Raw genomic sequence first — 72089 nt, forward strand, 5'->3', positions numbered from 1 at the left:
CCGGGCTGCTGAGCCTGAACCCCGTGCCTCCGGCTTCTGGAGCTTGTGGAACGCAGCTGGAGAATCCCTTTCCCAGGGCGCCACCTACAGGCTGATCGGAAAGACCCTGACCTCCCTCCACCCACTCGCTCCCACTTACCCTTGCTTACGCCTCTTCTGGCGGCCTTGGCCAGGGGCAGCCCGGGCACTGAGTGGCGCAGCAGAACCCTGTCCAAGATGCGTATTAACGGGAATCTGACTAACTCCTGCACAGCGCTCCCGCGGGGGAGGCTCTGTCGGATTTACCCTGAAAAATGGGAGGAGGGGAAAGGAGACTCCCACCTTGTACTGAAGGAGTAAGAGCTCATGTCTTATGCGATGTTGAAATATTTTGATGACTTGAATTTGCATTGTAAAAAAAAAAGATTGTTCCCAGTAATAAAATAATAAAACTGGAAGAGATCTTGGAAGCCTCATAGATGAGGCGTTACTGCCATTTGGCACGTTGGACCTACAAAAACTGTGCTTGCAGAACACAGCACTGGGGCGTCGGTGTCTTTCTATGCTGCCTGGGAACGCGTGCTGGGGATGGGGGTCATCTTTCGGGCTCCCCTTTTCTTGGTGAGGCCTGGGAAAATGGCCAGAGCAATTGGCCGCCTCGTTGAGTCTCAGGAAACCTGCGAGGTTGGGGCGAAAATGAGAAAGAAAACAAACGAAAGGCTTTTTTTCTTTTGATTCGGCTTTCTCCTGGTGGATGAGGCATCTACAAGGTACTTCTCAACTCTTTTTAAAAAGTTTTCCTTCTGTACTGGGAGGCTGATGCGTTCGCCAACGCCAAGGGCCAAGTGAGGAACCGGCGTCTTGCGCCCCCTGGCGGCTTGCTGGCGGAGGAGAACTGCAACGCTAGCGTTTCCTGGATTCCAAGAAATGCACATTTGCTCCCCAACATCTCGGAAACCCATAGGTATCTTATAATCACAAGGGCGGGGAACATTGTGCTCTATGTCTTTGCTGCCGTCTTCTTTCCTTCTTGGTGGGGTGTGAAATGATTGCATACCTTGTCTGAATAAAATAAGTTTTTAAGTGACTGAAACTGAGGTGTCTCTCTTTTTAAAAGTTATTAAGCATTTCTTAAAATATATTAGTTCAAGAACCCCAGAAAGTGTTAAAAATAAGACTTATAGCCGGGCATTGTGGCACACACCTGTAATTAATCCCAGTGGCTTGGGAGGCTGAGGCAGGAGGATAGCGAGTTCAAAACCAGCCTCGGAAATTTAGCGAGGCACTCAGCAACTCAGAGAGACCCTGTCTCTAAATAAAATATTTTTAAAAGGCTGTGGATGTAGCGCTGCTGGGTTCAATTCCCAGTAACACTCCCCCGCCCAAAAAAAAAAAAAAAGAAAATAAGGCATATATCTTAGCATCCCCTTCCCGCCCTTCAATTTATAACACTAGACATCTGTCCCCACGCCAGGCCGGAGGAAATGGGCCAAGCTTAAAAGCCTCCCGTATCCCATGCGGTACCCCCAGGAAGGTCAGGGCTCACCGTAGGTCAGGTTTGGGTGGGAGGAACATTTCCAGTCTCCACCAAGAGGCATGATTGACAACCCCTGCGGCTATCTACCCTGCTCACATTTCCTAGGTATTCCGCTGCAGGACAGAGGATATGGCCTCACATGTTCCTGTGGCTCATCCCCAATGGTCCTAAAGAGCCCATCTCAATTAGGAAAGAAAAGTTTTACTTGGAGGCAAGTTGGTCTTCCGCTAGATCCACCACCACCTGCAGTTCAAACCGATGCTGGGGCCGCTGGTCTGGAGGGGCCTGGGTGTCCCATTGCTGATGACACTAGAGGAAGCGAGTGGGGATGCAGGCTACAAGACCGGGACATCCTACCAAAGACACTGGGCCAGTGTCCTACTGCCCGGCTGTGCGGCCACAACTCTCCCAAACTGCATTTGCTTTGGGCTCCAGTCACAGGCAGGATTATGTCACCCCAAACTTCCTGTGACCAGGCCCCTAAGCCTTCCCTTGAATCTTAATAATTCAGAGCCAGCGACTTTCTAAGAAGGATGCTCGGTTTTAAAAAATCCAGCTTGGTGCATGTTTGTCATCCCAGCTACTTGGGGGACTGAGGCAGGAGGATCCTTGAACCCAAGGGTTCGAGGACAGCCTGAGCAATACTGCAAGAACCTGTCTCAGAAAGAAAGAGAAGAAGAAGAAGAAAGGAAGGACCCGTTGTAGAGGCTTCCCGTGGCCTGTTTGGTTAACACGTTCTCTGAAGTATGCTTCTCCAACTTCCATGGCTTGACTAGGTGGTGGTGGGGGATGGGGAGACAGGCTCCGTTTGGGTGAGGAAGTAGGTTCTAAGCAACAGGCTTTATGAGATGTTCCCTTTTGCAATTTCTCAAATGATTGACCTTTGGAGCGTGCACAAATACTGTCATTAAATAGCAGGTGAATGCCCTCGGGACACCCAAGCAACGCACCAGGATTTGTACGGCCCAACCAGAGGCTTTAGGATGCAGGAGCCCCAAGCCAATTGCAGGCAGGGTTTCTTTGGTCTGTGGAGTGTCATAAGGAAAGTCAAATTCATTGCCACCTTTTCAAAATCAGCAGTGTTCACAGAAAAAAAAATTATGAATGTTTATCTGCTCTTGGCAAATGAGATGCTTTGCCCACCATGTGCCTAATTCGCCCTCTCCCAAAAGTAACCACCAGCAGGGGCTGGTGGGTGACTTGGGACTCCTCGACTAGGCACCAGTTCACCAAAAAATCTCCACCAGAGCCTAATTGAGGATACCCACTTGCTCTACTGACTGACATTGCCTGCCTGTCTTCTCTAAGCATTTGTGTTTTCAATCTTTGAAAAGAAACTGATGTTTGAGAGACAAAATAAAGGGGCCAGATTCTTAAAGAAGGAGTCCACGAGGTTTGGCATCATTTGGGTCCCAGATTCTGCAGGACCATGTCTCCAAGGGTAGCACAGGGCTCTTGGGGCTGTCTGGATTGGCTCCTTTCAAGATGGTTCTGAGTTCCTCTTACCTTGCTTAGACACCATCCCCAGCCTTGTCCAGTCCCTTCTTGAGACATTACAAATTCCCCTGGGTTCTTGTGTTTCCAGAAGAGTGTTGGGATTTGTTTTATTTATTTATTTTTTCAAAATACTCATAAATGATGAAGGTAGGCAGCAATGAGTTAGCAATAAGACTACAATGCCTGAAAAAAGAAACTCAATCTCTATGCAGGACACACAACTGCCACTCAAAACCCAGCAGCAGCCTCTCAAATGCATCCTGAGATCTAAAGGGCACATCTGCCCTCCCCCGCACCACACCCTCCATGCTATGTCTCCCTCCCTCCCTCCCTCCCCAACCCCCAGGAGGACCTGTGGATCTGTAGGTGGGGGACGTTTCAAATGACAGCTGAGACCGGAAACAGGAAACTGAGAAAGGGAAACCCTTGCAGAGCAAAGCCGGACATCCGTGGCAAGAGCTTTCTGGAAGAAGAGTTATTCTTGGGTGTGCATTTACATAGCATGAGGTTAACATTAGCTCAGAAATAAGGGGGGGTGCTGCAAATTCCTCGTCCATTTGGTCCCCTCCTGCATCTGCATCGACAGTAAGAAATGACTCTCAGCACCTGTCACAGCCCTATGCAGGGACCTGCAAAAGCACTCACTGTAACTAAAAAAAACCCTGAGATGACACACACCTGCTGTCTTCCTGGCTTGACCGTGAGCCCAAGTCTTCCAAGCCTGTGTCCCCACCTATGAAATGCAGATGCCACCTTTTGCACTGCATGCACTTCATAGGGGTTTTCTAAAAGTTAGTCCTGGTCACCCCATGCAGCTCACAGAGGTTTGGTTTGGAGGGCAGTGTCCTAAAGAACTCACAGATTTGATCTGACTTGCCAGTTTGTATAGAGGAAAGTGGATGGTATGCATTTTTTTTGTGTCATAGTAAGCACATCCCAAATGTCACATCAGGCCTGCGGGCACAGGGGGCTCTGCCTGACTCCTATTGGCATTTGAGTTTGGGATAAATTTTCTTTTCGAACAGCATAAAGTATACTGAGATAGAATGGCTGCTACTCTGAAAATGTGAACATATAGCATGTAATAGAGCAACCTGACCACAAGTTGTGAACGGAAAGCCTTTTGTTTTGAAAGATAAATTTTAAGAAGTGTGTCCGTACCACTCCAAAGGCAAGAGGTTGAACTTAGCAAAGAAGTTCTCAAAGCTAGCTTCAGCCGCTCACTCACTTTGACCTTGAGCAAAAACTGGATGTTTTTGTTGTTTTCGGTTTTGATTTTGTGTTTTTGCTGGGGATGAAACCAGGGCCTAGCACCTGCTGGGCAAGATCTCTACCACTGAGCCTCACTCTCAGGGTCATGCATGATTTGGTGAAAGGAATCCCTGTTTGTCAACCCACTGAATTCTGTTTTGTTAAACTCTCCTGGAGAGTGGCACTAGCAGCCAGGCGCAGTGGCACATGCCTGTAATCCCAGTGCCTCGGGAGGCTGAAACAGGAGGATCTCTAGCCCAAAGCCAGCCTAGCAACAGCGAGGCGCTAAGCAACTCAGTGAGGCCCTGTCTAAGTAAAATACAAAAAAGGCTGGGGATGTGGCTCAGTGGTTGAGTGCTCCTGAGCTCAATCCCTGGTATCCACCACCCCCTCCCCCGCAAAAAAAAAAAAAAAAGAATGGCACTAGAAACTATTCATGACAAGGAAATATTTCCTGCATTTCATCTCAGTGAAAAATTAAAGCCCATCACAGGAATGAGTTTTAAATCATGGTGCAGCCATAACAGAAATGTTATGCCACCAGGAAAAAAAAAATGTTGTAATGGTTTTTCCATGGCATGACACACGTGATGGTACAACATATAGAAAGCAAGCTACAAAATTGTGCAATTCTAATTTTGCAAAATATTTTAAGTGCATATGAATATCATTATATAAAATATCCAAACAGAAAGAGTGGTTGGATCTCTCGGTGGTGAGATGAAGACGATTACTTATTTTCTTCACTTCTGCCTGTCTGTAATTAGACAGTCTGCAATTCAATTTTCTGTAATACAAATTAAAACTTCTCATGGGTAATAACCTCAGCCCCAGACATCGTCAACAGGATTCCTAGTTAGAACATTGTGCCTCGTGATTTGGGACCATATGGCAACAGATCAAGAAGCCAGACGTGTCTGGGGCTGTGCTTCTGGGGAGGGAGCTGGTGGAGCGTGCCCTTTGATTCCTGTACTGTCTCATCCCTTGACACTGGTCTGTTCCTGTGGCTGAATGAAAAATCGTTGGAACTGCGCTGGGAGTTAACTCCGGCTTGGCTAGGAAAGATTCTCATGCAATGTGCTGGACACACTAGAGCAGGGCCAGAAGTCAAGGGTCAGGGCCCTGGAATGCACCTTTCTAAGACCTGTGGAAAATATGCCCTAGACATTGTAGCAGGAAGCAATGGATTCGAATTATCTTTCATTCCTTTCTTGGTGAAAATGTCAACTCTCCAGAAATGAATCACAATACATTGTGGAAATGGTTTCCATCGTCTACAAAATAGTTCAGGAAATTCTAAAACTTGTACGTGTTTGAATGTATTCGACCCATTTTAGAGACTTGTAGGTGTGGCTTGATTCTTTAGTGTTGGGATTTCCTTCATTTGAGATGAAGGGGACAAGTTTTGATGATATAATTATTGTTATTATTAACGACACTATTTACCAGACTGTTTTGAAACAGGGTCTTACTAAATTGATGCGGGCCTCCCTAAGTTGCTGAGGCTGGCCTTGAATTTATATCCTCCTGACTCAGCCTCACAAGTAACCGGGATTATAGGCATGGACCACCTGCCTAGCTATTCTAAGTAGCTTTCAAGCATAATTTAAACCTCATAACCATCCTGTTAGGTAAGGGCTAGTACCAACATCTTACAGATGAGGAAATGGGCGCAGAGAAGTTAAGCAACTTACCCAAGGTCACATATCCAAGAAGTGACAAAGCTGGGTGTGCTGAACCCCCCTTGTCCGGCTGGCTCCAGAATCAAGAGATAAACTTCTCTGTAAAACTTTTTCTAGAGCTTTTAAAAACAAACCATTTGGTCCACTGAGGACACGATCACCATCCGCAGGGATATTTCAGAAACATCTTTGGTTCTCCGTGGGAGGCAAAAGGGTGATTCAATTAAGGAAGTGGTATATCCACTCTACCTGTAGAGCCTGTCCCAGGGCGACATCTTGTGGTCAAAGAGAATATCACTGCCAGCTCTAAAAGCATGCTTTTAGGTCCGCCTGGGTGGGAACCTTCAAAGCCTCTGAGTGGGGCCTTTGGCTGTGTTTCCAGGGAGCATGTGGGCTCTTGTCACACGCTGACACAGTATTCGGCAGCAGCAGACCCTGGTGACAATGGGATCCAGCCCTCTCTGTCATTGATAAGCAGCCCCTGAAGAAAACTTGTGCAGGGTTTGGGGACAGGGTGGTGTGGAGGATTAGAGAGGGTCAAGAACCCACCGGAGGGAACATTTACAGGTCGTCTATAAAACCCAGGCCCACCTTACAGGTGAGGAGACTGAGATTCTGGGAGATGAACTACGTGCTCGTGGCCACCCAGCTAATGACGGAGCTGGGGTTCCAGCTGTCGCCCCCCAGATCCTTACCTCACATTCCTCCTGCCACGCCCCCTGCAGGACACTCGATCACAGCCGAACAGCCCCATGAAACCCCTGCTGAACTCTCCCAGGTGAGGGGGTTCAAGGAAAGCAGTGTGTGGCATTCGGTCAGGCTGAGGTGCAGGAGGTACAAGGTCGGGGTGGGGAACTTACCTTGCCCCCCCCACCGACAGGACCACCATAAGAGGAGATGAATGTGGAGAAGGGGGTCCCCAGGGACTTGGGGGGGTGGGTGGCTGAGGAAAGAAATGACAAACTTGGGCGTGGGAAGCTACTGTTTTGGAATTTAACAGGTTTAGGATGCCCTGAGCGGCAGATGTGGAAAATCATGACGGGACATTGGACCTTAAAGCCCTTTGAGGCCATGACCATTTGTCAGGTCACCTCTGAATTCAGGAGAAGGGGAGGTGGCTCAGTCCGCCTCTGGGCCATAGTGATGTGCAGAGGTTTGGGGATTTGTTTTGTTTGGCTTTGGTTTGCTTTTGAGGTGCGTGCGTGTGTGTGTGTGTGTGTGTGTGTGTGTGTTTTGTGCTGGGGTTAAACTCAGGGCCTTGCTCATGCTACATATGTGTCCTACCCCGAGCCCCACTCCCAGCCCATGATAGCATTCTGACATTGCACAGATTCTTCCCCGGGTGATAATGTCCCCAGTCTCCTTTGTGGGTAGGGATGGTCTCAGAACTCACTTCCAGCCAGTGGAATATGCATTTCCACAGGACCTGCTCAAACGGACGTCAAATGCTGGCCAGTTACTTCCCTCCACATTCCTGCTTTGGTGCCACTGACCCCACCACCCAGCCACTTTAGAAAGAACCTGGATCTCTGCCTGCCTGCATGGAGCCGAACTTCCACGTGGCTGGCCTATAAACGTACTGGAGAGTGAGCCACTGTATTTTGGAAGACTTTTTTTTTTTTTATTTTAATTTTGACAAAATTTCATCATGAAAAGATCACAAGAACAGTATGGTGAAGTATTCCTAAGACCCTTTGCCCAGATTCCCCCATTTTATTGTGTTCATTTTATTTTTCTCTCTGTCTCATGTGTATGTTTTCTGAATCATTTGAGGAATACAGACATGATGCTTTTTTTAACCACTGGATGCTTCAATGCGTATTTCCTAAAAACAAAGACATTTTTTCCTAAATCTACAAAACTAGAGTAAAATAAACAAGTTCAGGAAATTTCCATTGATGTGCTTTTATTTAATTTCAACATATTGAGATGTTGTCAAGTGTCCCAAGGATCCCTCTGTAGCACAAGAAAGTCCAGGGCTGTGGGATGCACTGAGTAGCAACATCTCTTTACTCTTCCTGAATCAAAAATAATTCCTGAGTGTTTATTTTGTGACGTTGACATTTTTGGACATTGATATCTTTGTAAATGTTCAGACCCATTATATTGTAGACTTTCTGGTAGGGTTAGGATCTTAAATGTCCCTCTAGGACCAAACGTTAAAATCTTGTGACACTTCTGGGAGGTAATAGAATCTTTAGAAGGAGAGGACTAGTGGGAAAAAATTAGGTGATTGGGGCATGCCCTCGGAGGGGAAATTGGACCTGGACTCAGCTCTCTCTCTCTTTGCTTCCTGGCCACCGTGAGGTGTGCACTTTTGTTCCACCATGCACTCCCTGCCCGTGCATGGGCCCAAGCAACCAAGGACTGAAACTAGGAGCCAGAATAAATCCTTCCTCTTTTAAGTTGATTTTCTCAGCTATTGTACCACAGCAAGCTGACTACTGCATATTGTCCCTCCATTGGGTCTCTCTGGAGTTTCCCTGATTAGATACAGGTGCTACACCTTGTTGGGACCACCATGGTGGCACGGCCTTGTCCTTCTGGGTGCACTGTACCAGGAGCATATATGCTTTGATTAATCTTCTTCCTATCGATCAGCATGCTGGTGACCACTGGACAAAGGAGATGTCCACCAGCATTCTCTAATATAAAGGGACCATTCTACTCTTTGTAATTGATGAGTATTTTGCAAGGAAAGGTCAGATGTTGCTGAAGCAATATTACTGAACCACAACTTATACAAAGGCTGAGCTTCTGCTAGAGAAAACTCAGAAACAAACAAGCTCTTTAACTTCATGAGAGCTGTTAGGTATTTATATTCCCCTCTCCCCTTGTATTTTGGATAGATAGGAAATTTGTTACTAGTACCTCTGAACCCTGTCTCAAAAAAAAAAAAAAATTTAATAGCCCAGGAGGGAGCCTGGATGGTATATTTCTATTGTGACTAGCCCCAGGGAAGCTTCTTTTCAAATTCTATAGTTATAGGTCACAACTTGAAATGTAAACTGGATTTTTATCAGCACTTCATACCAGGCTATTTCCCAACAGTAGCCTGTGACCTCATGGTGACCTGGAACCCCATCATTCCACCAGCAAAGATGGCAGACAGGTAGAGTGGATATACCACTTCCTTAATTGAATCACCCTTTTGCCAGTGACTCCCATGCCCTCTGGGGCACGATACGGGTCCCCCAACCTCATCCCTACGGTTGCTGATGCTGTGTGGTTGTGGTTGTGAGTGTGTTATTACTGCAATACAAAGAGCACCAGTCCACAGGGGATCAGGACCTCTCTACCTCTCTGTGCCTGACATCAGGGAGCTGATCACTGTGCCACTTTATGTCCCACTGACCAGACAGCAGGGACAGCTGTGGCCGTCCAGGGTGTGCCTCTTCTGGGACCCCCATAACCTGGAAGCCCAGGAGGCCTTTGGAGATGGGTAATCCAGGAGCCTCCTGAGAACCAGCCTAAGAAAGCTCGAATGTCCACTAAGGAATGGACCCTGCATTCCTGTCACCTCCCAAATTCAGAGGCCCACCCCTACCTTCAGGAGGTGAGAGCCCAAGGTTCCTGGAAGACCTAATTTCTGACCCCTGACAGTATTTACCACAGACGGAACCTTACGCATATCTACAGGTTCTTTCAACAGAACATCCATGTGCCTTGCAGAGTCCTCGATGACCTTCTTCAAGGGCCAGCTCTATTGATTCCAGTTCAGCCCTGGACAATCATGTTAACCACAGGATGCAAGGCCATGAGCTGTGGCTGAAGACCTGGTAGGAGCCCAGGTGCCAGCCTCAGGGAGCTCACGGTCCACTGGGGGCATCCACTAACCACCAGACGCCCTCGCTCTACCTCTTCTTGTGCACCCCTGATAGGAGCACCCTGAAATCCAGAAAGCCATGGAAGGGTCTGGAAGATGCACAAAGCAATAGATGAGGAACAGGGACACAGCTCGTATGAACCCACACACACAAGTCTGAGATGTAGCTGCATCTGATTTGGAGGGAAAATAAAAGGGTGACCGACTGCAATAACCATGTCACGGGGAAACAGAGTTCTGGAGAAGCTTCCGGAACTAAGACCCGATGGAACCACTCAAGAGTGGAAGGAATGAAGGCAACAACTACAAGGGCTTCATTTCCAAATAGGTTTGGGAACTCCCTGATTCATTCGGGCAGGATTTACCAAAGCTTTTAATATTTCAAGTTATAATTCCGCTTGAGTCTTCCGGAGAGTCAAGCCACCGATAGCGAATTTTTTGGCCTGCAAAACCCCATAGCACCCCACAGAACACACGTTGGGGCCGGAGCCCCCAACGGTCTCCCAGCCCTAATGATGCAGGAGCTTGGTATTTCAGACCAGAAGGGCAAATTCTTGGCCCCACCCAGAGCTGCTGAATCAGGAGCCCCAGGGCTGGGCCCAGGGAGCCATCAGAGCAGATCTTCAGGGGGATCCTGACTTGAGCCCTGCAGCAGAAAGGGGGTGTGACGACAGCTGGCGCCATCTGCCCTCCTCCCCCTTCACTGCTGCTGAAATTCTCCTTGCTCACGGCCCAGCTGAGATCCCTCGTGGCCATCACACTCCTTTACCCTCTCAGGAAAAAACCCTCCCCCTGGTTCCCAGGGCTCTCTGCACACGCCGGAGATTGCCCTGTGGCAGTATGTGTTAGGGTCCCTCTCTCGGCCATCTCTCATTGGAGGGGGATGGGGTCAGTTCCCGGAGGCAGAATTCTGCAGAACAGCATTGAGCCCTCCAGGCCCCTAAACTAAGCTGTGCAGAGGGGTTGCTCCCACCGCACCCCTTCGTCCTTTCACACCCACCCTGTCTGCGGGCCCAGGAAGGGGGGTGGACACAGGACATGGCCCCAGAGAGCAGAGAGCAGAGCTCCACCAAGAGGGAGTACGGGAAGCAGCCCGGGAGATGCTCATTCCGGGATCCAGGAGGAGGGTTTGGGGAGAAGGTGCATGCACGGGGCTTGAAGGCTGAAGAAGAGTGTAAACAGAAAGTGCCACCTTGCAAACACAGACAGGGCCAGCAGGGGACCCACGGGTGCCACGAAAGCAAGGAAACAAGGATCCTCCTGTGTGGCTGCCAGAGAAAGGGACCTCAGCACTTAGACAGGGAAGGAGAAAGAGCTCTCCAAAAATAACAGGAGCTGACAAAATGTCAGAGGGGGTTCCCAGACGGTAGCAAGGCTGGAGGGCGTGCCCAGGGGCACAAAGCCATGTCCAGGGCAGATAACCCGGGAGCACCCTGTGTTGGGTCCCCAGAGCTGCTTCCTTCCCTGGAGCCCATCCATCCCCCCCAGGAGGGCCCCATACATGGCATGAGGCACGCAGGGACAGGGGCGAGGGTCAAGATCACAAAATCAGTGGGAGCAGATGGGCCCAGCCAGCCCGGCGTGCAGCCAGAACCCAGGGGCCGGGGAGAGTCTGAGGCACAGGCCAGAGGGGAAAACAGAGCCCGCCGGGGACACAGATGTCACTGCCACCCGCCAGGACGCAGGCTCTGATGGAACTTTTATTGCTGAAAATTGGGTCGAACTAAGCAGAAGTAATGTGGTGACCCCTGGCGGCCTGCTCTTGTGGCAGCTGCTAGGGTCACGCTGAGGCGACAATCTGAGGCTGAGGCCAGCTGGCAGCCTCTCGGCTGCCCCTGGGCTCCACCCCTGAGTGGGGGGGGGGGCTGGCTCCTGATGATCAACTAATTGGCCGTGGGGAGGGGGTGGTACGCTCTGCAGGCTTGGTGGATGTTGAAGGCAAAGTTCCGTCTAGCACCTTCTCGGTGGTTTCTTAAATTCTGGAAAGTTTTAGCTGAAGGAAAGAGGCCTCTCTCTACCCTGGAATTGTATGACTCATTTTGGAAATCTCCCCCTGAACTCAAGGGGTACAGTTATTTGGGAGAGTTCCTCATAATTTTCCACTTGAATATGCGCAGACAGAGTTTCAAACAGTAACTCACATTTTCAGAAGTACTTCAGGAAGCACCAATTTACCCCCCCAAGCCCACAGAGGTGGGTAGAATGGCCACGCCCACCTGTCCACCAAGGCAGGGAAGAGCCCAGCCTGCTCAGAGACCTTCAGCGCAGCCACCAGCTTCCCTGGGCTGAGGGTCCGGTCCAAGGGCAAGTTCAAGTTAGCAGACTGGGAGCCCTTCCGGTGATGGTAGAACCAGCCACCCAGAGGGATTTAGGATGTCTGGATGAAACACCGTATTTTTGTTGGAACTGCAGAAAAGACTAAAGACCAACTTAAAATGCCACTTTCTAGGTCCATTTTTGTAAAAACTGGGCAATGCTCCGGAAACCACAGGACAGCTTCCGCTTTGGTGAACTACACAGGCCTGACTCGAGTCCGGCCTCATCCCGGACTTAACCCCGCACCCTTCCCACCGCTTTGGGGCCAGGGGAACAGCCACCAGCCAGGGCGCTGCTTCCTGATCCGTTTGTGGTTTGTGGCCAGATCAGGTGGCTTTAGGCCACTCCTTCCAGACCTCTCATTTTGTTAACTGGCCCACAACAGCACCCAGCTTGTGCCCTCAAACAAGAACTGAAAGTCACACCACAGGATGTGCAGGCCTGGAGCCCTTACTGGAAAGTGACAGCGCTACCTGTTCATGTCATGTCCTTCTTCCGTGAGCCGCTAAGGTTTGACGTTGCTCACCTAAATTCAGACCAGGGCTAAGATTCTCCCAAGTCGAGACGGTCCCTTTGTGTCACTATTCTCTTTTTAAGGGCCATTCACAGCCCTGAAATATTTAATAGTAAAAATAATAACATTGAACATTTTTTTTTTTTTTTGGTACCAGGGGTTGAACCCAGGGTGGCTAAACCACAGAGCCACATCTCCAGCCCTTTTTATGTTTTCTTGAGAGACAGGGTCTCATTGAGTTGCTCAGGGCCTCACTAAGTTGCTGAGGCTGGCTTTGAACTCACGATCCTCCTGCTACAGCCTCCCCAGCCTGTATTCAGGCATGTACATCACCAGGCCCGGCTTAATGGAGCATTTCTGTGTTAGACATCATGGGCAGATTTTTCTTGCATGCCAACTTGGAATTTTCACAATAGCCCTGTGGAGGGTGCTCCTCTGGGTATGAGGAGCCCCATCAACTAATGGAGAAACCGAGGATGGAGCGGAGAAATTTGCCCAAGGTCCCAGCAAGTGGTCCAGACAGGTGACTCCCTAGGGCTCACCGTATGCATCTTTAACTTCCTTGAAGTGATATCCAAGGGAGGGAAAATATCTTTCAAAGACATCAGGGCACACATTCTATTAGAGCCTGGAAAGACACCTCCATTTCTCCCCCCACCCCCTGCCTGCTGTATTCACCTCCATCTCACTCACACTTGCATGATGAGTCCCAAGCGGCATTATTATTATTTTTGTTCACGCAACTTTATATTTTAAAGAAATTTAAGTGATAAGTGAAAGGTCTGATGGTTACCGACTGTCCTCAAAGACTTCCCTCCACATTTTTGTGCAGTCTGGTCCACTGGGGAGGAGCCCTTCCAGCCTTTGCATGTCCAATAAAGTGTTTATCTCACCTTTGTTTCCTCCGAGCATGGAATTCTAGGTTGACGGCTTGGTTTTCTGCCCTGTACTTTAGAGACGGGGCTCCTTTGGGTCCTCATTGACATTCATATCCACTCACGCACAGGCACATGCAGTCACACACATCAGTGCCCATTCACACACATGACCCTGCATACACAGGTTCATATATGTGTCCACACACCTGCCCATGAGTGTCTGTCTATTCACACATATGCACACATGCCACCGCCGTTGCCACCCCGGGAAGAGTGACCTTGAAGAGTGAGACGTTTAACTGCCATGTTGTGAAGGTGGTACTGAAGCCAGAATTAGACAGGCAGTCAGTGTAGATAGGTGAATCGAGTCGGGTGGAATCGGGTCAGATCAAGGAGGCCAATTTTGAGTGAGCCTGGGAAGTTGGAGACTGTCCCCTGAGGGACTGAAATGCCTTCAGAGCCCTTCCCTCACCTATCAAGATAACCTGCCCCTGCTCCTACCTGTTGCCAAGGTCACCTGTCCCAGGGATCGCAACCTCCCTTCAGGGAGTTATAAGGTTGTTAATTAATGTGACCCGAGCTGCTCCATCCTGCCTTCCCCCTTCAGCCCACCTGGTTGCCCCCTTTGGCCATCCCACCAGCATTCCTGGGCCTAGTCACCTGCAGGAAGGAGAGCGATAAGGGGAAGAGGTCAGGAGAACAAAGGAGGCCCAAGATGTGAAAAGGCCAACCCCTCGCTTCTTGGGATACCAGGATACCAGCTATGGCCCCCTTCTCCCTCCCTGGGGAAGTCTATGTGACCCCCCTTTTAAATAAACCTTGCTTTGTATGCTTCCCTCGGCGTGCTTCTCTAATGTTCAAACTTCAACAGCAGGACGCGTCACTGATAACCGGCGGTGTCAATACTCTCAGTACATCCCGACTCCGGAAATGCTCTCTCTCCAATCCTGGTTTGGTATCCTTGTGCCTGGCGCACAGGAGCCCAGAGCAGTCAGGGTGCAGTTACCAGGGAGGGTCGGAGCCGGGTTTCCATGCGTGGCAGGCCCAAGGCCTCCTGAGCACAAATTGTGGCAGATCTTGCTGTGCAATTTGCAGCCCTGGCCACCCCCAGTGACCAGCTCCCCCAAGGCCAGACCTGCAGCAGAGTGGCCACGGCAGGCATCCTGTGGAGCAGCTAGGCCCTCTAGGCCAGGCTCTACCAGCCTCACAATAAATGCAAATGCAGTCCCCTCCCCAGGGATGCAGAAGTCTGAGACGGACCCAGCCTGAGGGAAGAGCAGCAGCCATCAGAGACCACGCTGGGCTGTGACCCGGGCTGCTCCTCACCTGCAACTCTTTTTTCAGACACAAAGCCCATCTTTCCTTTTTTAAGCAGAAGGCCAGGATGGGGGCGGCACAGAGATTAAGTGGTTAAGATTAATGCACTTATTAATTTGCCCTGCTCCCAAAAGACTCCATGGTGGTTCTGTGCCGCTCAATGAAGAGAGCTTGGTAGGCGGTGGGTGGTGGCAGCCGATGCCAAAGACAGGGAGAGCCACACTGGAGGGAGCTAGGGAAAGACCCGGGCACTTTCCATGTGCTCTTAAATGATCTCTCCAGGGAGACAGAGTGAGACAGACAGACAGACAGACAGGAGCTCCAAGAAAACAAACACTAGACATTGGCCAAGGCCTTACTCTAAGACCTCGAAAATCCATGCCTGATAAATCCATGCTGAGCCAGGGCAGCGCTGGAAAGAGGCCAGACTGAAAGGTGGATCTGAGACCAAAGGAAAACCTGAACAAACCACCCGCTCTTAGTTCTGGGATAATCCTCTAGACGTCACCTGCTCTCAGGTGCTTGCTATAGATAACACCTGATTGGGGATGGTGACAATCACAGTTGATGAAGTTCAATCCAATCACCTTTCACCAAGCTGCTGCCCACAACTCTCCCCAAACCCTAAGGATCGGGGTGGATCTGAGACCTGCACTCCTGTCTCCACACCTGGCCACATCATGAATAAACTGGGTTTTTTGCACAACTCCTTGTTTCATGATAGGCAAACGGCTTAGAGCAGTTTTTACCAACAGGCCTGGCTAGGTAAAAATTTCCAGAGGTTGGGGTAGATTCCGGCAACATAAGTCCCAGCTGACCTATGCTCTTGTTAAGTGAGATTAATTTCTCCAAAATCTAAATAAAAAATAATCCTGTTGGGATATGGGTATAGCTCAGTGGTAGAGCACTTGCCTAGCATATCTGAGGCCCTGGATTTGATCCCTAGCCCTGAAAAGAATAATAATTAACAATACTGATGATGATCCTGTCTTTTGGTCAAGATTTCAATTGTTGTAAAGAGCTTCATTTTTTAAAAAAATTAATGTACTCCATTGAAAAAGCGTCTTTCATTCATTCTCATTATTTTCTCCATTTTGAAGACTGTATTAGTTTCCTAAAGCTGCTGTAACAAGTTACCAGAAACTTATTGTCTTAAAACCACACGTACTTATCACTCTCTCAGAGTCCTGCAGGAAGACGTCCTACAGAGGTCCCACAGGCTCAAATCAGGTCTCAGCAAGGAATGGTTCCTCCTGAGTTTCCAGGGGAGAATCCATTTCTTTTCTTCTCCAGGTTGTAAGGCCACCTGAACGCCTTGGCTCCGGGCTCCTTCCTCCTTCTTCAAAGCCAGCAGCAGTAAGCCGAATCACATTCATCCCTCTTGATCTCCTCTTCTGCCAACTTCTTTCATTTGTAAGGACCCTTGAAGTCATAGTGGATTCTGCCCAGGTAAGCCAGGATAATCTCATAAAGTCAGTTAATTAACAACCTTCATTTCATCTACAGTCTTAATTCCCCTTTGCCATGGGCAGGCAATGTGTTCACAGGTTCTGGGGACTCGAGTGTGGACATCACTGGGGAAGGTCCATTATTCTGTGAACCACAGGGATCCTTGTGAGAAAAATGAATAAAAGGTGTACAGACTGAGAAGGAAGAAATAAAGCTTACTTTATTCACGATGTCTACATGGGAAAATCCAAGGGATGTTCAGAAAGCTACTAGAATGAACAAGTGAGTTCAGGAAGGTTGTAGGATACAATCCCAATTTACAAAAATCCATTGCTTGCTGGGGGTGCCTCAGTGGTAGAGTGTTTCCCTAGCGTGCTTGATCCCTGTTCAGATTCCAGCACTGCAAAAGAAAAAGATTGAAAACTTCCTTTGTGTCGCTATATATTAGAAGTACAGTAAAAGTCGGGTATTTTCCTATTATTAAAAATACAGTGAGGGCTGAGTTCTAGAGTGCTTGCCTAGCATTAGTGAGGCACTGTATTCTATCCTCAGTGTCACATAAAAATAAAGGTATTTGTCTATCTACAACTAAAAAATATATATAAAAATTCAGTGAAAGATTGCAAAGTTAGTTCTTAAAGTTCCATTTATGATGATATAAAAATATTGAGAAATTAATTAAACAAAAGATACACAAACTGTAAAACAATCCTGGAGAAAATTAAAGAAGACCAAAATAAATGGACATACCATGTTCATGAACAATATTTTAATGCTCTACAGTTTCCTAGAATTTATAATTAATTTAGAGATTTGGTACAATCTCAATTTCTCAGGAGGGTTTTTGTGTGTGTGTTCTAGAAATTAAAAGCTAATTATGAAATTTGCATGAAATGCAAATGACCTAGAACACTTTCGTCTGTGGTTGACATACTTTTGGTGAAGGAAAATGAGGTTTGAGGACTTTCAGTATTGATTTCAAGATCAGCTATAAATTGACATCATCAAGACATTGTGGTATCAAAGTCTGGGGAAACAGACCTAGAGGTCAATGGAACACATGAGAGGGTTCATAAATAGACTCACTCACATAGCATCAATTTTTTTTTTTTTACAAAAATCCCAAAGAAATTTTGCTGAAGTCATTGGACATTTCATGTAAAGATATAACAAAACAAACTCAATTCTTACTTGACACCATAGAAGGAGCCCAATTTGAAAGGGGTCATAACTCTAAATGTAAAAGTTAAAATGATGAAACGTCTAGAAGAAAACACAGGTGAAAATCTTGGTCAAATGTTTAAGCAAAGTTTTTTTTTTGTACTGGGGCTTGAGCCCAGAGACACTTAACCACTGATCCATATCCCCAGCCCTTTTTTATTTTGTATTTTGAGACTGCATCTTGCTTAGGGCCTCACTAAGCTGCCCAGGGTGGCTTTGAACTTGCGATCCTCCTGCCTCAGCTTCTGGAGTAGCTGGAGTTTCAGTTCTGACCCACCACTCCCAGATAACAGGAAAACTCAGACATGCATATTTATAGCAGTCTTATTCATAGTGATTAAAAGCTAAAAGCAACCCCTATACCCATTAATGGCCAGCGAGTGAACAAACCACTGCATACCCACACTGTGGAATGCTATTCAACAATGAAAAAGAACAAATTACTGAATCATCTAACAACATAGATAGAACCCAAAAGCATTCTGCTCCTTGGGGGTGAAAGCCAGGCAACATATCACACACAGTGTGATGCCATTGTCATGTGATTCTAGAAGAGAAAAAGTTAGTGACAAGAGCCATCCGTGGTTTGGGAGTGGGGAGTGGGTTGTAGTCAGGAAAGGGGACCGAAACAAAATATTAGGAGTGAACGATAGGGACAATGGATGTGGCTGTATAACAGGTGTGGTGACTGTTACAAGACTATGAGAACTTGTTAGCACTCTCGGAATTATATGCTCAAACGTTATTGAATATTATTTTGTATAAATTATACCTGAATAAATCTCAAAATCACCTGGAGAAAAGAAATATTATTAAGGCAAATTCCCAATTTAGAGCAACTAACTAGGCAGTTGAAAGTAGGATAAAGTTTGGAGGATCACATTAAATTATAAAGGTTTGTACTACAAACAATAAACGCCATAAAGCAGAAATTTAAAGGTTTAAGAGGCAAAATGAAAAACTGGGGACACAGCACCACCTAGTGGTCGAGTCGCGCATTTACAGCATCATTCCGGCTCATGGCTGCCAAACAGGCGCTGTTGGGAGAAGGCTGTAATCTATTTAGACACAACGTGGTCCACTTAATGCCCCAAATTAACTTTGTAACATTTACTACCTACTAATAATAAAAAAATTGAGCTAATAAATAGAGAGCATTACTTATCTTTGAGTAACAAAGTCTACTTTAAAGTCATATTCATCTTAATTAGAAACAAACACACACACCCCCGCTGTTATCAATATTGCTATTGAACATTTTCTAGAAGTTTCATCCAAAGAAAAAGACTAAAAGTAAATAAATTAGAGATGAGATGAATAATTACGTAAAAGGAGTAAATTAAATTATCTCCAATGGAGGACAGTGGAATAAAAAAAAAACACAAGAGAATCTTCTTAAAATACTTGTAATGCATAAAGTAATCAGATATAAGATTAAAGGATAAAAACGCCAAATTAACATTCACGTAAAACTCTTGTAATGAAATCAGTGCATTTCATTGTATATAAATTACACCTCAATAAAGTTTACTTTAAAAGGTGAAATAAATCACAGAAGTTTCAAATGGAGAAAATTCCTTCAATACTAACAACAAAAATGTATTCAATGCCTATCTGTGATCCTAAAGGCAAAGAAAACATCAAGTATACTGAGTGGGAAACCAAAAAAGTTTATGCAGTGAGACATACATTATTTCTTAATGGAAAAACGGGGGGAAGTTCAGGGGTCTCCTCTTCAATGTATCTTACATGTTTTATGGAACTCAAGGCAAAATCATTACAGCATTGTTCTTAGGGCTTGCTAATGTAATTGAAGTTGATCTGAATACTGTGTGTATGTGTGGGCACCCATAATAGCACTCATGATGTGGAAGTGTTTTTTATTTTCTTTTGCACTCTGTATTTTGGGGCATTCTGTTGAATGCATATTTTTGCAAATTGCCTGCTTGCGGACAGAATCCCCCTTTGGAAATGTGTTCCTGTGATAGTAGGCAGTACTCCGTTGCAGGCACATACCTGGTTTACTTGTACTCCTGTGCATTGAGATGTTTTCTGTTTTATGATTCCTTAAAACACTCCTCTCTTCTGTCCTAGTGCATAGGTGCATACAACTGGGAGCAGGTTTGCTAGGTCAGGGGCATGTGCACATTCTGCCTCATACACACAGGGAGCAGCTAGGCAGTGACACCCCACCCATTCAACCAATAGCCATGAAATTACCTCCTGTTGAAAGCTGATTAATGCTACGGACTGAATTGTGACCTACTGCCACCAAATCAATATGTTGAAGCTCTAATCTCCAATGGGATGGTCTTTACAGGTAAGGCTTTTGAGATGTTATAGGGTTAGATGAGGTCACAATGGTGGGGCCCCAATAATGATATTAGTGGCCTTATAAGGAGATGAAGATGTAAAAATACCAGAACAGTTCCCCTCCCCCCACACACACACTCATGGTGAGACAATGGCCATCTGAAATCCAAGAAGAGAGCCCTGGCCAGAAACCAACCCTGCTGGCATCTTGATCTCAGACTTCTAGCCTCCAGAACTGAGAATATTAATTTCAGTTATTTGAGTCACCCAAACTATAATCTTTTGGTTTTCATTGAGGGGGCTAGCAGGGATTGAACTCAGAGGCACTCGACCACTGAGGCACATCTGCAGCCCAATTTTGTATTTGATTTAGAGACAGGGTCTCACTAAGTCTCTTAGCGCCTCTGTTTTACTGAGGCTGGCTTTGAACTCATGATCCTCCTGCCTCAGCCTCCCAAGCTGCTGGGATTACAGACGTGCACCGCCACATCTGGATGATATTTTGTTATGGCAGCGTGAGCAGACTAATACAATACACCTCAACTAGGAAACTATATATTTTGTTGGTAATGGCAAAAAATTTGTTGCCTTAGTTCATAAATTTTTCCCCAAATAGTTTTTTTTATTTCAATTGTCATTTATTTCACAGAAAGTTGAGTTCATCAATCTGAATTGGAGTGACATTCCTGCATTAATATTATTTTTAAAATTATGTTAATATTCCAGGCCTTGATACATTCAACTTTTTATAGTTTTACAGTAAGAAATGTTGCAGTACTTTCTACTTTTGTCCGTTGGTATTACCAATATCCTCTACTTGTGCATTAAAAAAAATAATAATTACAAAACATTGTAAAATTCTAATTTAAATCTCTTATATTACTTGGATAATCTTTATTATGACTTTACTGTGGGTGCTATCATTGGCTATATAAGATTACAAGTTTTATATTTAAAAGTAATTAATATAGTATCATCTAGTTTTAACAAAAGTCACCACAACTTCATAGAGAATGTTTTCCCTTCTTTGGGGGAAAAAAAAAACAAAAACAAAAACTAATTCCTTCTTCTAGTTAAGCTATCTTCCAGAGTGTCAATAACTTTCTGAGATTTACTATAGTTGTTTTCTTATAGATTGTAGAAATAAATAAAGACATACACTTTCATCTTCAAAAAAAAATACTTTTTTAATAAGTTTTTCCCCAAGAGTAAATGACAAATTTTTTATCATATGTAACTGATTCATAATTCTGTCTTATGTTTTCCCATTGATGATTATAATTTTTTTATATTTGAATTATGAATTTACCAGGATATAGTTGCCCATTCTGATAAAAAATGTTCAGTACTTTCACCTTTTAATGACTTTGAAGTAAGATTTGCATTCAACATTTACATAATTAACAACAAAAATACACTAATTTTTTTCTGAAGACAAAGTTATTTCATTCTAGAAATAGACATTATCTGCTTCATTGTAAGTTATTGCAGTTTTCAGATTTTTTTTTTTTTTGGTACATTTTACAAATTCATTCCAAAACCCTTCACCAGAAATATAAACCTTTCGTTAATACTTTTAAAAAGCACCAAATATTCTTTCAGTTTCATTTTTCCCCCTTGAAATATAGCCTTCTGGAGCCCTTTGCCAGTTATTCCCTTTTCTGTTCCCAAGGCTACTGTCCCCTGTAGTCTCAAGATACCATGTGTTTAGGGACATCCTTTTGACCTTGATCTAGTATCCTCTTGATATATTCCTTTGTTTTGCTGGAGTACATTCCACAGTAGCTTTCTGAGAAAAGGTATTTGTAAAGTGAGCTCCTCAGGAACTTGCATGACTGAAAACACAATCTGTTCACCCTTCCCTTGAGTGCTCAGCCTCCTGGGACTAGCCAGGGTCTAAGTGAGACACGGATTCCCAGTCTTGGGACTCAAAACACCTCTTATTTCATGTGGAGTGTCTAAGGTTCTTGGCTCTTAGCTTGAGATCCTTTTTCCTCACTGTAAGATTTTGGGATCTTCCTCCATCTGTGCATTTTGACATTTTAGGATCTGTGCTTTGGGGAGGGTCTTTTTTCACTCTGCAGGGAACTCAGCAAGTTCCCTCTGACTGGAAACTCAGGTTTGGCAATGTGCTTCTTGGTTTCCCTGATCCCCAAGGGATGGATTCCTCTGTTCAGGTGCCTGACCCCTGGGGTAATCCTCTCATGCTCTCTGCTTTTCTGTCCCACTTCCCTTCATTTTCTATTTGTTACCTGTGAGATGGTTCTATTCTTCTTCCATCATCTCCACTAAGATTTTTATTTCTATGTTCATATTTTTTTAGGATTTAAGACCTGTTTTCATTCCAAGAATATCTCTTTTTGTTTTTCCTTTTTTTTTTTTAATTTCTTAGGGATAATATTTCCCTTTATTTTTTGAGGATAAAAGCAGGTTTGGGGAATTTTAATTTTCATCTTTACATATTTTTCCTCTTTTCTCCCTTTTTTTTTTCCCCCCCTCTGTTTTGCACTTGAACTTGATCTCTTCTCCTCTTGTCAGGAGCTCTCTTTCTTCAAGTCTCTGATTGTTGGCTGCATGTTCTTAAAAGAATGTACTGAAGAGCTGATAGGAACACCGGGGGTGGGCGGGGGACAGGCAGGTGCCTGGGGGTTCCAGAAGGTAGCTACGAGTCACCTGGGCCATTTCACCCAGGATTTTCTTTTGTCTTGGGCTGGAATTTCTCTGGAGGCCATTGGGTCCCTGGCCTGGAGGTGTGTGCATGGATGCCGATGTTCCTGGGGAAGAGGAGCAGCACAGGTCAGCTCCTAGGCAGACCCCAGGACCCTGCTGCTCCATCGACTCAGCTGCCCTCAGCAGGGAGTGGACAGGCAGGCTTGTGCAGGTCAAGGGCAGCACGGTGTGCTGCAAGGCCCTGGGACCCGGGTTTGCAGGCTTCCCATAGGAGCTCCCTAACAGTCCCGAGTGCAGCATCCCTGACTTCCAGGATACAGGTGCTGGCGGTCCTGGGCTTTCCTGGCATCTTGCGCTCTGCACCAGCCTATCCCAGAGCCTGCCCAGTGCAGGAGAAAGGTCCTGCTCTCTCTGTGACACTGAATCCTTTATCCTTGTCTGTCTCATCTCCAGCACCCAAGATGCAGTGACCTCTGCCCTTCTCTCTGCCCTTGTGGATCTGTGCCTTCTTTTCAGGCTTTCTCCATCTTCAGTAACTTTGGGAAGAAGATCAAAGTCAAAGTTAGTCCAGTCCTTTGTTTTCATAATTTGGATAGCTCATAATACCTTGCATTGAGATCATTTGTCTTTCCTAAAATGAACAGATATATATTATTAATTTCAAAAAAAGTGGTGGGCTTACTTGTGTTCTTAGTTGAATATTGGAGACAATTGTTACTTGAAAATTGAGCCATCCTAGGTATAGTGACATAGGCCTGTACTCCCAGCAGTTGAGGAGGCTGAGGCAGGAGGATCACAAGTTTGAGGCCAGCCTCGGCAATTTAACAAAGCCCTAAGCAACTTAGAGATATCCTATCTCAAAATAAAAATAAAAAGATAGGGAATGTAGCTGAGTGGTAAAGCAACCCTGAGTTCAGTCCCCAGCACAAAATAAATTAAAAGTTGGATCATTAAGGATTAAAAGTGGTAAACACTTATTCTGTCAGAATAGGCAGTGGCAAAGTTGATGGTCCAAATATAGAAAACCTGCAATCATCAATGAGAAGATCTGTAGCAACATGAATCAGTAACATAGGAGAAATCATTTGGAAATAAACTTATCAAATAATCGTATCAAATTAACATTTGGAAGGTATCATCACAACTTAAAAGTTTATGGTGTAGTTAAAAAGCAACTTGGTCATTTTGGGCATAACACATTTATTCAAATTTTAAAACCAATAATTTTGAATTGTGGCCAGTGTCACTGCAGTCTCAATTTTTGCAAAGTTTGTTACAAAATATATATTTGACTGAAATAAGGAAACAATGGGGAAGCTATTACATTAAGACAGTAAATTTTCAATCCTAACTTGGGAAGTTTCCAATCTTTGGCTAAAAATAATTTTATAATTTACTTAAATTGTAAAATCTAATATTTTAAAGCTAACTTCCTGGGTTTGAGATGTTAAAACTCTATATCTCAAGTAAATTTTTTAAAAAACTATACATCTCACTTTACTGTCAGTGTTCATAAAACATGGTTCCAGTGAGAAATAGTTAAACACACACCTGCTGTAGTTTGGCCCCAGAGAGTCCCCTAAGGCCCCTGGCTGAAGGCTTTGGGGCCAGCTTGTGATGCTACCGGGAGGTGGTGGAAGCTTTAGGGGGCGGGGCCTAGTGGGAGGAAGTTAGGTCATAAAGAGGGTGCTCTTAAAGGGGAAGTTAGGGCTCTGGCCCTTCCTCTCCTCTCACTTTCCCAGGTACCACGTCTCTTCTGCCACGTGCCACTGCCATGATGCTCTGCTTCACCAGAGGTCCAAAGCAACAGGGCCCAGCAGCTATGGGCTGAAATCTCTGACACCATGAGCCAAAATATACCTCCCTTCCTTATAAGTTGATTTATCTCAGGAATTTGTTACAGCAACAGAAAGCTGATTCACATGATGTCTTATTTGGTGTTGTCTTGATGGCACAATGTAACATTTCAGTCCAGCTAGATGGTAGGGAAAAAATTAAGTTGGTTTAATTTATTACTAGCCACAAAGCTGGATTTATTTATCTCTGAAAAGTACAGTAAAAACTATAAGTCAGCTAACTTCCTTTATACCTCTTCACAATAAGCTTTATTTTTTCAACCACCTATCAAGTAAGCCTCAGAGAAGATTAAATAATTCATGTAGAGAAAGGGAATTAAAATAATGAAAACTGGAAAACTATTTGACTCACAGGGTAATGCTGCAAGGCATTATAGGACCACGCAGATTCACCCTAGGAAAGATTGTGACGTGGGAGAAAATAAACATTGGAAAATTTGAAAACTATTTTAGAGACTTAGCTTGACTTAAAAAAAAGTCTCCATTGTTAGAGCTAACAGATTAAGCTGAGGAACAGTAAACGCAATTAAACATATAAATCAGAATAAATATATGCATGGAAATACAGCAGAATCTATCAAGTCCTGAAAGACGTGAGACTGCAAATGAAGCAAGCAAAATCAAATATCTAGTCCAGGAGAAAACCCGTTCGGTTCTCTGAATGTGCTTTGCAAACCACGCATGTGCTGTGTGGTAACAAGACTGGGAAACACAGAGAACTCAAAGTTTTCTTTCCAACTACTGAATCATAAAAGTTGACCACATAGCCATCTGTGGATAGAAGGTGAGCAAGAAGGCATCAGATGAAGACCACCAAGCAAAACTTTCACTCATTCAATAAGCCATGTTCAGTGATCTTGGCCATCTGGGAACGGTGTCATAGGGAGCCACAGCTGGGTGAATTCACCAGGTTGGTTCAGCACAGGCTGAGCCAGGTTCCTTCCAGGAGGAAAGCAATGGAGGCCAGGTCTCTGTGAGAGGCCCACTCAGTTAAGGTGGAGGTCCATCAGCTAAGATGGAGGTCAAGAGGTGTTTCGTGCAGCCTCCTACGTCCAGTCAAGACTCAGAAATGGGCCCCATTGAGGACCTGGACCAAACCAAGGATTGTATCCGTAAAATCAAATCTTCAGCAGATGACTCGAATGTTCTTAGAATGTTTGGCTCCGTGTCTGTGCGACTGATTTCACCCTTTGACATACAACTTTATTTTGTTTTATTTTGGGGTGCTGGGGGTAGAATCCAGGATCTCACACATGCTAGGCAAGCGTTCTACCACTGAGCTACCTCCCTGGCCCAAATGCGATTTTTAATAGAGAGTTGAGTCTATTGCGAAAATAAAAGAAAGTCAGTTTTTAATCTTGAGCGTGCAGGGTGATCCACCCACCCACTTGCCTTGCCATGGGGGTTGGCAGACCTGTGAACAGCCCTCTTGCACTGGGGTCTGGCCAACTAACGCACTATACAGCCCTGGTGTGCCACCTGCCCTCCCCAGCGCTCCTTAGCCACCCCTCACGGTGCTGCCAATTCCCACTGACCTCCAGGTGCCCGTTCAAGGGCCTCTTCCCTTCCCCTCCACCACAGCCTGAGCAAGCTTCATCCCATTGGGAATATGGAGGTGGTACCAAGGCCCCTCCAAGCCTGCTCTTGTCCTCAGAGCACAGGGAGGCTGCCTTCTCCAAAGCCTCCGTTCCACACCTGAGAGTTGGGAATCCTTCTACGGGCTCTGTCTTCCTCACCTACCCGACTTGGTGGGTTTCCAAGCCCTGTACAGATTTCTGACTCCTGCTCTCAGCTGTCCTTCCTGTCACTCAGACGAGGCAGAGTCCCCTGGTGCTCTGTGCCCAACTGCTCACCGCAGTATCCATTCTGTGGCCTAAGTCACCCTCAAAACCTGCACATCTGTCTGGACAAGGTGAGTGCCCGATTGTCCCCTGTCAACGAGGTGGGTCTGGAAGTGGCATTCCCCAGCTGTCTCAGTGTTTGTGCTGCTGTAAGAGGGTCACAGACCCCGGGGTGACTTACAATGAACAGACAGGTATGTGGCTCACAGTTCTGGAGGCTGGGAAGTCCAAGATCAAGGAGCCACGGCCAGCACGGGCTCCTTCTGCCTCCTAACCCGTCAGAAGGCATCCCCCAGGGAGACACACAAGAGGGGACGGGAGGAGGGCCCACACTCGCCCTCCTGCCTGGACCCCATCCCCACCATAATGACTTCCATCCACTCCCAGGGCGGAGCCCCCAGGCCTCATCACCTCCAGGCTCCCACCTTCCTGCCCCGGAGCCTTAGAGATTAAGTTCAGGGACACTTCCAGACCAGAGTGCCACCGCTCCCTTCCCCGAGGGGGCAAGGTTGGCTTTCTCCAGCAGAAGGGTGAGACCCGGGAGGCCAGGACCCCCTGAAGGTCTTTGTGATCAGATAACATGACACACAGTTGAAGAGATTCCAGAAGCTTCCAGCTGCCCTTCTCTGTCCTCTGCTGACATCAGACACTTGGGGGCAAACTTGCCCAGCAGGAGCCAAACAGAGGCAGCAGATTTGTAGGGTCCCCTCTGCAACCATCCTAGGGTTTTACACCCCTGGCTGAACCTTGGCCTAAACAAACCACTCTCCTAGTTACATGAGAGCTTTGTAGAATATTTGAGATCCCCTGAAGATACCCGTGCTCTTTGGGGAGGCAGGGGGAGCACTCAGCCACTGAGCCAGATCCCCAATCCTATTTTGTATTTTATTTAGAGACAGGGTCTCACTGAGTTGCTGAGCACCTTGCTGAATTGTTGAGGCCGGTTTTGAACTTGCCATCCTCCTGCCTCAGCCTCCCAAGCCACTGACATGACAGGCATGCACCACCAGTTCTGGCTGATACAGCTGCTTTTCTTGCTGTCCAGAATTCCCAACTCCATTTGGCTGGACATTTGGTCTCATGCTTCAGAGTCGCAGGTTGCTCTGCTGGGCAGGAGCTGAAGATCCCAAGCAGGCCGGACTCCTGAGCACCAGGCAATGGACCTGTTAACATTCAGGGTGTGGCCTTGATTTCACTGAAGAGGACTGGGAATGCCTTCAGCCTGCTCAGAAAAACTTATATAGAGATGTGATGTTAGAGAACTATAGGAACTTGGCCTTCCAGGCCAGGACTCCTCATCATACCCAAGAATATTCACCAGAAAAGGGCATAAAACATATATTTCACAAAGTGATAAGTGGGAAATATAGAAATTGTGATCTTGACTATTTACAACAAAAGAAAATACGGAAAACTACAAGTGAGAGTGAACACCAGAAATCATATCAAAAATCAGTCCCTGTTCACCACCAGAGAATTTATACTGGAGAGAAGCCCTACAAATATAAACAATGTGGCAAAGATTTTAGTCAAAACAAAAAGGTCTTATTTACCACAGAAGAACCCACACTGGAGAGATGCCCTACCGATGGGCAGAATGTGATGAAGTTTTTAAAGGAAAGTCAATCTTTATTAAGCAAAGCAGAACTCACACTGGAGAGAAGCCCTACAAATGTGAAGAATGTGGCGAAGCTTTTAATCAAAAATAAAACTTTACTCAACACAGCAGAAGTCACCCTGGTGAGAAACCCTCAAAAGGTGAAGAAAGTGATAATAATACTTTTAAAGAAAAATCAAAGCTTATTGGCAACCAAATTTTATTCAGAAAAGAACCCCTACAAATGGAAAAAAAATGTAGCAAAGCTTTTAATAAGAAATCAGACCTTTTTCACCCCTAGGCTCTTTATTCTGGAAAGAAGACCTACGAATGTAGAGAATGTAGAAACATTTTTAATTATACATCATACATTACTAGACTCCGAGAAAACAAAATGAGACCTTGGTACCATTCCTTTAAGGATGGGTCAACATCTAATCCTTACCACAATCATCACAGCCCAGAGAGATTCTTGAAATGTGAAAGCTAACAATGTGACAATGCCTCCAAAATTTATTCACCAATACTCAGCACCTGAGGGTACATACTGGTTAGAGAGAAGACAAAGGGAAAAAGAAATGTTTCAAAGCCACATGTTTCTTAAACACTACTGATTCCTGGAGAATTCATTGTGCTCAGAAACCCTAAAAAGTTAAATAATATTTCCCAAACTTATTCAAATTTTAAATTCATTGAACATCTGAAAACTCATACAAATAGTGAATATTGAACAGATTTTGCCCAGAATGTATGCTTTATATAACAACAAAACATTTACAATAAACACCTTGACAAATGTGAGTGTATAGTAAAGTCATTGCCTATACATTACACCTCGATGTATATGAGGATCAGTAAAAGACAGAACTCATTTACATATAGAAAATGAGTAGTTGTCTTTAACTTTTGCTTAAATTCATTAAACATTATCCAGTTATTTGGTAGAAATATCAATCATAAATATCGTATGTGCATGGTGCAGAAACATCATCTTTGAAAGCATATAATTTTTTTAAATCAAAGATTACTATTTTCACTTTCAAAAGTGAAATTATAAGAAATCTATTTTTTGATGTTTTACACTGAATTGTAATGTTTTAAACTTTTTTTTTTTTTGGTACTGCAGTTAAATTTAGGGATTTTTAAACACTGAGCCACATTCCTAAGCCCTCTTCCCCCTTTTTCAAATTTTGAGACTGGTCTTGCTAAGTTGCTTGAAACCACATTACTTTGCTGAGGCTGAATCTAAACTTCTGAAACTTCTCAGCTTCCCAATTTGCTTGGATTACAAGCATGGACCATCATGCCCAGTTTACAGTGCATTTTTTTTTTTTACCTATATTACCTTATGTATGCAATATGTCCTTATAACTGAATATTTGCTTATATGTTAACACTCATGTATTGAATCTTGTCATTAAATGACAGACATTACAGTATTCCACTCAACTAAATGTTCTATGTAACAGTAAAACATACTATTGAGTAAATAATACTCTAGCATCTCTGAATACTTTTACACATTTTAATCAAACTTAATGTGGAATATAATTTGCATAAATCAGATCATTATAATTTTTTGTTCTGTTTGTATTTATGGTGAAATTAAAAGAGTTATAAGAAGGGCATAGAGGTAGGAAAATAAGCCCCAGATTTTCACATCTTGAATTATAATTTTTTTTAATGAGAGAGGGAGAGAGAGAATTTTTTAATATTTATTTTTTAGTTTTTGGTGGACACAACATCTTTATTTTATTTTTATGTGGTGCTGATGATTGAATCTAGTGCCCTGCACATGCCAGGCGAGCGCACTACCACTTGAGCCACATCCCCAGCCCTTGAATTATTAAAATTAAGTTAAATTTTAACATTTTAACTTATAGAATTAAAGCCTGTGCAACTCTGGAAAGACATAAAGTCTCCAAATCAGGGATGTTATAAAAACTCAAGAGACTAGAAGTCTACAGGCATATTCTCTTGAAAGGAGTCATTGAAAAGAGAAAGATTCTCAGTGCTTTCAGGGAAGGTCAACAGGACACTCACCTGTCCTGGCTCTTGGCAAGTCTGGTAACGAAAAAAGAGGGAGGAAGCCAAGCATTTCCCACGAACTCCCAAAGAGTAACCCCTGAAGAAACTTGATTGACCTCCAAAATTTTAGAAAAATAGCCCCATACGAGACTACCTGTATAGTCTTGAACATCCCATGAAAAAGTAAAGCCCGAAACATGTTTAAAATGACATTTACCCTTCCCACAGTTTATTTTATTAGCTATACTTTGACTTTAGAGGCCTATTTTATTCTACTTTATAAGTACAATTATACTTCTTAGATTATAGGATAGATTAAATATGGCATTGTCTCCCAAAACTTCTGTACAACTCAGTTCTTTTAATACATTATAAACTAAACCTCTCACTTTTTAGGTCATACAGCCACAGTGGCACATGCCACCAACCAAAACCAATATTTATTCAAACGAGCCACTAGATTATCTCTACTCCATGTCACCTCACTCAGGAAACTATTTTTTAATTTACATATGACAACTTTAACTCTGAACGTTAAGGTTCCGAGAAAACTTTTAATAATAAAGCGTTAAGAAAAATATTAAAGATCTTTACAATAAAAAAAAAAAAAACAAGAATTCCCAACTCTACTCCCATGTACCTAACTGTTTCCTGTCTTATTCCATTTTATGTTGCTATAACAAAATACCTGAGACTGGGTAAAATATAAAATAGAGATTTACTTATAAGTCTGGCCAACCACCAGAACAGGAAGTCCAGTAAATGTCTGTTTTATACATTATACCAGCACAGTGCTAGAGCCCTAGAGAGGGGCAGAGAAGTGAAAGGGAGCTGACCCTGCACAGACGGTGCCAACTACCTGCTCTGGTGAGAACCAACGCACTCACCCAACACTTCACCCACTCCCACGTGACAACGTTCACCCATTCACGAGGCTGGAGCCCCATGACCCCGCCCCAGCCCCACTGCTAAAGTTTCCACACCTTCCAACACTGGTAAGGGGGGACCAAGCTTCAGCACAGGAACCTGACTCAGACAACCCTGGTCTGCTCGAGTCAGCTTTTCATTGCCTTCACCAAAGCACCCAACAAGAGCCATCTAAAGGAGGGAAAGTTAATGTGGGTTCCTGGTTTGTGAGGTTCACTCCATGGTTGGCCGACTCCATTGCTCTTGGCCCAGACAGAGGAAATCCACTCAGTTTATGGTGGTCAGGAAGAAAAGAGAGAGAAAGGAAGCTTGGACAGATGCAGTCCAGCACGGTCCCAGTGACCCACCTCCTCCCGCCATGTCCACTTGCCTACAGTTACCACCTAGTAGATCATTGAAGTGACTAGTCCAGCAAATGGATTAACCAACTAATGAGATCACAGCTCTCATAGTCTAATCATCTTCATCCCTGAAAAATTCTGCATTGCCTAACACATGAGCAATTGGGGAGGCATTAAAGATCCAAAGCATAATAATATCCAATTACGGCATCCTCCAAAACCCACCTCGAGCATCACCGCCTCCTTCTTACTCCTCCAGGAGAAAGTGCTGTCGTCTAGGAAGAGCGCATCAGCAAGGGTCTTTGGTTGCAAGCTAGAGACCCTGAATCTGGTGTACTTCCAACAGACAAAAAATATGGAAAGACTATCTGGTAGATCATAGTGATGGAAAAGCCGGCCAGCTGGGCATTAAGAATCTTGGGATCCTCTGGGCACAGTGGCACAGGCCTGTAATCCCAGTGGCTTGGGAGGCTGAGGCAGGAGGATCACAAGTTCAAAGCCGGCCTCAGCAACTTAGCAAGACCCTAAAGCAACTCAGAAAGACCCTGCTTCTAAATAAAATATTTAAAAGGGCTGGGATGAGGCTCAGAGGTTAAGTACCCTTGGGTTCAATCCCTGGTACAAAAAAAAAAAAAAAAACCTTAGGGATCCTCAGAAGAAGGGTGACCTAAACCAGCTCTTTGGAACTTTCTTTTGCATAGCTCAGCTCTGACCCTCTCCAGTTTTGCATATCTTGGCTGAAAATTGAAAAGTTTGAGGCAGAATCTGACTGGCTACCTGGGAGCCCGTACTCTCTCATCATCAGGGTGTACTCTGACCCTGGACTGGAGACAGACTCCTTCTCTTGTCCAAGGAAAGGTAAAGGAATGCTGATCTCACCACCCTGGGGAAGCTTGAGTTCTAATGGCCCTATCTTATCCACATGCACTTATGGATGTGAACAAGTTTCTCCAAGAAATATAGAGATAGAGACCTAGAAAGGGTTAGAGATGGAGAGAGAGAGAGAGAGAGAGAGAGAGAGAGAGAGAGAGAGAGAGAGAAACGAGGCGAGGAACATGGAGAACCGTGCCACCCTCCGGCAGTAAGTCCTATTCGACTGTAGACATCTGGATTCATGGAACCAAGCAAACCTCATCCACCTCAAAAGAGATTAATTTCCAACAAAACTTTATGTCTGGGTTTAAAATATTCATCCAAATTTATAACACATTTTTATTGCCTTTCTCTAATAATTGGACTACCAGCCCACCCAAATCCGTATGACCTCATCTTGAGAGCCTTACCTGAATTACATCTGCAAAGACCCGATTTACAAAGAAGATCATCTTCACAGGTACCAGGGAATAGGACTTGGACAGATCTCTTTTTTTTTTTTCAGATGTGTAGTATTTTATTACATTGATAAACTATGATTTCTTTCTTTCTTTTTTCTCATATTTGTGATTGGTGCATTATAATTACATACAATGGTGAGGTTTGATGCTACATATTTGTATATGCACATGATATAATAATAATTTGGCCAATATCATTCCCCAGTATTTCTCCTTTCCTTTCCGTGCTCCCTCTGATATTCAAGAGATCCCCCCATATTTATTTTCCTTTTTCCTCCCTCGTTTTCATATAGGAGAGAAAAAACTGACTCTGGATTTTCTGAGTTAAAAAGATGTGACTGACATTAAATCACTACTGTACAATGTCAGAAAAAAAGTTAGATAGCAATATATAACATTTCTGATAATTTAACAGCAATATTCACTATTTAGAGAAATAACCTAATTACAAATATTAGAAGAAAGGCAATAAGGTCAAAGAATAACGTAAAACAGTAAGTAATAGAGGATGTGATTTCTTGAAAAAGTGGCAGGTTCCCTGACTGTTCCATTTAGTGTTGTGATCAATATTTTAACGTTTTCTTAAAAGTTCAGTGTACGACTTCTAAGCAAGCAGCTACAGAGGAAAAGAATTGTCCCAGAAGAGGCCCTGAAAATGTGAGTAAGAACATCTGGAATTTAAATATTGTAGACAGACCACAGTGGGGTTGTCCTTAGCCTGGCCTCCTTTCCAGGGGACAAACCAGAATTTAGTGAAGTGGCGAAGACAATTTATGAACTGCTCATTGTGGCCTTAAGGAATTCAGTAATTCCGAATCCCAAGTCATCCCCGTCTTTTTCCAAACCTAAATCTAGGCCTTCCACAAACGCCCCGTTAGTTCCCCAGAGCCCCATAAGGTTGTAAGGGACAGGAGGTATTACTGGGCGTCAGCATTTGAGATGACCAACCTAGGGACCTTGGAAACACGCAATCTCATCAGGAAGGGAGACGGCCAGAGAGCTGAGGCAGAGAGGGCTCCAGGGAGCGGGTTAATGGAGTGGACTTCCTTATGCCCAGGGCGTGGCGGGCACCCTGGGAGGAGAAGGCACTACTCTGAACCAGGCCAACCAGGTCCCCACGTTGGAGATGGGCTCCCTGAATCCAGCTGTGTGTCCCCTGGTCAGACAGTGCAGGACCCAATAAACCCTCAGAGAATAATGCAGCTTGATTCTGCGGTGAAAGATGAGCACACTTTTATGGCTCAAGACTAGAACATTCCAGGATGAGGCTTTCAGAACCCTGCCTATTCCTGGCATCGTGGGCCACCACGAACAACAGCACTGAGAAATATTGGTTAAAAAAAGTGATCACTCAAAACATTTCCAGGGAAAGATCTCCCATGTTCCTGGATAGGCAGAATTAATATTGTCAAAATGGCCATGCTACCAAAAGTGCTATACAGATTTAATGCAATTCCTATTGAAATTCTAATGATGCTCTTCATTGAAATAGAAAAGGCAGTCATGAAATTCATTTGGTTAAATAAGAAGCCCAAAATAGACAAAGCAATCCTTAGTGAGGAAAGCAAAACAGGAGGCATCACAATACCAGACCTTAAACTACACTGCAGAGCTATAGTTACAAAAACAGCATGGTATTGGCACCAAAACAGACATGAGGACCAATGGAACAGAATAGAAGACACAGAGACAAACCCACTAAGTACAGTTATCTCATACTAGACAAAGGTGCCAAAAGCATACATTGGAGATAAGAGAGAGTCTTTAACAAATGGAGCTGGGAAAACTGGAAATCCATAAGCAACAAAATAAAATTAAACCTCTGTCTCTCATCCTGCACAAAACTCCACTCAAAGTGGATCAAGGACCTTGGCATTAGACCAGAGACCCTAGAGGAAAATGTAGGCCCAACTCTCCATCATGTCAATTTAGGAACTGAATTCCTGAACAAGACTCCTAAAGTAAAAGAAGTAAAATCAAGAATCAAACTAAAAAGCTTCTTCACAGCAAAGAAAACAATCAAGAACATAAACAGAGAGCCTACAGAATGGGAGAAAAATCTTTGCCACTTGCCCCTCAGATGAAGTGTTAATAATCTTCAGGATATATAAAGAACTTAATAAGCTTAATACCAGAAAAAAATAAATAAATAACCCAATCAATGAATGGGCAAAGGAACTGAACAGGCACTTCACAGAAGAAATAGGATGATCAGTCAACAAATATATGAAAAAATCTTTAACTTCTCTAGCAATTAGAGAAATGCAAATTAAAACTATACTGAGATTCCATCTCACTCCAGTGGAATGGCAATTATAAAGAATACAAGTAGCAATAAATGTTAGGGAGGATGTGGGAGGACAGGTACACACATACATTGCTTGTAGGATTGCAAATTGGTGTAACCATTCTGGAAAGCAAAGCAGTATGGAGATTCCTCAGAAAACTTGTAATAGAACCACCATTTGACCCAGCCATTCCACTCCTTGGTTTGTACCCAAAGAACTTAAAATCAGCATACTACAAAGATGCAGCCACATCAATGTTTATAGCAGCTCAGTTTACAATATGGCCATGCACCATAAGTGAATAAGAGATTGTGGTACATCCCTACAAGAAAAGGCCACTCAGCAATAAAAATGAACAGGTGACCAACACCCGCACACAGGATGCGGATTTCAGAAATATTACACCAAGCAAAAGAGCCAGTTACCAAGGAATATGCACTGTCTTATTCCATGCATGAAAAATAGGGAAAGTCAATGGTGTTCACAGATCAGCGGTTGTCAGGGACGGGCTGGGGGAACTCTAGGGGGATACAAGGAAACTGTGAGTTCAGGGGATTATTCTGTATCTGAACAGTGCGGGTGGTTATTCATCTTTCAGAAACCATCAAACTGAATACATTAAATACAGATTGAGCATCCTTAATCTGAAATTCAAAATGCACCTGTGTTAGTCAACTTATCGTTGCTGTCACCAAAATACCTGAAAAGAACAACTTGAAGAAGAAAAGGTGTATTTGGGCTCATGGGTTCAGAGGTTCAGACCCTGGTTGTCTGGCTTCAAGGCAAAAGCATCAGGGCAGAAGAGTGTGGCAGAGGAAACCTGCTCGGCTTATGGCAGCCAAGAAGGAGACAGAGAAGGAGAGAAAGAAGAAAAGGAGGAGAGGAGGGGAGGGGAGGGGAGGGTAAGCAGCCAGACACAGATATAGCACAAGACCACATCCCCAGTCACCTATTTCCTCTGACCATGCCCTACCTGCATACAGTTACCACCTAGTAGTCCAGCTATCAATGGATTAATCCACTTGATAAGATGAATCCACTGATGAGGTCAGAGCCTTAATTACTTCCTAACAGCTCACCTGTGAACCTGCATTGGGAGTCATGCTTTCAACACATGAGCTTCTGGGGAAATATTCCAGATCCAAACCATAACAGCTCCAAAATCCACAACTTTTGTGAGCACTAACCTGACTCTATGAGTGGGAAACTCCAAACCACAAAACTTGGCTTTGTGCACAAAACTATTAAAAATGTTGTATTGGATTACCTTCAGACTATACATATAAGGTGTGCATGAAACATGAATGAGTCCATGCTTAGACTTGGATCCACCCCCACCAACATCTCCCGTCATGTGCATGCAAATATTCCAAAATCAAAAAAAAAAAAAAATCAGAGCTTCAAAACAGTGCGGGTCTTAAGCATTTCAGTTAAGGGATATTTAACCTGGATGTGCCACTTACTGTATTAATATTATACCATAATTAATTATCAATTTATTAATATAATAAAAGTAAACAGTGCCTGGTTATTAAAGTGAATGAATGAACAACCAAGCAAAGCGGCGCACTCCGAGTAGCCAGGTCACCTTTCTAAAGACTGTCCTGGTCCAGGCTCTGGGTGTCAGGTGCACAGCCCAGGCCTGGCCTGCAGCTCCTGGCTCCCAGGGGCTGTCTCTGGCCTGGGGATCCTTCCCCCGGGGGCAGCCAACAGTAGCTCCCAGAGCATCCTTACCCAACAGCAGCTGGGAGCTAGTGTCCGCAGTCTCTCAGAGGGTCCCTGGGGACTCACTTGTCCACCCATGCCTTCTGTGGTCCACTCCTAAATAAAAGACAGGACCTATTCCACAACCGAGGGGTTGCTGCTAGGCTATGCAGCTAGCATCTCCCCTTCCTCTGGTGAGCACCTGTCCCCCTTGCCACCTGGCCAGATGGCACCCCATGCTTCTATCCTGACCTTTCCACTGGGACATCATTTGGGAAGGGAAGGGTCTCCCCTGGAAGGGGGTCACCGGGAGTCCAGAGCAGCTGTAGGCAGTGTTCCAGAAGCCCAGAGAAGCCTCCCCAACGCAATAAGGAGGGAACTGAGCAGCCAGGAGATAAGGAAGCAGTCACATTGTTGGGGGAGAGGTGCCAGCCCTGAGTGCCAGTCCCCAGTGAGGCCCGCCTGCTGCCCTCCCCACTTCCTGATTATCAGGACAGATAATCCCCCTCTGCACCTGAGCTCCCGCCTGTGAGGTGGCCAGAATAGAACTCTGCCTGGTTTTAAGTCAGCAAAGCCTGTGTCGGCTGCGTATCTCGTAGGAAATGACACAATGCCATAGCCACTTTTTTTTTTTTTTTGCTAAATATTTTTTCTCATTTAACTCTATCCTTTTCAAAAAAGCTACGATTTTAATACATTTTAACACATTTGCAAGACAAATGCAATCGCACACGCAAAACTGAACAGAAAACAACTCAAACTAACTTTTATTAGAAAGCTGGAGTCAAGTGAATGTATCCCCAAGAATTAACTGTCCCCCAAATTAAGCAATTTGCATAATGCTCTTAACTATCCTTTTCCTGAATTCTGTGTATGGTGAGAGCCAACCAGATATCAGTCAAATGATGTTTTTCAGAGAAAATATATCCTGCTTATATTCCCATTAGTGGTATGCATTCACTTTATGTTTTGGTACACGCTCACACACACACACACACACACACACACACACATGCAGATTGCACGCTGTGATTATAAGCATGAAGAAAATGTGTGTATTCCATCTGAGTGTGAAATTCATGTGAAATATCAGGGCGTTTTGCTATGTGACTGCGTGGCCTTCAACATGACCCCTTTGCCTGCTCTCCCCCATTGTGGGACACGCCAGCCATGTGACCTGGCTTCCCCTGTTCCTGATAATGCCACAATAAGTATTTTCCTGCGCCTGTTTTTCTTCTTTCAGTTATTTCTTTGGTTGAACTCCCCAGGCCCCCCATCCCTCCGTGGAAAGCTGTGGTTTCCATGGTTCTAGGTCCCAGGTCTGCGAGCTGACTCTGGACTGTGGCCTGGCTGAGCGTGAGAATGTGAAGCTCGGAGTCACAGCAGAGAGGTGGGCAGACACACGGAGAGCGTCACACCCAGGAACCGGAAAGTCCTGAGGTCACACTTCTGAGCACCATTCGCTATACGGAAACACGTCCATCAGCAAGCCGAGGGTCTGGGGCTGATGTTTAAGAGTATCAAGTAAGACCATTCATGTTATTCCAGCTACGTGAGCAGATTGCCAGTGCTGAACAGGGATCAGGGGAGAGAAAGAAAGTCAGGGTTTTACTGGGAACTTTTTAAAAAACTGTCTGCGTGCATTTTTCTATTGCTACCTCATGTAACTGAGCTTCCTCTTGACTTTCTTAGAAATTCCAGCAGCTCAGTCCTTTCCTTGGAGCCCAGAAGCTGTGCACTTGGGAAGTCTACTCTGCTGGGGACCTGAGCGTCCTCTCTGAAAGGGGACAGGGAGTCTCCTAGCCTGTCCCCCTCCTGTGCACCATCAGAGACCACAGCTACTCTAACTGCCAAACACCTGCTAAACCAGCCCATGACTTCTCACTGCACCGTGCACCTGAGGTCAGTAAGCCATCATGGATACCTCAACTAACCCTGGAGATGTGTCCACTGGTCCCTGCAAGGTCCACACTGGAGTCAGAGTGGGCAGCAAATAGGGACGCCCAGTGCGGTTCTGACAGCTCCATCTCCCTGCTCTGAGCTCTTGATGGTTGGTCATTGCTCTAGTTAGACGGTTCAATTTGGTGGCCACAAGTTCTAGGTGCTATTTAAATTTTACTTTGTTGAAATTTAAACTTCAGTTCCTCCATCACAGGAGCCACAGATGGTGGGCTCCGTACTAGGTGGGGCTGCTGCCACCTTGATAAACACTAAAGACAGAGAATTTTGTCCCAATGCAGAATGTTCTGTTAGATCCTGCTGCATTTAAAGGCAAAGCAAGACTGTGACTAACCTTCATGCCTAGCTGCCTTCCAGCCTCACCTACCCATGAGGTCTTCCCCCATCCCTCATCCTTCCATAGCTCCAATCCCAGTGTTCCAGAGTTCCTTCCACCTCAGGGCCTTTGCACATACCATTCCCTCCACCTGGAGTCCCCTCTGTGCCTCTTAACCCAATGTACACCTCATCTAGATAATCCCTCTCTCCCTTTGGAATTCAGAATTTAAAGGCACAGAAATTTCCCTGCCTTTCAAATAAGGTCAAGTCCCCTTGCAGAACAACTTGATGGCTCCCTGGACCTCCCTTTCGAAGCTCTTTTTGGATGATAGCATCACTGTCACTTGAATAATGAAATAATAAATTGCTTAGTGTGTCTCAGCCCAACAAGAATAGGAGCTAGGATGACAGGTGCCTCACCCGTTTAAGCAACAGAATTGGTCCCTGGCACGCAGCAGGAGATAAACAACAATCGGTGGATGTGTTCACAAGATGATTCCAACAACATAAATCTTAGAAGAGTGTAAATATCTAGAAAAAGGGCTGCCTCCTGACTCTAAACTCTCTGAATAGCTGATGCTGTGATTTAAATAACGCTTTGACTGACACTTACTTCTCATGGAATTTACTCCAAAAACCAGTGAAGGGTCAGAAGAGCCAACGCAGAGAAAACCTGCCAGGCAGCTGCCTGTGGTTTGAAGGATGTGTCCAGCCTGACTCTTTCCCCCTAAGCCTTGGTGGTCTATGAAGTTGGTTCATAGGAGAGGCCCGAGCGAGTCTCTGCTGAGGGGAGGCTGTGGTCACAGAAGGCTTTGAATAGGTGCTGCATCTGCAGAGTGTCATATTATGCATGTTAGTGCACTGAAGTGCAATGACGATCAGGTGTCAAAACCCTATGGTATTAGGAGGTGGACACATTGTGAGGTGACCAGGTCCCACAGGTGGAGCCCTTATTAGTGAGATTAATGCCCTTTATTAAGAGAGAGAGAGGGAGAGTGATCTCACTAGTTCCCTACCCTTTACCAAGTGAGGACACAGCAAGAGGCACCATCTGTAAACCAGGAAACCGGTCCACACCAGACACCTTGATGTTGGACTTCTAGGCTCAAGAACTGTGATAAATAAATTTCTGTTGTTTAAACCACTCAGTCTGTGACATTTTGTTATGGCAGCTGAAACCAAGGCAGATACACACTGGGCTACGCTCAGGTGAAATGATAGAATCGTTTCAATGTGGGTTTATCCGTAGGAAAAAAAGAACTTTGACCTCCGCCTCACCTCCATGTGGAGAAGAACGGGGGAGGGATTGTGGACCCAAAATAAAAGTTAAAGGGGCTGGGGTTGTGGCTCAGCGACAGAGCGCTGGCCTTGTATGTGCAAGACCCTGGGTTCCATCCTCAGCACCACATAAAAATAAATAAATGAAATAAAGGTAAGTTAGCTTTCATCAAAATCTAAACTACTGTCCACCAAAATGCACCATTAAGAAAATAAACAGTCCAGGCGCGGTGACACACACCTGCAATCCCAGCGACTAGGGAGGCTGAGGCAGGAGGATCGCGAGTTCAAAGCTAGCCTCAGCAACTTAGCGAGGAGCTAAGCAATTTAGCAAAGAAACCCCCGTCTCTAAATAAAATATACAAAAGGGCTGGGGATGTGGCTCCGTGGTTAAGCACCACCTCCGTGGTTCCCAGAACCACCCCTCAAAAAACAGGCAGGCCATCTCTGAGAGAAAAATGTGCAGCACACACAGGGTTGATTCCCGTGATCTGCAGCAGTTATGTTATAAGGTGATGCAGGCCCCACATGGGTGAGCCCTGAACCATCGTTCTCCAGAAAAATAGGTGCCTGCGAGCCCTGGCATGACACTAATCAAAGCTCAACGTCTGCTGAGGCTTCCTATCTAAGTCCACCTGGCTGCACGTGGGCGTGGGTTCCTTCTTCGAACTCACTGCGTGACTCACGTCTGACCGAAGCTTCTCCGGCACACGGCACACGCTTTTCCTCCAGAAGGTACAGCGCAGCCTCTGAACCAGAGGGCACTTTGGTGCCCTCCTTGGGCTGTTTGTTACAAGCTGTGAAATCCCCAACAGAAAGCGCAAGAATGCAAAAAAATGTGACCTTGAAAAGGACCCTTGCTTTCCACGTGAGCTGAAAGAAGGCGGAGCACGGGAGTAGTGGAGCAGAGTGTGGCCTTGGGGACCTCCGCTGGAACGGCCCCTGGCTGGGGACCTGTGCACGTCAGGTGACTTGAATTCTTCACCACTCTGCGTGTGTCCTCAAGAGATCACACAGTGCCAAGAGCACAGAGGTAGAGATCACCATCGGATTTTGTGGAGTTAGACCAATTCAAAAACGACAGAATCCATGAGTGTACAACCAACTGCGTAGAGCCAAGGACTGGGGTCAAGAACACAGAGGGAATGTCCACCACTTGGTACTAAAACGACAAACAACCAAATGTTTTTTTTTTAATGGAAGAAAGTTTTGAACTTTAAAAAAGAATACGCACACATGTCCAGGAAGCATGTGACAAAGCGCGTGGTGTGATGAGTGATCAGGAAAGCACAAATTTAAACCATACTGAGCTATCCCCACATGGCGGGCCCTGAGGGTGGCCAGAGGGTAAGTGACCGGCAGCACTCAGCTCCCGGGATGTCAGAGAACCCAAGTGGGATGCTCACTCCCTGTCAGTAGGTCATTCCTCTCAGATAAGCTTCCAGAAAGTTCTTATCCAACCAAACATTACCCTTCCTCTGCATATTCACCCAAGAGAAATGGAAGCATTCACACACACACACACACACACACACAGAGATTTATACAAAACAAAGTTCACGGCTTTATTCAGAACAGTCCAAAATTGCAAACATCACTGGTGTTCATGAGCAGGTGAGGGGGTAAACTCCCTGTAGAACCCCCCAGTGAAATGCTACTCAGCAAAACTAAAAAAGAAACACAAAGGAACGGCAGAATCCTTATCCTGAGTGCTAAGAATTGCCATCACAAAAGAGGATGGCATGGGATTCAATCTGCATAAAACTGGAGAACAGGCAAAACTAATGTGCAATCAGAAAAAAATAATGGTACCAATGTGCCTTCTGAGGGGCTGGGAGCAGGGCTCTACTGGGAAGGGCACTGGGTGACGGTGACACTCCCCACCTACATGGGAGTTTGGGTTACACGAGGTGTGTCTCTGCCAAATTCCCCAGATGGCACACTTGAGATGTGTAAATTTCCTTGAATGTGATTTTTATTCACATATAAATGAATAGCACATATTACATGTGCTACAGAATATTAAAACCACAATTTCTATAATATATTATAAATTTGTATTATAATACTTATAGAACAGATCATATTATATAATTTGCTCCTATATCTATGGGATAGGAGAAGTGGTGCGCATACAAGCGAGGTGAAGAGGGTCATGTATTGATCAGAGTTAAATATTATGTATTGATCAGAGTTAAAACACAGCTTTGAATATGTTTAAAATTCTCCATAGTAACATATTTACAAATTTGGAGGCTTAAAATTTTGGGAGGGGGCTGGGGTTGTGGCTCAGTGGCAGAGTGCTTGCCTAGCATGGGTAAGGCACTGGGTTCCATCCTCAGCACCACGAATCAATAAATAAAAAATAAAGGTCCGTTGAAAACTAAAAAAACATTTTTAAAAAATTGGGGGAGTCTTCTGTGTCCCTGTCCCTAGAAAGGACTCTTCTCAAATCTTTAACAATGACCTTCTTGGAAGTTACTGATTGCAGTCACTGCCCCGGGGACACAGAACCTCGGGTTCCTCCAGGAAAGGAGGGTGGAGGGCCTGGTGCGCCCTGGGCCTGGCCTCCACTCCTGGGCCACTTTCAACATCTCATACCTCCTAAGGCAACCCACTGGCAGGCGAGGACAATCTGCCACAGCCACCCGGGGGTGTCCTGAGAATGGAGAACGGACTAGCAAGAAGGGCCATTCCCTGAGCCCTGAGCCTGTTGGGGTCCGGTGCCACCCAGACCCCATGGACCTAAGAAGCTGTCTGACACTCTAAGGTCACTCTGAAGATCAAATCCGAACCTGGGACATTTCAAAAAGAAGTTGTGCCCTCTGCAGTGGCCCATGCCTGTAACTGCAGTGACTCAGGAGGCTGAGGCAGGAGGATCTCCAGTATGAAGCCAGCTTCAGCAACTCAGCAAGGCCCCGAGCAACTTAGCCAGACCCTGTCTCAAAACCAAAAAAATTAAAAGGGCCCAGGGATGTGGCTTGGTGGTTAAGTGCCTCTGGGTTCAGTCCCCATTATTAAAAAAAAAAAAAAAATGAAGTTGCTTCTCCAGCCTCCTGTCACTTCAGCCCCAGGATGTGGGCATCAGGTTGACAGACTGGGTTTCAACCAGGAAAGTCGGCTTCCTGGCACACGACCCCGTTGTGCAGAAAACCTACACCTCTTCCACCAGGCATGCTCCCAGCCAAGCTTCTTCAAGAAAAATATATTTTTTAATCTGTTTTTCTCAGGTGTGCATATTCCCCATATCTGGTCCCTTCTCAAGGACTCTTAAAGTGGGAACCCGTCCCCTCCTGCTCTCCTTTCCTTTGCTATTTTCTTCTTGGCTGAGCCGTCTTCTAGCTCATTATTTAACATCTTCGTTTACATTTTATTTTGTCCCCAACTCTGCAAAAAGGCAGGACTCTGGGGCGGCCATCTGCCACACTGGCTCACAGCAGCGTGCCAGCCTTCGGGAGCTTGTCTGGCGTACCAAGTGCCCAGTAAATATGTGTCACCCGAATGATCGCCCCAGGCCCCCAGTCACCCTTGGAAGGTTGTCCCTAAATTATTTAGTGCTTCTGCGCTGTCCCTGGCGCAGCCGCCTCTGGGGGAAGCCGCCTGTCTCACCACTTGAGTCCCTTCTGAAGGTTTTGTCACCAACTTGGGCACCAGGGTCTGTGCCATTTCATGCCAGTGGAGATCTTTTCATCTCTGAATCAAAGCTGCACCAGGTGATCCCTAATGCAGCTGTCCCAGCACTAAGGGACTGACCCCAGAGAGGTGACTTCTCAACCATATCCACAGGGCAAATGCCATGGACACCCAGCTGCACCCTTCCAGATGCAAGAGGACCAGAATATTCCATTTCGCCCTGGAGGGAAACCAGGGAAAGGGGTCGTCGGGGGCTGGCCCAGGCATGGAAGCCCATTAGGACCAGTATCTGCAAAGGAGCCGGTTCCTTGGGGTCACTGGGTCGTGAGAGCTCAGGGTGCCACTTGCCTCTAGGAAGAGCCCACCTGTGTCCCTGGGGAGGCAGAGAGGCCAGAGAGGCCACACTGGGGCCTCTCGGGAAAACGAACACCAGCTCTGCAGCCTTCAAACTCCACTCTATAAACGTGCATCCCGGTTCCGGGGTTGAAATACCCACTGCTGTTTTGGAACCATCGTCACAAGGGTGGTTGAAGATGCTGCCTAGAGGACAAGGTGACCTGGGGAGCAGGCCACGAGGCTGTGGCCTCTCTCGGCCAGGCCAGCTCTGGATTCCTCTCTGCACTGGAGGAGTGGCAGAGTCAGAACGCCCAGGCCCAGGTGCCCCGGCCCAGGCGCCCCGGCCCTTTCCACATTCCAACAGCACCCCATCTCCACCTGCCTCCCTGATGGCCTTCCCCTGGGGACAGGATGCTGCACTGAAACCCTGACCCTGCAGCTCTCTCCCCTTCGTCCATTAGGCACATCCCACTATATTTCCGGGACCCCTCCTGCTGGCCCCAGGCCACCTCTGCCTGCCCCTTGGTCAGCACGTCTGCTCCCTCCCACGGGGTTCGTCCCTCCGTTGAGGTTTCCTTGAACTAACGTGAACTGAGCCTTGGTTCTCTCTAAGTCTCTAACATGAACACCCTGAGTGTATCTTCTATGTCCCCCTCCCAGGACCTGGGACGTGACATTAGGATCCTTATCTTATGGATGAGACAACTGAGACAGGAAAGCAGCATTCGCCCCTCGTCACCAGGCTGTTTAGCCAAGATCCAAAACCAAGTCACAGAGAGAGGAGGGCAGGGGGTGGGGGGTGCTGCCCGTAACTGGACGGGGGCCTCAGCCCAGCGCGGATGCTTGTCACCGGGGAGGGCTTTGCGGGTACATCAACAACGCGCTCATGGGGGCCCCAGCCACAGCAGCTGGAGGAGCAGGGACCAGAGACCTTCCCCAACCATGAGCCCCCGGTGATTTTGCAAAACCCCAAATAGGACCTGTGCACCCCCGGAGGGTGGAAGGCTGCTGAATTTTTATTTAAAAAAGAAGAAGAAGAAGGAGAAGAGAAGGAGAAGGAGAAGGAGAAGAAGAAAGAAAAGAAATGTGCGATTTCCAGCCCTGAAGGTCAAGGAACAAACCTTTGGACAGGTGTCAAGGCCGTGCGAGTGTGTCTGCGGTGGAGTCTTGCACAAGTCACAGTGTTTTCTGGGGCCCTCGGTGAGTCAGGGGCTGCTCTAGTGCTGGGGAACAGAGGTAAATACAGATGAGGTCCCATTTGTGCAGCGTACCCACGGACAGACAAATAAAATACCAGGAAGGTGATCATTGAAATGCAGATCACTAAAATGGAGTGGTATTATCCGGAGACTCATGCCTTTGGACAGGCAGCCCCAGGGGGCCCCCTGACTGGAGTTTAAAATCTGATGAGCAGGAAGCAACAACTGGTACAAGGTTCCCTGGAGGTGACCTGGGACTGTCCAGGGGAGGCCAGAGCAGCGGCAGCTGGGTACACGGATGACCTGGGGCTTTGCTTCCACAGCGTGGAGGCCTTCTTGGGATCTCAAGAGGAGCATGGCGTGACTTGACACAGCTTCTTAGAAGATCTCTTGACTTCCTTGGAGCGGGTTGGGAACGTGATGTGGGAGAGGACTTGAGAGCCAGGGGGTCTCCTACAGTGTCCAGGGAGAGATGCAGGAGGGGGGAAGGGCAGATCGATTCAGAACTTATTTCCATTTAGAGGAACAGACAAATTGATGGATGGGAGAGAGAAATCAAGGGCATTTTGATCCACTGTGTCACCAAGGTCAGCGGGGGAAGGTATGACCTCACCCTGGGGTTGAAATTCTGTGCCACCTGGTGCCCTCTGCCCAGGATGGTCGGCCCCACTCACCAGAGAATGAGGGTGAGCAGGAAGATTGGCAGAGGGGTCCTCCTGTCCTCCCTGCTCCCTTTACCTTCCAGATGTGTCTTCTGCTCCCTGGCCCCCTCCTCCCCTCTGTGAAAGCTGCTCCGTCAGCATCTGGCTGCATGGACCGACTGGGATCCTGACCCAAATCCAGAAGATATAATGGGGTCTCCCAGAGCTGGAGGGGTGAAGATCACGGCCTGGGACAGTGGGGGGCTGGCATGGGGGGTCCCACAGCAACCCACAGAGGATGTCCTCCCCGGTGCAGGACATCCCTAAGGAAGTTCCCCGGAGGTCCACCTGGCCAAGTGGGGTCGCAACAGGACATTTTATCCAACAGTGTCACCAAGGTCAGTGGGGGAAGATGTGCACTCACACAAAGTCTAGAAAAGGAACAGGGTGCAGAGATGGCAAGGTTTGGGGGTCCTGGCTCCAGGGCCATCGGATGTGGGTGAATGACTTACCCTCCCTGGGCATGAGTCTCTCCACCAGGGAGCATCGTGTCTGCTCTACAGAGACGTTACGGGGACCAGGTGTCAAAGGTTCAGAAGGGTTTCTGGCACCTGATAAATGCTCAATACCTGTACAGCTGCTGCTAATGGCTGTGATTCCTCTGAGAAAAGGCAGGGACGGGGAATCTGAGAGGGAGGAAGGCAATCAGGACATTCCAAGGTGAAATCCCCTCGAGTTCCCCAAGGTCCTCAGTGTGCCTACTGACCTGTGGCTGTCTGGGGACCTGCTTAGGGATGGGGACACCTAGAGTGCAAGTTCTCCTGGAATCAGTGTCAGGGCCGTCTGGGCTCCAGGCAGCCACTGTGCCCCTGCTACGGTCATGGTGCAGCTATGCTGGGCCAATTACAGACCCACTTTCTGTGGCTACAGTTCTCGGGTGCCTTCAAGGCAAGATGCTCAGATGACCCAAAAAGTAAGGGTCCCCGGCTCTCATCCATCACTGCCTGCTCCTCCCAGAATAGAAACGGAGCTCCCTGCATTGGTAGGATCTCCTGAGTCCAAGGTTCCTAGGAAGAGGGAGGGGCTGGAGGACAGAGGTGTGTGAAGGTTGCAAGGAGCTTCTAAAGAAGTGGGTCCCGGCCAGGCGAGGTGGTGCACGCCCGAAATCCCAGCAGCTCCGGAGGCTGAGGCTGGAGGATCGTGAGTTCAAAGCCAGCCTCAGCAACTTAGCAAGGCCCTAAGCAACTCAGCCAGGCCCTGTCTCTAAATAACACATAAAAAGGGCTGGGGGTGTGGCTCAGTGGTTAAGCGCCCCTGGGGTCAATCCCCTGTACAGAAGAGGAAGAGGAGGAGGGAGGAAGAAGGTGGTCCCAGGCATAGGATGTACCAGGGAATAGGGGTGGGGGCTCCAGAAAAGACATTCATCAGAGAAGCAGGAAAGGGGCTGTGTCCATGTGGGGCTCCCCAGAGGGGAAGAAGATGGGATAGAGGGCTATGGAAGAGGTGTCTCTTTTGTACATCTGAGAGATGAACAGCAAACTGTTCCCAGCTCAGTTCATAAAACCTGGATCATCCCATTCCCCAAACCCAAGAGGACAGTAGGAGAATTACAGGTTGATCTCTTACGAACAAAAACAAAAATTCAAAACAACCTCTGTTGGCCCCTGAGGACGTCCTCAGGATGAGGTGCGGTCTTGGGTGTGTCCCAAAGCCCTCAGAATAGAATCAGGGAAACTGCGCTGCAGGCTGCTGCTGATGGGGTTCAGGGTCATGGCTGCTGACTTCACCAACACTTGCACGTCCAGGAGCAGGCCCTGGGAGAGCCGGCCCACACCCTGTCAACTGCCATCAGGACCCCAGCTCCCATGGGCACACAGTCACAGGAACTGGGGAGGGAGAAGGGACACGGCCAGCCCCTCTGTGGCAATGCAAGAGGGATGTCAGTCAGAAAACAGGGACTGGCCCCGCCCCTCGGCCCCGCCCACTCCCGGCCTGCCTCGCTCTCCACCCATCTCCAGACCCCCACAGAGCACCCCAGCCCCCAACACCTGCGCGCTGGTCAGGGCACTAGTGCACCTTGAAGAGTCCCCGTGGGGACATGGCCACAGTACCTTCGAGAAGAGATTGCACAGGATTCAAACATCCCATTGCAGGAAACTAAAGTCCTCAGAGGGCAGGGTCCTTGAAAGTTTGTCCCTAAATTCCTGTGACCCCAGTGATCCCCACACTGTGGCATCCCCTTTCCCTTTGAGCATGACAGGAACTGGTAAAGTATAGCAAGGTGACAGCCGTGCAATCTTAAATAAAGGCACGGACAGTCTTAGGTCAAGGGAAACACAGGCCTAGATTAGAAACTAGGCAAGTGAATGTTCTGCTGAAGCATCTGCCGCAAAAAGGAGAATTGGGGGGTGAAGGTGGAATAAGCATCAATATTTGTGTGTGTGTGTGTGTGCCAGGAATTGAACCCTAAGGTGCTTGACCACTGAGCTACATCCCAGCCCTTTTTTAAATTGTATTTTATTTTTCCTATTTTGAGACAGGTTCTCCCGAAGTTGCTTGCAGGCTGGCTTCAAACTTGCAAGCCTCCTGCCTCAGCCTCCCAAATCGCTGGGATTATAGGCATGCACCATTGCTCCTGGCTTCCCTCTTTTCATTTTTATAATTTATTTTTTTGCAGTTCTGAGGATTGAACCTGGGGCCTCGCACATGCCAAACCAATGCTGCACCACGGAGCTGTATCACCAGTCTGAGATAAGCAGAATCAAGGTTAAGTTCAGCAACTGGAAACCAGTGCAAGTGAGAGTAGACCTGTCTCCAAATCCACTGGAATGTCCAGGTCGAGGCAAAGTGGCCAAGCTAGCAGTTCTCAAGTGGTGCAGGGTATTGTTAGATTCTGGGAAATGGTTCCCTCCGGCAGAGTCAGTTCCCAGAACAATGCCTGTGTGAAAACTTGTTCCCATCAGAAAAATCCATAAGGCTTAGAGATGGATTTGGGCTCTTTTCGTTTTATTTTTTAAGTCCTCAGATGTCCCTCCAGGACTAGAGAACAATAGGTACGACTCTCTTACTCACACGCAATAGGAAGGTTGTCCTGGGGGGCTCTGAAGAATCAGCCAGGTTATAAATGGTCTACAGGTGAGGCTACGTGGCAGAGTTCAGCCCGACAACCACTGAGAAGAGAAGAGTTAATGGAGGATCTTATAAATCGCTTCATTCTTTTATCCCCCCGCCCCCCCCCCCGCCCCAGTAGTTCGGTGGGCATCACCACCAGGGGCCTCCACTCACGCATGGCTAGGCAAGTGCTCTAATACTGAGCTACAACCCCAGCCCAGGACTAAATCTCTCAAAAACAGGGGATCTATAATCCAAAACCTTCCCCCCAAAGAAAACTCCCTGCCCCGGTAGCTGCTCTGGAGAATTCTCCAAATTTAGGACAGAAGTTGTCTAGAACATGGCCAAAAAGCAAATTGTTCCCAGCTCAGTTCATAAAACCTGGATCATCCCATTCCCCAAACCCAAGAGGACAGTAGGAGAATTACAGGTTGATCTCTTACGAACAAAAACAAAAATTCAAAACAACCTCTTATTAGCTACCCAAACACAGCAGCAAATAAAACAAGAACACATTCCGACCACATTGAACTTATTCCAAGTATGCAAAGTTAGTTGAATAGCGATCAAAAAACCAGATATCTTGTCACATTAACAAATAAAGAGGTGGTCCTAGCTGATATAAAATCATCTCATTAAATGCAGAAGAGTATTTGATAAAATCTTATTTATTCATGAGTTTTTAGAAACCAGAAAACTAGGAGTTTTTATCTGGAACAGGGTGACCCACACATTCCATCTTGTGGTACAAAGATCTAAGTGTCCCTCAGGGACAGAGACACCACTCCAACACGACTGATCCACATTGTACAGGAAGTCAGAGACAGAGAAGAACAAGAAAAGAAATAAAGATAAAAGAATTGGAAAAGGAAGAAAAGAGACCATCGCTCTTATGAATAATGTGATATTTTATTATGAAAATCAAAAAGGGGGCTACAGAAAAATTATTCAAATTGAAACATTGTAACAGGTTTGCTGGATGAAGATAAAAATTCAAAAGACCAGTCATATGTCTGCATACAAGCAAGAAATGGAAAATCACCCTTAAGTATATAATTTATAATGACTCCAGGAACTAAATACCTGGGGATGCATTTAACCAATGACATGCAACACTCTACAGAGCAAAATATAAAGTAACTTCCGGAAATTTAAAGACCCAAATAAATGGAGATCTACACCATGTTTGTGGATTGAGAAACTCAGTATCAATGTCAATTCTCTAAACGACGATCTATAAATCAGTGCGATTTCAGTCAAATGTCCGACATATGGGTGTGTGTGAAACTTGACAGGCTGATTAAAATTCATGCAAATGGAAAAGCTGTGACACTCTGGAGTGTTCTGGAAGACACCGAGATTGATAACAAAGGTTCTGAAATGAGCCCAATGTGAAAGCGCAAGGAAAAAGGAAAATCGATCAGCAGAACAGACCAGGAAGCTCAAATGTCATCCCACAACATGACATTTCTGGTCTGTTGACCCTCGGCTTCCGAGGAAGGCAGAGAGCTCTTTCCAGAGAGATCTCTGGTGACCAGGCCATCAGACCTCTTGGCCGTGGCCTCGCACAATTCCAGGTATCCGGAGGACCTATTGGCTAAAAGGCAAAATGAGAGGGATCTTAGAAGGTAATTCAGGATATCTTCAAGACCTTGGGGTCAGCAAACACTGGACATGAAAAATACTAGCCGTCAAAGAAAATATATGGGACATCTTTACTACCCTGAGAGAGCACAGGGAGAACGGGGTGGCAGAGAGCCCCGGAGCAGGCTCCGAGGCTGGCCCCGGGCCATTTCTTGAAGGAGGGGGTGGTGGTGTTTACATGCAGGTTTGATTTATAATCATTAATCAAAGCTAGTTCAGAAGGTTTCTGAACTTTTCTGAATGCATATCATATTTCACAATAGGAGGAAGTTTAAATATAAATAAATACTTAACTTAAAATTCCTCCAGGACAGACTGAGTGGATTTGTTTGGTTTTTAAAGAAGTGTGCTATGGGTTAAGCATGCTTTATCCTCCCAAAACTAATAGTGACATTTAATCCCCACTGGGAGATAGGAAAAGGGTAGAAATTTATTCTGACTGTGGTGTTTCTTTGGAATATGATTAGGTTAGACAGGTAATGAGACTGGATTTTGGTGGCTTCATAAGGAGAGGAAGAGAGACCAGAGGGACAGAGATACACACATGCTCCCTCCATGACATTACTCAGCCAAAGAAGACCCTCACTAGAACCTGCACCATGCCATTTGGACTTTTGGCCTCCAAAACTGTGAGCTAAATAAATCTTTTTTTCCTCTATAAAATAGTCTACCTCCCATATTTCATTATAGTTATGCACAATTCCAGGTATCTGGAGGACCTATTATTGGCCAAGAGGCAAAAAAGAGGGATCTTAGATAATATAGGATATCTTCAAGACCTTGGGGTCAGCAAACACCGGACATGAAAAATACTAGCCAATACAGGTGGCAATACTAGACAAATAAGAAGCACAGTTTAGCCTCATTGTAGAATAAGATTGTACTGAAATGTGTACCTTAGGCATGATTCTAAACTATGTTCTGAGAATTTCTTCACTTCAAGTGATAATGGAAATTATCATCAAAAGGAAAATCTCCAATTTACCTTTATGAAGCTCTTTTCAGTTGTAAAAAAAAAAAAATGAGTTATAGAGATAAAGGTTCTATCAAAAGCCCCAGGGAACACATTTCACGCACCTCCTATAGGTATGTATATGTAATGTCACTATAAATAAAAAGGCCATTTAGGGCTAAAGTTTGAATCATAAAGGCCACGTGTTAATGGTTTAGTCACCAGTCTGTGGTGCTGTTGGGAAATGATGGAAGCTTTTGGGGGTGGGGCCTCATGGGAGGAAGTTAGGACACTGGGGGCGTGTCCTTAAAGGGGCTATTGGGCCTCTGGCCCACCCTCTTCCTGTCTTCCTTTGTGGTCACCATGAGGTGAGCTGCTTCCTCCAACATGCACTCCTGCCATGATGTGCTGCCCCACTCCAGGTCCGGGAGTAATGGTCCATACACACCATGCATGGAAACCCCACAACTGGGAGCCAACATAAACCTTACTTCTTTTAAAGTTGATTTTTCTCAGCTGTATATCACAGCAATGTAAAACTGAGGAACACATCTGGAAATAATGAAATAGTTTGGGTTTGCTGTTGTTGTCACTGTTTTGATTTTTATTTTCGTTTTTGTTTTTAAAGAAAATGTGGTGCACGCTCAGTGAAATTCTTCCTACAAATCCTCAAGTAGGAGCTGAGTGTCTACCGCTCTCAGGAAACTCAGTGTCAGCACCTATGGTTAAAAACCATTTGTCCATTTATGTGTGTCCGCCTGGTCTCCACAGGGACTTTGCAGACAGGCACATCAGCTTGTGAAGCTCCGTATTTTATGATAGTAATGTCCTCTTGAGACTCTTCCCCCTGCTCGCGGCAGACTTCAGTGAGGTGCCTGAATGTCCTGGAGAGATGGCTGAGCCAGAAACAGTGGCCAGACACAGTCACCTGACCTGGGGAGTCCTTCCCCTCATGTCTGATCCTTGCAGTCAGGTGGCAAAATAGTCTGTGGAGGAGGAATAACAAAGAATGAAAAATTCCATTCCGCACAGTGGAAAAACCCAGTGTTTTCAAGGACACTGCGACCAAGCAAGCCCAGAGGTGCGAGCAGAAGGGAAAGAGCCGCGAGAGCTGGGAAGGGCTGGGCCCTGTAGCGCTCACACTCCGGCTTCTCTGCATGGAGGCCAGCCTCTGGCTCCTGGTCCAGTGTTCACGAGGGACAGCAGAAGTAGCTCCAAATCTGGGGTAAAGGCCATAGAGCAAAGTATCAGAAGAAGAACCCCGGGATGATTAACACAGAGACAACCCTTGCTCAGCCTGTGTCCAAGAGGACTTTGTGGGCCTTCCAAGTCGGGGGTCACAAGAACCTCACAGACTGCTCCTCGACATCGTCATCTCCTCCAAGGCCCGAAGAGATGATTATCATGAGGGTCAAAGGGCAAAGCCAAAATGTACTTGGTTCTGAGTTCAAATTGTTTTTCAGGTATTGGGCAAGGAATGGAAAATAAACATTTCATTTTCCTTTGTATCGTAGGTGAAAATCAGCTTTCGTGAAGTAGGTCCTGAGATAAGAATCTACGAAGTAGGGAAACAGCTGTTTGAATTTCCCTTGCTAAAGAAAATATTTAAGTCACAGTTACTCTTAAATTATAACTCTGAAAAGGACTGGTACATATAAATATCAAAATATTTTTTTAAAGTGCCATTTTTAAAAAAGACATACAATATGCCAGGCACGGTGGTGCACACCTGTTATCCCAGCAGCTCCAGAGGCTGAGGCAGGAGGATCATAAGTTCAAAGCCAGCTTTTGCAATTTGGCAAGGCCCTAAGCCACTTAGCGAGACTCTGTCTCAAAATAAAAAAATAACAAGGGCTGGGGAATGTGGCTCAGTGGTTAGAGGCCCTTGGATTAAATACCTGGTTTAAAAAAAAAAAAAAAAAAAAAGACATACCCTAACAAGTGTTGGTAAAGATGTACACTAACTGGAACTTTCATCCATTGTCAGTGGGGATGGAAATGGAGGTGGGAAACAGTTTGACAGATTTTTTCAAACATTAAGTATAAATTTGCCTATGACCCCCAAAATCTAACTCCTAGGAATCAACTCTGGAGGAATATATTCATCCACACAAAGATTTGTATGTGAATGTTCATAGCAGCATTATATGCATTATTTATAAATAAGAAAAAATGGAAACAATTCAAACCTCCATCAACTGATGAATGGATAATTAAATCTGATACACCCTGCAGTGGAATATCATTCAGCAGTGAAAAGGAACAGTTACTGAAAATTGCCATGAGGTGGATAAACTTCAAAAACAATATGCTAAATAAAAGAAACCAGGTGCAAAATATTACATATGATATGATTGCATTGATGTGAATGTCCAGAAAGAGCTGATCCATAGAGACAGAAAAAGGATCAATGATCTCCTGGGGCCGATGTGGGGGGCAGCCTGGCATACAAAGCTCATGGCAAACAGACACTGGATAGACGTGGGGAAGATGAAAATGTTCGAAAACTGGGTTGTGGTGATGGCTGCACAAGCCTATGTTTACCAAAATTTACCAAATGCTACTAAAACGGATGAGTGTATGGTATATCAAGGGTAACTCAGCAAAGCTGTCTTTTAGGAAAAATAAGTGAAGCATAACAAAGAAGGATGAATGAATTATTCAATAAATAGTGCTGGGGAAATTGTCTAAGGGTTTAGGGGAGAGAAATCAACTTAAAACCGGAATTACATGGTCCACACTCCAAAATTGGACTATTAAATGAGGGGGGAAAAAGAGGGTAATAGGTGACTGATTTCAATGTGGAAAACAGTTAAATACAAAAGCAATGAAGGAACAGACACGGTGACATTTGTGGAAAAGCCTTTCTATACAAAAATGACATCTGTTTATATTTCAAATATATATCAAATTCAGTTAGCAAAGGAGAAACCAAAAATATATATTTGCCACAAATAGGATGGGGCTCATTCCCTTTAATGTTTAAATACAGAAATCAATAAGACCACACCAGGGGGGACAGCCCTCTCTCTTTGGGGGCCTCCCTGGGTTTGGACACAAACACTCCTGCCACACATTTGTTCAAAGCCTCGTGAGACCACGGGGCTGGGGGTCCTTAGGCTCCGCCCACCCCCGGAGTGCGAGGTGACGAAGGTGAAGGCTCAGACCGTGGGGACCTGTCACACTCCGCACCACCCACCACCCAGCCACCCCTCCGCGCCTGGGACCCCAGCTGTCAGCACCCACAGCGCATCACAAATGCACACCACACACACAGCACACACGATGACACACAATCCATGCACACCGCATGTGACACACATGGCACTACAAGGAGACCACACATCACAGGAACCACACATGCCACAACCACACCACACACACAACTACACACCTGACCCCACACACAATGTGCATGCCACACACATGCATGAGACACTCACCACACACCACACACATAACATACATACGCCACACACCACGCATACTACACTCACACCACATGCCACATGCATCACACTCTCACAACAAAAATACACACTGCAAACACCATACACACCACACATGCACCACACATACACCACCACACATCACCCCACATACCACACACAAGACACACAACCACCACTACAAATGACACATACACCACCTAGGACACACCACTACAAGCAACACAAACAACACCCACACCACACACACACCTATACACCACACACTCAACTTACCGTGCACACCACACACTCCACTTACCGTGCACACCACATAGAGACCATATACATATAAATGAACCTCACACGCATTACATGCTACACAACAACACGCTCCACACATCACAGACACCTCACATGGTCTAAACACGCCATGCCACACTCACACCACACACCACTCAAACACACATAACCCATGCAGTACACACAACTCACAACACACACATGCACCATGAACACAACACAGCAGACACATCACAGCACATACATCATACACTACACACGATACTCAGTACACCACACAACAAAATAACATGTCACACACAAGCACCCCACATTTCACTTACCACACCACATATACACTTACCATGAACAACACAACACATACACACAACACATACACTCCACACATCACACACCACGCACACACCACACACATACCACAAACACCACATATCACGTTTGCCTACCACACACAACTTACAAATACCCCACACAGGGCACCGTGTACACAACACAAATCGCACACAGCATGTACCACATACACACAGTATACAACATCCATCACATACAACACACGCTGTATGCACACCACACACACATCATATACACACCATACATAACGCATGCACCACACACCCCATAAACACCACACACACCACATTCCACACATACTATACAAACCAAACCACACACCATGCACACTACACACACCACAGGCATGCACCACACACGGCATATACAATGTCCATGCATCACATATAAACATCACACACACAAAACACGCCACACACATCACAAACACACACCACATAAACATCCCACACACACTTCACTGTCCACACACATCACACCCAAGTACACTACACACCACAATATGCATCCAACACACAACACACACCTCACAAACACACTAGACACAACACATTATACATACCATAGTATCACACTCATGCACAATAAACATACCACAAAACATGCAACACCACATGAACTACACACAACCATCACACTCACACACATGACCCTGTGTAGCACTCATACCACAAATGCATACCCATACAACAACACCTCACATACAACACACATGCAAAACACACACATGAAACAATGCAACACACATCTCACACACCACACACAAGACACACCACATACTGCACCATACACCAAACATGTGCATCACATGCCACACACAAAGATACACATCCCACATACACACATCAATGCCATACACAATACACATGCCACATACATGCACCACTCACACAACACAAATACTAAATACACACCACATACCACACATAATACATGTGACACAAAAATGCAACACACTCCATAAATAACACACACAACATATACTACAACTCACATGCACAACACACATTGCACATAACACATGACACATACATCCCACACAGTTCATGCACCATTAACAATGCATACTACCCACAACACACATAATACACACATACTACATGCACCATATTCGCGACACACACTACACATACACCACCCAACAGAACACGTACCATAGGTACACCACACAGTATACACCACACACATACCCCTCAGACCACACGCAAACCACGTATGTGCACAGGAGTCCCACATAGCACACACAACCACACACTAGACACAATGTACCTACCATACACTAATGCACCCCACATACCACATACAACATGCTACATACACAACACACTTACCAGACACACACCACATGTATTATTCACATGCCCCCATCATACACACCACACATGATCACACTGCACACACACACCACTTGCACAAACTACATCACAGACAGCACATACATGCATACCATGCACATACACCATACGCACCACATGCCACATGTACTACATGCACCACACATACACAGCTCACCACCACCTAATACTGCACACACACACACACACAAGGTATGTATCACACACACTATACTTCTCACAAATACACACCACACACACTACACACCTTATGTTCATATCACACATACACCACACATATTGAAGCAGACCAGGTAGCCCCGCCCCAGAAGACCCTTGCCATAATTAAGCTCTCCTCTGGTCACATCACAGCATGTCTCCAGAAGTTGTGTGGTTGGTAGTTCCCTCTTTCTTGTAATTGCCAGGTTTGCACAAAAGGTGCGACAGAGTTCGTCTGCAAGCTTGTTGTGCATAAAGATATTATCTTGGCTTTCTTGGTAAAAACTTGTGCAACCTGTGTCTGGCCCAGGGGATGGAAGGAGAGCACTTGCCATGTAAAACCTCCAAGCCCCTAGCCCCCCACTGGATATAGAGTTCAAAGAATCCCCAAAATCTTTGTTCAGAGGAAGAATTCTTAGGTGAGAGCCATCTCTGAACCCTGCAGCCAATAAACCGGCTTCCTGAACATTCCTCTTCTGGCCTACTTCAGTGTCACACATTGAAACACCAACACCACAAACACCAAACTATGTACACATGCCATACATGCTCACCACCCAGAATGCTGCACACTCCAAACCACACACACACACAGCATGCACCACATACCAAACACCGATCACACACATCATAACACCACATGTCACATACTGCATATGACCCCAGGCCACCTCACACCAGCTATGCACACACCACACACACATACCTGTGCATCATGCACACACCGTGCACACACACACAAAATCCCCTTCCCCGTGTGCACACAGATGCAAGGTAAGCCTTGGGCTCGGCAGTACCTGTCCTCCTTTGCAGAAGGTGATAAGAAGTTTGAGGACCCGGAGTCTCCCAGGGAGCCAGGCCTGGGACACTCAGAGGGAACCCAGGAAAATTCTCCAGCCACACGCCCCGCCCCCTGGCTCCGCCCCCACCGGGGAGCGCGGTGCAGGGCTTGCTCGCTACAATCTGAACTTTAAAGCAAAAGGTTGCAAGGGTCGAGGACAAAGCTTTTGGTGGAAAAGTGTTGGTTGGTCAGTTCCTTGCGGTCCAAACGATTTTGTGCACTAAAAATATGCCCATATCAGGAACTTTATCCAAAATCCAATTTACTGGCTTTTAGTGGCTGACATTCCTCTAGGGACCAGTGATGCTCCAACCTCAGCTTCCTTGGAACTCCTTGACGCCCTGCCACCGCTGTGACTCTCACTCTGGTCCAAAAGCCTAAGAGAATGCATTTCTCCGAGTCCCCAGGTGGGGCCACTGTAGCTGGGACAGAGAAGCTGGCCAGTCAGAGACCTTCTGCATCCAATCAGATGCCCTCAACTTTGAAACATTGATTGCAAACCGAAATCTCTTTTAAGTATCTCATTAAAATTTCAAGACTCACATATCAGATGGTTTTGAATGTTTAAAACATTTTCAACAGCAGGTAAAACCCTTCCTGCAGCATTATGATGATGACTAGCATTCGTACTTGTAAAGTAAATATTTACAGAAGTTGCAATACAGGGGATCTTCATTGGTTTTTCCAGGATCCCCATTCCAAATCTAGTCTCTTCCCGTCCAGAAGTACAATTTCACTCTCCTAACTAGAGAGTTAGGGTTTCAGAGACTGAAACAAGCAGAAGTTACACTTGTAGTCTGGAGCGCAGGAAAGACCCCTGGGCTGTGCCTTTTCCCCGGCAATGCCCCCCTGGAGACGTGCTTTTTATAGCTGAACTTAATGTGTTACAGCTGAATCTATCCAAACTGTAAACCTGACCAGTTACATAGGTGTAGACTTTTGTGACCTGGTCTTTTCTTTTGCATATTTTTATTGTGAGGCTCTCCCATTCTGCAGTATTCTGGAGCCCACACATACTGAATTATAAGAGCTAATTGTTGCAGGATGCGGTGGTGCAGGCCTGTAAACCCATTGGCTCAGGAGGCTGAGGCAGGAGGATCATGAGCTCAAAGCCAGCCTCAGTAAAAGCGAGGCGCTAAGCAACTCAGTGAGACCCTGTGTCTAAATAAAATACAAAATAGGGCTGGGGATGTGGCTCAGTGTTCCAGTACTCCAGAGTTCAATCCCTGGTACCAAAAAAAAAAAAGAAAAGAAAAGAAAAAGCCAACTGTTGCATATTTCAGAATCCAACACACTGATAACTAAATACAGCCATTATTAAAAATTAAGTTAAATAAACACAATTAAATAAGTCAGATTAAAAGATAACAAATGCTCAAAAGTCATTGCTTCTTGTTTATTTTACTAATATCTATACCCTTGACAATATCTATGCCTATTCTGTTGTAGAATACTTTTTAATGGTGAGCTATTTTACATCTTCTGGCAACTTCAAAAAAGCTTGGAGTTACATTACACAGCTTGAAATCAGTCACAGTGGGAGAATTTTCACCACGGAAATAAAAATGCTCCACAAATCAGTCCCCCCGACCCAGGCAATGATTAAATAATTACTCGTACAACACTAATCCAATATTCACAAAAGAACAAAACAGAAATCTACTTCATTATTTAAAAATCTACTTCAAAACCCCATGTCCTGAGAGTCTTTGCAAAGCATAGACAAACGTCAAGCCTCTTTTTTTGTTTTGTTTTTTTAAACAAATGCTTACTCGGGTTGGGCACTGGCCTTGTTCTAGGTGGGTCCAATACAGTTAAAGCTTAGAATCAGTTTGATTCCCTGAAACCTGAACTTTTCTTCTTCTGCAACCATAAAGACCCAGAGACAAACAAAGGAGCCAAAGACCTGCTCCCCACTCCCCTCTACCATGGAGCAGCAGGGGACCCTGAGCACCATCTCCTTATAGGTACAACCCGAATGTTCTCATCCATAAAATGAAGATAACACCCATCTCACAGCGCGCTCATCAGATCCGAGCGAGAGAAGAAATATGAATTATGAGAAGCTAATTAAAGGGTTGAATGGCTATTTAAAATCTACGTTCTAGGGAGGAAAGTGTCTATTGACTCTAACTGAAAGGATATTCGAGGACAAGTTGCCGTGTAAATACAGATTGCAAAATCATATTCAGGAATCCTGAAATCAGATGTACAAATCAGATAGGCAATCAACTAGAGAAGAGTTGAGACAGATAAGCCGCCATCCCTGTGGGGATAAATCTTCTGAAAGCTGTAATCCATGCAAGTGGGTGGAGCCCAGAGGTAGAGCACTTGCCGGGCCTGCAAAAGGCCCTGCATTCATCCCCAGCACCAGGAAGAAAAGGAAGGAGAAAGGGAGAGGAAGAAAAGGATGATGAAGGAAGGAAAGGGATGTTTAAAACTAAAATAAAACAAAAGAAGCCCAGAGCAGTGGCACATGCCTGTAATCACAGCGGCTCAGGAGGCTGAGGCAGGAGGATCGCGAGTTCAAAACCAGCCTCAGCAACAGCGAGGCACTAAGCATCTCAGTGAGACCCTGTCTCTAAATAAAATACAATTTACGGCTGGGGATGTGGCTCAGTGGTCGAGTGCCCCTGAGTTCAATCCCTGGTAGCAAAAAAATAAATAAAAATAAAACAGAAGAAAGAAAATGTAAAAAAAAAAAAAAAGAAAATCAATTCTCTATAGAAATCTGTAGGAATCAAATATGTCATTGCAGTAACCCGAGAGACCGCAAGGGAATGGGAAATAAAATTGCACTGTGTTAGTTTCTTATATTTTATGGAACATGGTATACTGTTAATTCACGGACACTGTCTGGTCTACACCATACAAAGCACCCAGCTGAGGTTAGGCATGCGCGGTCTCTCTGCAGTTTCCCGAAGGAAGTAGGATCTGGGCCGTGGGCATGGGGGAGGGTGGGTCACTTTATTTCTCAAGGTGAACCCATCGGGGTCCTTTGCCATACACCACCCACCTGTGACCTGCTGACTCAGAATCACCAGACCCACAGAAGACAAACCGTCCCAGTGCTGCCTGAGCCTCTTCTAACCTTGACCAGGTTATTCTTCACCAAACTGCCAGCTCTCTGATACCCGTGAGGACAACATCTTATATTTTGTCAGCTTTTCTAGTTCTTCTCTGTAGGACCGTCCCCCACCGTCAGTCACATCAGAGTCAGAAGCTACTTTCCCTTAATGGAAAACGTTTTCAGATCATATAGAATGATCATGGGTCCTTCAGGTTCTCGGTCAAACCGTTTCTACAGGTAATGGCTATGGCAGGTGGCCGGGGAAGGTTCCGGTCTGGGCAGCGTGTCCAGCCTGCCACCTGGCTTGGTGGCTGTCATACAGATCGGGGAGCTTGGTTAGGCTCTGTTTTGCAGTGGGGGGCCCTCCAGTCTCACACCAGTGATAGAATTAATCTTTTCCTTCTGGATGGACATGTGCCCTCTTCTCTCTCCACCGTCAGACTGGAGCGCATGCACCAGAGGGGGCCAATCCATTCTTCAACCTCGTCTTATGCGCAGAGAGAGACTTTGGGTGGCTTGGTTGTTTCATTCTGCAGTCACACAACCTGCCTTCACAGTCACACTATCTACCTCGACAGATGCTAGGGAAGTGACAGCCATATGCAGCCATAATTTGGAAGGACACAAAAACAAATCCAGGGTGTCTTCCATGTTGCCTCATGACAAATTCCGTGAACGGCTTTAAATCTTCCCTGGAACAAAGCAGGTGTGGGGGTACTGCATTCTCCCCAGGAAGGGAGACAGGAAACCCTGAGCTCCCGGCTTCTGAAGACCTTCAAGTCCTGGAGAAGAAGGCGGGGTCCTGAGGCATCAGAGCACAGTGGGCGTCTGTGACCAATGGCCCAAGGTCACCTGAGGAGTCTCCCCTCCCTGGTCACAACCTGCCACAGGGGAGAGGCTGCTCCTGCTCAGGCCCCACAGCTGTTGGCACAGGGCCCTGTGGGTCTGGGTGCTCGCACAGGCTGCACTGACCAAGAGAGGCCCACTCCATTCCAAATGGCCCCAATCCTTTTAGTGACCACTCTCCAGAGGGCCGTCATTGCCATTAACCATGAAGTTGATGGTTCAAGGGCAAATGTAGGCGTCCACGAGGCTGCTCTACGCACGCGGGTTGGCGGCCCATTGTCATCCTGGGCAGGGCCTGCTGGTGTCCCGGGGACCAGGTAGGAACGTCCGTCTGCTGTACTTCATAGCTGACCTCAGGCCTGGAAACCTACTTGTGTGCTTTTCGAAAGAGCAGGAATTGGACCATTTTCCCCTTCAACATGATGAACGCCGTAATCAAGAAAAGCCTGGATCACGAGGCAGCCGACCTCTTTGTCGTCCTGATCGCAAACGTCGTGTGTTCAAACAGAAGCTGCTGCGCCTCTCTTTTGCTGTGAAGACGGGAAGCCAAAGGAGTGTGGATCACAGTCCAGCACTCTGCAGAGCCGGTGTTGCCCTTGGCAATGCAGTGTCTCTAAGCAGCTTGTTCCTGGTTGGGGACAACCCTGGTAACAGTCCCTAGAGCGTGGTCCAGCTAACACACGGAGCCCAGGGAAGGCCCAGCAGCCCTTGTGGTGTGGAAGGCCACAGGTCTGCACCCTGTGCCTCCAGCACCCTCCCCCTCGGCAGCCTGCGTGGACCTGCTGATTTTCTGTGCAGATCCCCATGAGCCTTCCTGAGGGCCACTGGGGAGGTGCAGCCCGCAGGGACTTGAGTTTCCAGATTATCCAGGTAACCTTGGAGGCCAGAACTGGGAAATGACTAGAAGACCGAGGTGAACTCTCCATGAAGTGAGCAGAGGCTGCCTTCCCCGGGGAGGGGACAGTGAGACCCCGGCAGGTACACCAGGACAGCCGCCTTGGGAGAGCAGGACCCTCTGAGCCTCATGCTGTCCCCCGATGAGCATAGTTCCCACTAAGCCGGACGTGGGAGCAGTCTCCTCCCTTCCTCCCCCACCCTGGGGACCTCTATCATGATACCCCTGGGACCTCACAACTTTGCTGGAGCCAGTCAGCAGCACACACTGGACGTGGCCCAAACATCTTGTCTTAAATGTTTTCCTTATTTAAAACACATGCCTGTGCACATGGACATAGGTATGTGAGTGTTACATATATATATATATGTTCATTGCAAAAAAAAAAAAAAGGTAAATGCAGATAAGCAAAACGTTTAAAAGGAGGAACAAGAGAAAGAAAACTACTTGCACTGCCACCTCCCACATCTAACGGTTTCTAACGATTTCACCCACTTCCTGCCTGTGTGGGTGAGGGGGGGTTTCACCTCCTAGAATTTCACATAATCCCCGGCCTGGGTATCTTTCGAGGCCATCACATCTCATTCTCCAATGTGGTTTTAAATGCCTTTGGGACCCCCGATCCATGTGGCTGCTCGGTGATTTACTAGTTAAGCCCCAGCTCTGGAATCCGGTGCCCTGCCTGCTGCCCCCACCCCCACCCTGGGCCTCCATCATGATATCCCCGGTACCCCCACAACTTGACCAAGACCCCTGGACGGCTGCTTTTGTTTTGCTCTTGATATCTCTCTTCTTTTTCACTCTTCTGGGATTGGAACATGACATTTAGATAAATAATGGTGTTTTGCAGAATGGCATAGGGATTCCTCAGTCGCCTGAGACCCTCTTCCATACCTCACACTCATGCGAGGCCCACCTTGGGGGACCCTGAGGCCTCCGTTTGTCTAGAAGCCTCCATTTGTCCACCAGCTCTTTGACGTGAACAGCTTTATGATATCCTCAGCCCCAGGGGATGGCAGCCCCTTTAAGGACCATTTCCTGTCTCATGGGCTGAGGGACAATTGGTGTCTCTTCTGAGATGGTCATTTGCTGACTGCTTGGCAAGGGGTGGGTGGGTGTGGGTTCCTGTAGGACTGCGAGAACAGCGGACCCCCGGGGACCCCAGCTACAGCCCAGGCATGGGCTCCTTCTGCCAGGGAACCCCAAGGGGACAGCTCTCCTGCCCTCAAGCCTCACCTGGGGCAAAGCAGGAGGTGGCGGAGGCAATTCTTCAGAAACAACCCGGTGTCAGCCGGGAGGGGTAGCAACTGTCAACCACACAACGCATTCAACAGAAATTAGGACATTTATCACATTCCCATTTGTAATTTTTCGTGCAAAAATAAATTAAAATTTTTCACTATCTCGATTAAGTAGGCTGCACTTATTTTTACCCACAACTCCATAAACTCAGATAGCCACAGGGTGGTGCACACAAATACACACACAGCCTTAAACTCACACAGACGCACAATCCAAACGCAGCTACTGACACAGCACTACACACAGAGCATGCACGCACGCACGCACACACACACGCACACGCACGCACACACACACACACACACACACGCACACCAGGGCGACCACTTACCTTGCATCTCAGCAGGGCTTTGGTTACCATTAGCATCCTTTATTCCAGGAGCCTCTTAATTATTCACGACAGGAGCTTCCAGGAAGATCCATCAGCTCCTCGTAGGTATGAGCCACAATTCACACCTGTGCTTCCGGGAACCCTCCCCTCAGACTCTGCACCAGGCCACTCCATCAACCCAGATCGTCACCGGGTCTAACGGAGCCCCTCCTCAAACCCAATGTCCAATGCTCACCAGAGTGCACCCACTGCCCCCACCCCACACCTTCAGGGACTGTGGACCCCGTCCCCACATGAGCAGTGGACCCCGTCCCCACATGAGCAGAAGAGACACTTTTGTCACCCACCCACGGGTGGAGCAGGTGACCTCTAGACTCTGACATCTGGCAACCAGAAGGACATCGGGAGTGACTGTGATCATTCACTCACAAGTGTCTTCTTTTCTAATGGGTGAATTTGGCTTTTAAACCCCACGCCCATTTCGCCTAATGAAAGTCAGGCAAGAAAGGGAAAGTGAATGTTAGAAACCACTGAAGAACAGAACGTCAAGCAAACACAGCTGTGGCCTCAGTCGAAGGAGGCTCAGAACCCCAGCTACTCGGGAGGCTGAGGCAGGAGGATCGCTTGAGCTCAGAGTTCAAGACCAGCCTGGGCAACGTAGTGAGACCCTGTCTCAAAAGAGAGGGAGGGAGGGAGGGACTCATTTAGCTGGGAGAAAGTGTTTCCTGTAAATGCCTCCAAGGCTGGAAAGCACAGGCAAGCCCATGACGGCTGGTGAGACTCACTGGACTGAATCATTTCCAAGCCCCGCTCCGCACTCTGAGGCCATTTCTCAGTTTCCTCTCATCCCAGGCTGTGAAGATCTTTTATTAAAATTCAGACCGCCATTCATGGATGACTTCCCACACACAGTGATCACTTCAGCCTCTAACGGCCACAGCCTGGAGATTGGCAGTGTCACTGCCACCCCCACTTCACACACAGGAGGGACTCCAGGTTTGACTGGCACACCCACAAGGCCACGGTTTTCTGACTGGATCATGGGATCTTTCCACCCTGTCACGACTAGTCAGCTGCCCGGTGCTGTAACAAAATACCTGAGCTAGTTAACTTACAGAGAAAAAGGTTACTTCACTCACACGTTTAGAGGTTCGGTCCATGATCAATGGGCCCCTTGGAGCCTGGGTGAGCAGCACATCACGGTGGGGACACATGACGATTGTCCCCCATGGCTCAGTGGTCTCTGGGCCTGGTTTCTGGGTCACCTCTGAAAAGCCAGCTCTGGTCCTCACTGAACAGTCACAGAGCTGTCACCCCCTCCACTGCCTGTCCCTCTACAGAGCAGCCTGCTGTGACCGCTGGCCCACAAGACTGCCCTCAGTGGACAGGAGTCTGCGTCACCGCTCTCCAGGGAGCCGCTGAGCCTGCTCACTCGTCCTCGTCAGCTTCTGGGCCACCCTGCCCTCCTCAGGGAACCCAGTGCTGCACGCGGGGTCTGGAATGTCCCCCAGAGGCCTGTGTGTTGGAGGCTGGTCCCCAGCCTGTGGCTGTGAGGGAGGGGGTGAAGCTTTAGGAGGTGGGGCCTCACAGGAGGAAGTTAGGACATGGGGCGTGCCCTCGAAGGAGCCATCGGGACCCTGGCCCTTCTCTCCTTGCCTCCTGCCTATGAGGTGGACAGGCCTCGTCCACCACACCCTCCTCACCAAGATGTGCCAGGCTCAAAAAAAAAAAAAAACAGGACCCCACAGCCAGGGGCTGAGACTTCTGAAGCCATGGGCCTAACTCCACCTTTCTTCCCGTAGTGGATTCTCTCAGGCGTTTTGTCACAGTCTCGACAGGATGACTGACCCAGCCAGTTCTTCATGCTCCGTGAGGCCCACTCGCACAGAGTAGGGCTGACCTGCGTCTCCAACAGGACACCACCATCGTGACCATGTGTGACCATGTGTGACTTCCAGGACTAGCCCATAAAGGACATGGAGTCTTCCACCTGCTCTCTCTAGGATTTCTTCCTCTGCCTTTGGGGAAGGCCAGCTGTCTGGCCACGAGGAGGCTCCGGCAGCCCTGTGGGGAGGTCCCCAGGGAGAGGAAGACGTCTCCTGCTGACACCCAGCACTGAACCACCCGGCGTGTGAAGAACAGCTTCAGACATGGACCCTCCAGCCCCAGCTGGGCCTTCAGACAAGACCACAGCCCCAACCACCCAACCAAAAGCTCCCAAATCCCTGGCCCACAACGACGGTGAGAGGCCGAAAAGCTTATTGTTTATGATTCTAATTATCAGAGTCGTTTATTTTGCACTAACAGCTGAGGAATTCTGGCTACTCAAGAGGATGGCTACCACACACAGACCTACACACACACGTACGTTGTTGTCACTGGATTGTACAGACCCATATGGACCATTGAAGGGGACCCTCCTCTGAGCTGGTTCATGGCCCCCCATGCTCCTCCCACCTGGAGGCCCCACATGGACGCTGAGTCCCTCCAACCCAACGGGCGATGGCAGAAGAGGCCGTGAGGACATCACACCCACATCTCAACCCTCTGGACCGGAAGTGACACTCATCCATCCACTCACATCCCAGCAGGAGATCTAGTCACGTGGCTCTTCTTAGGGGGAAGGATGTGGGTGCTGAGGAGGACGGTCCTGGCGGGAGGCAATTCCCTGCAGTAACTCCATCCTGTAGAAGCCCTGGTGCTCAGCCGCCTGTCTTTGCCTTTTTAGGCCATGTGGAGAAGGTCCAGGTGTCAATACTGGAGGGTCCCCTCTGCCACTGCGGGCAGAAGACCCAGGCCCTCAGTCTGACAGCTCATGGGGATCTGGGCGTGGCCAACAAGCTCCTGAGGGAGGAGGCAGGTTCCTCCTGTCGAGCCTCGGATGAGCCTGCAGCCCACCACACCTCGTCAGTGAAGGGCCCTGACACACTGCATTCAGACCCCCGACCCACAGACACGGTGCTAGATCTGCAGTAACACTGCTGCGTGGCAACAGATGACTGGTACAGGTGCTCCTCAACTTAGGAGCATTGTTAGTTAAAATGGCATCAGATGCACCAAACATGGCAGCTCAGCAGCCCAGCAGCCTGCAGAGCGTGAGGTGTTCTCCCCCGTGGTCCCTTGGCTGACTGGGAGCTGCGGCTTGCCACTGCTGCCCAGCATCACGAGACGGGTCGTGTTTTCACCAGCCTGGAAAAAGACCCGAATGCAAAACCCAGTATATGATTCCTACTGAATGCATATGGGTTTCACCCCATTGTAAAGTCAAAGAACTGTAAGTTGAACCATTGTGAGTTTGAATTAGTCAGCTTTCCGTGACTGTAATAAATGCCTGGGATGAACCGGCTTAAAAGACAAAAGGTTGATTTTGGTTCGCAGTTTCAGAGGCTTCAATCCTTGGTTGCTTGGCCCTGTGGCTTTGGGCCTGGGGCAGCCCAGTACATCATGGCGGGAGCATGAGGCAGAGAAGGTCTGTTCCCCTCATGGCACCAGGAAGCAAAGAAAGACAGGGAGGGGCAGGGGTCCTAATGGCCTCTACAAGCACATGTCCTCCTACCATGGTGCACCTTGAGTCAAGAGCCCTTAAATACAGGTGGAGGTTCTGGAAAATAAGGGATTGGTGGAAGATTTCCTCCAAGATTTCTCTCCAAAGTTGAGAGTTGCAGTTTTCCCCCAGGCTCCCAGGAGGCTCCAATCCATATCCCTAGAATTTGCAGGGAGTATAAAAGCCCTCAACTGCCTTCTGATTTGTTTCCTTTTTATGTTCTCTCTGGAGGGATGATCTGAGTGGAAGAAAACAAAATCATCAGGTCAAAGTTTATTGGAAATTGAAGTAGTACCTCCATACAGATAAATTCAAGGAATGGTGGGGAGGGCTTTGGAAGAGGACCACTCCCCTTTCTCTTCTCTGTTAAACCTTCCAGATGTTACTAGAGTGAAGTCAGCCGGTCCCCAGAGACTTCCAAACACAAGCCAAACCAGTAGAGCCGGAAGCGGGATCCCGCACCAGGGCAGACTTGGGGAAGAGGTCCAGTGTCTGCCAGCCCTGCGCTGCCGGCCAGCTCCACGGCTCAGGAGCTGCCACAGACCCCCCCCCCCACGCCCTCCCTCCTCTCTCCCACCAATAGGAAGTCACATCCAGCTGAGGCTGGATGACATGCGGCCACTTCCACTCTTGTCCTGCCGTCTCCTTGGAAATGACAGATAATGAACCATTAAGGAGAGTTTGTTGGTCCATAGACAGGCAGGAGCCTGAGGCACGGGAAGAATCACAGAGTCTCAGGGCGGGGGCTGGAGCCTCCCAAACCAGCCCACACAGCTAAGTCTTCCAGGGCCCCATGCTCACACCTCGGCTCTGAAGTCACCACCCCACAAGACCAGGGAGCTGCGAGATCTGAGGCTCTCCAACACCCAGCCGCCGGGGACCTCAGAGGTGGCTTCACCTGAGCCCCCCAAGCGACCACCCTGTGCTTCCCGGCTCGTTCCCAACACCCCGGCTCCGGTCTCTGCACATCTCTCTGCTCTTCCGTCCTCTGACTGGCTCAGTCGCTGAGGCTGGCTTTGACCTCGCCGTCCTCCTGCCTCAGCCTCCAGAGCCGCTGGGATGACAGGCGGGGCCCCTGCTCCTGGCTAGGCTTCGGGCTTTTTGCTGATGGGAAACAAACAGCTCGACTCGTCATTTCGTCCTTATGTTAGGCCCACAGTAGCCCCGCGGAGCCATCGAGGGCCCTGGAGGAGGTCCACCCGTGAGGCCCCTGCATCCCCAGCGCACGTTCCCACGAGCTGAGGCCAGAGGCTGGATCCTGCCCGATGGTCCCGTTCCTCTCCTTCCAGTCGCTCCTGGCACCCCGCAGACCTCAGTGAACCCCAATGGCCTGCAGTCCAGAGAAGGTCCCCTCGCCTTCCCCTGGGAGAGCCCGGCCCTGCGCGAGTCTTGCCGGCGAGGCTGGTGGGCGCTCAGGAGGCTGCGGCTGACCTCAAGGCCGGGCGAGGGCCAGGGCCAGGCCATGACGGCTCCACTCACAGGCCCCGCCCAGGAGGAGGCCTGGACCTGCCCAGAGGGCGGGGACACTTGGTGACCTGGCCAGTCCTGTGTCTCTGCTTCCTCTCTCCTTTTCTTTCTCTTTCTGCCCACCTCTGCTCTGCTCCCTGTCTCTCTCTCTCCTGCCCTCCCTCCCTCGGGTCCTCTCAGCAGCCACACTTCCTGCGGGGACCTCCCCAGGCGAGTGTGACAGAGGAGCAGGCCCCGCCGTGTGGCACCCAGGTTCAGGGGAAGAGGGCACAGAGGACGGTCAAAGAACTTGAAGGTACATCAACTTTATTTATTTTTATGTATTTATTTTTTGAGTTGTCGATGGACACATTACCTTTGTTTTTTGTTTATTTACTTTGATGTGGTGCTGAGGACCCAACCCAGTGCCTCGAGGGTGCTAGGCAAGCGCTCCACCCTGAGCCACAGCCCGGCCCCTTAACTTTATTCTATCTATTTATTTATTTTTAAATGGGGTGCTGGGTATTTCAAGACCACACCGCTGCCCACCCTCCTAGCTGTCCCAGGGAGTTATGGGGTTTCCAAAAGGAGGCATCCTCTCAAGAACCCCAAAGTTGAATGTCCCCAGAATCCCCCTGGTCTTGACTGGCACCAGGTGGGAGCCTCAGGCCTGGACACAGTCCAACCCGACAGAGCAGAGCAAGCTGCTGCACCCCATCCTCCCTACCCCACACCCCGCCTGCACCCAGCAGAGCCCGGCGGAGGTAGGGAGTCTGGCTGGCTGGGGGACCCGGCCTCCTGCAGAGGCAATCTCCAGCCAGCCTCCTCTGCCTGTTAACAGACAAGCTCTTCGGGAAAAGAAATGAGAACCACATGGATTTAGGTCGATCAAAAAGGAATAAATATATCTGTATAAAGTAACATTTCCTCTGGCTGAAATTTTGTAAAAATATTTCCAAAAGACTGGCTTGGGTGGCAAATATGAGAAACCTCATCTAGAAGGGTTTAACAATAATAAAAAATTAGTGGTATCGAAAAAGTGATCTGGACACGGAGTGTCAGAGCTGTGCCATAGCTCAATGCCATCAAGCTAGGCCTGTCCCACCCGTCAATCACACTTTTAGCACAATGTCTTTTCATCTTCATGCTTGTCACCTCCTAGTTACAAAATACTATCCGAGCTCCAGGCATCACACCAGCATCCCAAACTGGAAGGAAGCAGCAGCAGGGAACCTAAGGATCTGACTTTTTTCCCCCTCTTTTTGGGCAGAGCAGTGTTCCATGCCACCCCCTAGAACAATTATTGGCATAGGAAAGGGGATTGCCACGGCAAACCAAATGGACTATGGGGAGTCTGCGTTCTCTGAGATCAAGGGTTCTGGGCTTGCAACTTGAATGCAAAGTTGCAACTGAATTTTGTTGCTTCAAGGGCTCTGGAGCTGATCAGCGTGGTCATTTGCTGAGTTGATGAGTTTCAGAAGCATTGACTCTCTTTGCACCTTGAGAACGTCACAGCACACCTGGACTCCGAGATCTGTCCTCGTCCCTGGGTGACCACCCTGAAGCCGTGCTGGCCTCCGCTCGCATTTTGTGAGCTTCTTGCGCAGCCCTGCAGGGTGTCCCTCGAGGCTGCCCCACGGGACACGGATCGGATAGGAAGGGCCTGCACAGGGCAGCACCTGGCCACACCAGCACAAGCTGGGCACGTGGCCTCTCTCTGCAGCCAGGCCGGGCACCCGCCTGAAGCCTCCACAGTTTTTCCCCAGGGGCAAGACGCAGGGTTCTCACAGGTGTCTGTCTGCTCCAAAGAGGAAGTGACTCTGCCGAAGCAAAGTCAAACCACTTCCTGCCACCCAAGGCCCTGCCACCCACCAGGGCGTGAGGTCACCTGCAGGCGAGTCTGTTTCCGAAAACCTGAGCCCACGCCCAGCCTGGCTTGCTTGTAGCTGACTTTAAAAATCACTCACTCTGAGCCACCACTGGTGGGTCCCCCGCTGGCTCGGCTGCAGAGACACCTCCGACCTGTGGTTATGATGATAGCTGTTGCCTAGGTTACCTCTCGGGGACTCAAAGGCCACTTTCACTGAAACCACTGGCCTACACAGGGGACCAGAAACTACAGCCTAAGTCATGCTAAAGCCATCATTTTCCAAATAGCACTTATCATGTGCCTAGGCCACTGATAGCTTCAACTCCAGTCCCCTTCACCAGCATCTTAAGTCACCCTGCTGCTGTCCCCCGTAAACATCCCCAAACCCTGTCCTCACGGGGGCAGACCTGAGCCTTGGGTCTCCCACCCCCGTGCTTGCCCACCTGGTGAGTAAACTCTTGTTCTTTTATAAAACTCGTTTTGGTGTCAGCACGCCGTGCGCTGGGCACCACAGTCCTGTCTGGGTAACGCTCCCGCCCGCCCTTGTCCTGTTAGGGTCACACTTCTGTGTGGAGGCACCACCTTGGACCACAGGAGAGACTGAAGCTGCAGGGGACGTCCTGATCCTAATCTTGAGCCAGAAGCACCCAACTAAGCCACTTAAGTTCTCTACACACTAAAACTAAAAAATAATAACTGTTCCTTGTTTAAGTCACTAAAGAAAAAAAATGTCATGATTCTGGCTGCTCCCCCCTCTCTCTGACCTCTTTGACCCCAGGATGTGGTCCCTTAGCAGACTACCGAGTGCTCCATGTGTACGAGACACTGATTCTGCACAGCACAGGACGCAGATGGAGGTGACAAAGGTTTGC

The 72089-nt window shown here is 47.1% G+C and overlaps 2 long non-coding RNA genes across 4 annotated transcripts; both read right to left on the reverse strand.

The window, feature by feature from the left end:
• Positions 1-20948: 20948 nt before the first annotated feature.
• On the reverse strand, positions 20949-40861 carry LOC125615868. Of its 3 annotated transcripts, XR_007346467.1 has the most exons (4): positions 40608-40861; positions 39257-39472; positions 24311-24425; positions 20949-22986 (listed from the first exon to the last, which is right to left on the reverse strand). It is a non-coding gene; the product is annotated as an uncharacterized LOC125615868 (long non-coding RNA). The 3 variants fall into 3 exon arrangements; XR_007346465.1 differs by lacking the exon at positions 24311-24425 and having other exon boundaries at positions 40608-40847; XR_007346466.1 differs by lacking the exons at positions 20949-22986; positions 24311-24425 and adding an exon at positions 36239-37936 and having other exon boundaries at positions 40608-40848.
• Positions 40862-49729: 8868 nt separating this feature from the next.
• LOC125615869 lies at positions 49730-58010 on the reverse strand. The gene is made up of 2 exons (XR_007346468.1): positions 57870-58010; positions 49730-52423 (listed from the first exon to the last, which is right to left on the reverse strand). It is a non-coding gene; the product is annotated as an uncharacterized LOC125615869 (long non-coding RNA).
• Between the last annotated feature and the right edge of the window lie 14079 nt (positions 58011-72089).

This window comes from Marmota marmota, unplaced genomic scaffold (genome assembly GCF_001458135.2).
Source record: "Marmota marmota marmota unplaced genomic scaffold, marMar, whole genome shotgun sequence".
Classification (NCBI taxonomy): Eukaryota; Metazoa; Chordata; class Mammalia; order Rodentia; family Sciuridae; genus Marmota; species Marmota marmota.